General features: G+C 35.4%; 1 protein-coding gene and 1 pseudogene across 1 annotated transcript; both read right to left on the minus strand.

The window, feature by feature from the left end:
* Positions 1–24,530: 24,530 nt before the first annotated feature.
* Positions 24,531–26,627, minus strand: LOC100616845 (TP53-regulated inhibitor of apoptosis 1-like). Its single transcript, XM_056814746.1, has 2 exons — positions 26,477–26,627; positions 24,531–25,498 (listed from the first exon to the last, which is right to left on the minus strand). The coding sequence occupies exons 1-2, from the start codon at positions 26,625–26,627 to the stop codon at positions 25,257–25,259; spliced, it is 393 nt and encodes a 130-aa protein (XP_056670724.1). The 3' UTR covers positions 24,531–25,256.
* A 7,155-nt stretch (positions 26,628–33,782) lies between these two features.
* LOC100032240 (vesicle-associated membrane protein-associated protein B/C-like) lies at positions 33,783–48,356 on the minus strand (annotated as a pseudogene).
* Positions 48,357–72,089: the final 23,733 nt, after the last annotated feature.

The raw sequence follows: 72,089 nt of genomic DNA on the forward strand, positions 1-72,089 counted from the left end.
AAAGAATCATATAATACTTAAAATGAGAAAGAAGGGCAAGTGTCTTGGGAAGGAATGAAGGAATCAAGGCTACAAAGCAGAATAAAATTGGCACTGGAGCTAGGTTATCCCCAGTTATAAAAATTACGAAAGAAAAAGTTATTTCTCTAAATCCAGAAGTTCTAAAATAACCAAAGATAAGATTATTTAAGCACTACTTCAGCTTTAACCACACATTAGCCTTTAGGAAAATTTTGTGATAGATCAAAGATGTGGGCTTCATTATTCTTTGAGTCACCATTGGTTTGGGTCCCAGGCTTTGGTCAAGGTGGACTTAAAAATATTTACTCTCAGGTCCATATATTTTTTATAATTAAAAAGTTTATATTCATACAATTTTAATAATCATTTTCTGACATTTTGCAATTCATGTTTTCTACCTCCTGCCCATCCCTGCACTACTCCAAGATAGTTGGTAATATAATATAGTTTGTACATGGATTTTCATACTATATATTTATATTCATATTAATCATCTTGTGAAAGAAGACACATATCACTTGCACTAAAGAAAAACATGGAGGAAATAAAATAAAGAATAACATACTTCAATATTTACTTAGACTTAATCACCTCCTTCTGTGGGAGTAGATAGACTTTTTTCTATTCTGAGTCCCTAGAACCAAACCATGAGCAATTAATAGTTTTCCAATTATTTAAATGTGACTTGTGAGAAAAGTGTTTTGTAGTCATGATTTTATAGTACCTAGCATTGTCTTGATGTCTGGGCTCCTAGGAATTTTATATTGTCAATAATTATTTTAAATATTATTACTCTTTCTATTTCTTGCTATTGGATTTTATTTGCAGCATAGAGAAATGCTGATGATTTATGAAGCTTTATTTTGTACCCTGCAACTTTGCTAAAGTTGTTAATTATTTTGATTATTTGAAGGGTTGATTCTCTTATGATACACCATTATATCATCTTCACAAAGTAATATCTTTATTTCATTGTTACCTATTCTAATTCCTTCAGTTGCTTCCTCTTTTATTGCTATAGGTACTATTTCTAGTACATTATTGAATAGTAATGATGATAATGGGCATCATTTCTTCATCCAATCTTATTAGGACACCTTCTATTGTCCCATTACAGAGAATGTTTGTTGTCAGTTTTAGGTAATAGATATTTATCATTTTAAGGAATGTTCCATTTATTCCAATATTCTCTAGTGTCTTAATAGGAATAAATGTTACATTTTACAAAAAAATTTATTTCTGTATCTATTAAAATAATCATGATTTCTGTTGGTTTATATGGTCAATTATACTAATAATTTTCATAATTATGGATCATACCTTCATTCCTGCTATAACATCAACCTGGTCATAGTGTATGATCTTTGTTATAGGTTGCTGTAATCTCCTTGTTAGCATTTTACTTAAAATTTTAATATCAAATTTCATTGGGGAGATTGGTCTACAATTTTCCCTCTTTGTTTTCTCTCCACCTATTTTACATATCAACAGTATATTGCCATTGTTTTAAAAAATTGCTTATTATTAATTATGAGGAGAGGCAGGGACAAGATAAAAGAGGCAGGAATAAAGAAGGAGATATCTTACCCTAATTACTAATAGTTTAACTAAAACCCAGTACCCAAACTGCCCCTAATGGGGTGTCTTCTTTGTCTACCAAAGTAGACACTTCACTTTCATACACTAACAACTACAGATTTAATTCTATCTAATTATCCTATTCTAAAATTATGAATTTCAATTTATATTAACTCCTTATAATATTTATGAAAATCCACAACCTGCCTCAATTAACTGTCAAATGTGACTGCTAGAGATTGCTAGCCTGTCTCACTCCCAGCAGAGAGCAAGACACTCACATTGTTCCAGTGAGAGGAAACAGAGCCCCCTCCTGGCAATTTATCTCTCTCTGGGAGAAAGCTCTCAATCTCAAACAACTTTCTTCAGCTCCACAGAAATTTAATCAACTTCTCAAACTTAACTCTCACAGAAATCACTAACAGGTAGTTAAAGAGAAAAAAATTCCATCAACCTTCTCAAGTGAGGGAGTTCAAGAGCCAGGCCCCAGATTTCTATAGCTGCCTTCCCAACACACAAATCTTCTTAAACAGCCCACAGTGATTTCCCCCCTGGTCTTATCTTAAAGAGGACAGGGCAAAAATCTTTGCTATGGTCTTGATCTCTACTTCTAATTAGACCAGATAGCTAATTAATAACTCATTATAACAAACACTTCTCCTTTAGGAATTTGAATGCTATACCATGATGAATATATACTTAATAATGATATTACTTCATCATAAATGGTTCCAGTTATCAGAATGTAATTTCCTTTCTTATCTCTTTTAATTAGACCAATTTTCACATTGGCTTTGTGTGAGGTCATAATTGCTACTTCTGCTTTTATACCTTTAGTAGAATCATAACAGATTCTGTTCCAGCCCTTTCCTTTTACTCACTTCACGTCTCACTGTTTCTTATAGACACAATATATTTTTGAATTTTGTCTTTTATTTCACTCAGATGTCTTCTTTATTAGCTGATTGGTCACATCTGCTTTTATACTTATGATGACAATCTGCATGTTTCCCCTCCATTTTATTTTTCCCATTCATCCTTCTCTTCTTTCCTTGTATCCTTTCAATGCTGATAAATATTTTCACTTCTGACTATCACCTCCCTGAGTTCATCTGTATGTTCTCTTTTGTTCATCTTCCTCTTTTCTCATACCTCCTCACTTTCTCAGTTACATAGAGGGAAAGATGGGTTTCTTTAGCTAACTGACTGTGGGTGTCATTCCTGCTTTGTGCTAGTTCCAATGAGGATGAGTTTCAAACTTTGCCTGCCACTGTGCCCTCCTGCTTTCCCCTCTACTGTATTGATTCTTGTGTACCTCCTCCTCTGTGATAATTTATCTTCAACTTTCTTTCCTTTTCTCTTTTCCCAGAGTATTTTGCTTTCTTATTTCTTTGTGTTTGAATATCATCCCATCATATTTAACTTTACTTCCTGCTTTTAGTCACTGCCCTAATAGTGATAAAGTATCTTCTCTACATTTAGTATCCCAAATACTTTAGGTACCTTATGTAGTTCAAGTATTATAAATATCTTATGTATATTAGTTATCACCTTATTTAGTAAAATAATCATAATTTGACCATTGAATTTTCTTTTCAGCTCTGGCCTTTTGTCAGGAATGCCTGGAAATCCTCTATTTCATTAAAATTTTAATTCTTCCCTTTTAGTATTATGCTCAATTTTGCAGAAAGTCAAAATGTCTTGGTTATACTAATTTATTATATATCATATATATATATATATATATGTATGTATACATGTAAAACCTAGATTTGATATGATTGAATGAGAGAATTAGGTAGCTACATAACCCAGAAAGTCATTTTAGAATGTGAAAGTCATGAGTACTCTACAAAGGTCATTTCCAGTAACTACACATTTATTTCAAGGCCCCTTATAATACTTTTCATCTAATTCTACTCTGAGAATTTGTGTGTACCAGTAAGGAATATTCCCCAGGTATGGGGAAAATCTTTTATACTAATTGTTCTTACCATACCATTTTAGCAAATATCCTTATTAAAATTTGTTTAGTTGGTAATCAGTAGGAAGCACCCTGAATGGAGAACCAGGATCTATAGTATTAGAAATTCTAACCTCTAGAGCTCTGCAGGAAGAAATAGTCAGTTGGTTTCTGGGGATCCCACTGAACAATGTAAACACATGTTGGGAAAATAACTCTGTTGGGGTTGTTTCACTTTTTTCTGCTTTGAGCATAGTATTTGGAATTTTGCTTTGCTCTTTGCAAACTATTCATCTTGGTGGATCACAAATGAATCTCTTTCATTCATTCATTCTCATTTCATAATAATAACATGTATATAGTATTAAATTTTGTAAAATACTTTACATAATGACACTACTCATGATGCCTAAGCCTTTACCTTGATACTGTGTCAAGCATTACAGTTTCTTCCCATTTGGTCTTTCTTTGCTCCCACCAATTATCAGCAACTCACAATCTTTGAGTTTCAGAGTTTTAAGATCTCTGCCACTGGTGTGCCTGAAAGTAGAGAATGACTCAGAATGTCTTTTCAAGAAGGAAATTTTCCCTGAACACGTCTGTGATCTCTGCGTCCAAGATTTCAAATAGTTTGGAGCACAGCTCAGTACATAAGGACACATAGAACACAGAGAACAGAGACATACAGTGAAAGTCATCAAACAATGGAAAGAACTCCAAATCTACACTGGACTAAGAAAATGTCATTTTACCTAGTTAACTATCTGTCCATTCTTATGAAAAAAAATTCACCACTGTACTAACAGTAAAAATGATCCAAATTTAGCAACATCAAATCAGAAGTTCCTCTTCTTTTTGTCTGCATTAAACCCCACTATTAGAGAGATCAGTATAATCCTCAGAGGTATGCACTTACCAAGGAAACTTTATGTCCTAACCGGACCTCCATGAAAGTAATACCTGTGTGACCATACTTGACCTATTCGTTAACCATTGACAACTTTAACATTTCAGTTATCCTAACCATGCCTAGTGTTACTTGTTTTCTATACCTGTGTATTGATTGGTTCGCACATTAGGGTAGAAATAAAAAAGAGAATGATCATAGGAGAGAAATACAAGAGGACAGAACCTATGAAAATTTGGGAACAAGTTAAATGGCATGACAATAAGGATTTGTTGGGGAAGAGATTCATGAGTAAGTTAGTCTATTTCCTAGTAGTCCCATTTTGATTAAATCCCTTTCTCCCAGCCCCAAATCCAATTATTTACTCTCCCTGGTCACATTTCACTAAAATCCCTAGAAGTGGAGACTGATTTGGCTAAATATGCTGATTCTTTTATGACTAGAGATATTTCTAGAAATGTTCAATTCAATCCCATTAGCTAAATCTTTTAAAAGCATGTTTAGTTCTTTTATACTGAGGAAATTGGTGTTTTTATACATAGAAAAATGAAATGATGTATTTGGAAGACTGTTAGATAAGTTACTTCTGGACTTGGCACTCTAGTTGTGTGGGATGGGAGTAATGGGGAATATGGATATCTGGAGAGCTGAAGAAATTGGCACTGGTATGTGGAAGGTGTTAGGGTATACAGAAGAAGGTGGAAGACTACCAGAGACAAATTGGACTTACTTCAAAATTAAGAATACCTCTTTGCCCAAGAAATAGAACAGAAAATATTATTTTATTTTGTCATCCTCTAAATGTCCTTTTCAGTACTTAAGGGTTCCCTATCCACATGAAAGAAAGAATGCATGAATGAGGGGGAAAACATGTTTAATAAACACTTACTATGTGTAAGGTGTTATATGCCTAAGCACTATGAATATAAACTCAAATATACCCTCAAGGAGCTTACCTTCTAAGAAAGGAATTCAATAAATTGACAAGTGGTACCCAGTGACGTTAGGGATGTCTCAGAGATGCTGAATGTAGTCTTTGGGCAATTGATTGCTATGCCCTTTCCAGAAATGGTAGTGATGATTTATTTGCTATTCTCAGAATCGAATGTGGAAAAAGACAGAGGGGCTGGTGTGCTTTAGCACTGCCAGAAGATGGAGGAATAAAGGCAGAGGGAAGTTAGAAGTATGGTGATTTGGGGGTCAGGGGTGAAAAAGGGAGAACTTAGGGATGGTGGAAGAATATTAGCATTTCCATTAAATGTTCAAAAGCAAATGTTGGGCTAACTAGAGAAATTTTCCAGTTTATCTATTAAGTGCCCTTTAATTAAATAACTAGACCTGGGTAAGAGCAGTTATAATGACTAATTTTGAGATGAGTACCATTAGTGTATTTTTTGAAAGATATATCTTGTGACATGAGGCATAAGGGTAGATTTTGCATGTACTAAATGGAATTTGACATTTGCTAACAAATATGCATGCATGAGTGTCTTTAGACTTCCATGAAACTCATACTTGCAATTGCAACATTGGTGTCTTCACTATCTTATAGTATTCCTGAGTTCCTCAACAGAGAAGAATGTTATTGTATTAGTATTGTAACAACTATTTATGAATTAAATAGACCCTGTTACCTCACTATGGAACTTAATTATAATTCATAACACTATTTCTATGGGGAAATATGTTCAAATTTCATACAATCACTTAGGAATGAACTTTTGAAACATAAGCCTTGTATATTAGTGACTTACTGTTTAATCATTTACAGATACAAATTAAATATCTGTATCCCTATTTGACAGATAAGGAAATAGTCTCAGAGAATTTAAGTGATTTGCCTAAATTTATATATTTATTAGATATTAGAACCAAGATTCAAATTTTCTTGACTTCATGTCTAGGACTCTTTTTACTCCAGTACCTCTAGGAATTTCACCAGTATTGGAACAAATGTCTCAGAGTGCCCTATTGGAATGTATATGTGCAGGGTGTCCTGCTTGCTTTCATAATATCTCACACTTGTCCTCTTCTTACCTATTACTCAGATACTATCATAGAGTGGGTTATCATCACATCTAAACAAGAGTACTTCAACAGCCTTGTAATTGGCCTACTTGACTCATGTCTCTCCTCATTTCAATCCATCCTCTTTACTACTGCCAAATGATTTTTCTAAAACACAGGTCTAATCATGTCATTTTCCTGCCAATTCAATTCCAGTGACACTAGTGTCATCTCTAGAATTAAATATTAATTTCTCTGTTTATCTTTTAATGTTCTTTATAATCTGGATGCAACTTTTAGGCCTTAATCTACTATAAAAACTATAATCCAGGCAAAATGTACTTCTCAAAGTGACTATCATGCAACACTCTATCTCCTGTTTTTGCCTTTGCACAAGCTCTCCCTTTTTCCATGCCTGAAATACATTCATCTCCTCTAGTTCTTGGATTCCATACCTTCCTTAAAAGCTCAACTCAGAATCAACTTGCTACATGAGGTTTTACCTACTCTCCCCCACACCCAATTCTTAATATCTCCCCAGAAATTATTTTCCTTTATTTTGTATATACTCCTGTGTTCATGCTGTTTTTTCCCTACAGTATATGATTCCTTTGAGATCAGGAACTGTTGTTTGTTTTTACCCAGTGCCTTACACATATTAGGCACCTAATAAACATTCATTAATAACACCAGAGCAGTCCAATTCTGTTACAACAAAGCTTCTTTGTTTCTTCTCATTCTTTCTATTTTTATTTATCCTCTATAAGGTAGTTTGGTTAAGTATCTCCATTTAATTATTTTAGATGAAGAGTTAGGACTTAAAAGGTAAGTTTTCTGACTCTTACTATTATTTTAAATTTCTACCTGTTTTGGGCAGCTAAGTGGTACAGTGAATAAAAATGTCAGTTGTGGAATAAGGAAGAAACATCTTCCTAAGTACAAATATGACCTAAGGCACTAACTAGCAATGTGACCCCAGACAATTCGCTTAACCCTGTTTGCCTCAGTTTCATAATCTGTAAAATGATCAGAAGAAAATGTCAAACTCTTCTTACTATCTCTTCTAAAAAAAAAAACAAAACCTAAAATGTGGTCACAAAGAATTAGGCATAACTGAAAATGACTAAAAACAATAAGCTACCTTTTAATAATATAGTATTTTGACATAGATATGTATAATGTATAATGTAAACTGTAGGCCTCATTAATGACCCCTTGTTCAAATTTCATTTTGACTGGAAAAATATGAATTAAAGCATTGATTCTATGAGGCTGCAATTTATTCTAGAGGTCATGGATTTAGATTGTCACATTCACGTCAACTAACATCAACAAATATTTATTAAGCCTTTATGTGCAAGTCAATGTGCTAGGTACTGGGAGTATAAAGGCAATAAGAATAAGCTAAAAAGGAAGACATTAATGATAGTATAAGGGGAGAAAGGAAAGGGATGGTTTGAAAACAGATAGCAGAGGGAACAGTTTGCAAAGAGGGACTTGCCACACATCACCGAACTATATGGACCCTATTCTAGAGTATGGGGAAGATATAAGAGAGGACAGTGTAATAACTATGAGAAGGTCTTCTATCTGAGTGCAGCTCTTACTAAACATCAGAGAATCCATAAGGTGAGAAACCCTATGAATGTAATATATGTGGAAAGGCTTTTAGACTTAAAACACAGATTATTCAACATCAGTCAATTTGTACCAGTGAGAAACCATTTGAATATAATGAATGTGGTAAAGCTTTCCAACAAAAAGGACAGCTTAGTGAATATCAGAAAATTAGTAGTGTTGAGAAATCTTATCAATGTAATGAATGTGGGAGGGCCTTTTATCAAAGCACAACTCTTACTAAACACTAGAGAATCCATACAGATTATAAACATTATGAATGTATTGAAAGTGGTAAGTCTTTCAGACAAAAGGGACAGCTTATTGAACATCAGAAAGTTCACCCTGGAGAAAAACCATATAAATGTAATGAATGTGGGAAGACATTCTGACTAAAAACACATCTTAATCAACATCAGAGGATTCATACTGGAGAAAAACATTATGAATGTATTGAATGTGAGAAGGTCTTCAGTTGGGGTTATGAAACAAAAGAATTCATTCTGGGAGAAACCTTAAGAATGGGATGAATATGGAATGTTATTCTGCTTGAGAAGAAAGTATATTCAGCATCAGACTTCACTCTATAAATGAACTATATAGCTATAATGATTGAGGAAAGGCTCTGTTCCTGAGTCAGTGTTATATTTACCATTAGCTTGTACTAACCAGAGCAGCCTTGGGTATATAATGAATGAGAATAGCTCTTAAATCAGAACAAAAAATATATTCAATATTAGAGTAATTAATATGCTGAAAACCCATGTGATTCTAATCAATTAATAAACACATTAACTGTTTACTATGTGCCAGGCATTTTGATAAGTGCTACATAAAGAAAAAATGAGCCAGAAGACAGTCCCTGCCCTCTAAGAGGTCACAGTCTAATGGGGAAGACAACAAACAAAAATATACAAACAAACTATATGAAGGACAAATAGAAAAGGATTAAGAGGGGTTGGGGAAATGTTTAAAATTTAGAAAATGGGATTTTAACTTGTACCTAACAGAAATCAGAGAAGACAGAAAGAAAAGATGAATAAGGAGATTATCCCAGATCTGGACGAGCAGAGAGAAAGAGTAGTTTGTTTCTGGAACAGTAAAGAGGCCAGTGTCAGTGGATTGAAGTGGGGAGTTTTTCATAAGAACAGAAAGGTGGGAAGGAGTTAAATTTTGAAGGGCTTTGAACTGAGTAAGCAGGGGTAACATCACAAGACCTAGTGTAGTAAGCAAGGAAAGATTGCAAAATGATTCTGCAAAATGAACTGTATCTGTTTGACAGGGGCATGTGACAGAGAATCACATGAGAGCCTGGGTCAAGATTCTAAGGTCCCAATTGAAATCAGACTTCTGGGGGAAGTTTGGAAGTAGCTGTGATTTCCATCCCCTGTGCAATGTAAAATGGGGAGGGAGATAGGGCACACCTGGCACTCAGTTTGGGGGAGGGGAATGGCATGTGGTCACTGGGAGAGGCAGGCACAGCCCTCGGTATGGGGTGGATGGGGGCAAGGTCCAGCACTCCATCTCTTAAAGATTCACCATTACTGCCATAGGAGATATTTACTTCCAACAGCTTGAGAAGAGAACTTAAGGACAGTGCTTCCTGAACCCTAATCTTCTTGGTAGGAAGAGTCAAAGAGAGAAAAACTTGGCATCTATAACTGAGCTTTTGCTACTCCGGGGTTGGCAAGCTTTATAGCTAAGACTAAGACAGTGATGGTGAACCTATGGCACATGTGCCAAAAATGGCATGCAGAGCTCTCTCTGTGGGCATGCCTGCAGTCATGCACCAGAGTTTGTTACATGTGCCTAAGGACATTCCTCCCCTCAACCCCCTCTACTCAGCAGCCCACTCATCTCTGGGGTAAGGGCGGAACCTGATGGACAAGAGTAATGGGACATATCACTCAGTCTGGGGGGAGCATGATATCTGGTCTTAGAGGGGGGCAGGCTTGGCACTCAGTCTGCAAGGTGGAATGAGGTTAGAATCCAGCACTGCATTTCTAAAAGGTTCATCATGACTGATCTAGGAGATATTCTTAAATGTACTAGAATGACCATTGCTATCTGTGAAAAAGCACAGGACTTTTCAAGAGACACGCAGGTTATCAAGGTTAAAAGAAGCCTATAAGGATCAATCACCAGATTTTTTTTTTCATGCCTTCTAATCGTATTCTTTATCTTTACCAAGATCTTCAATCTAGCTGCCCCTCACTATTTTTCCATGCCATTACCTCTGCTGTAGCAACTCTTATCCTTTTTATTAATATAGAACCCTTATTAAAACAGGTCACTACTACTTCATTTATTTCTTCTTACAAAACCCTGTTCCATAGTACTACTATCACTACTGAATGAGATGACTGAATAGGATAGAATTAAGTGTGTAATTCTCAAAGTAAAGCACTCAGCTTACACTTGTACCCCTCCCCCACCAGAAATAAAATGTATAAAGAAATCTTTCAGCTTCAAGAAATTCTAGTTAGTTTAGGACGAGTTTTTCTATCTCACTTCAAGGGCATCATCAAGCCCCAAGAAACAATCAGACAGCCCAGCTGCAACTGCACCTTATTTCCTCTTGCTCTTGAAAATTTAGGATGATAATCTTACCCCCTCCTATATGATGAGCTCATGTATCTTGCTATTTTGGTGGCTAGACTTATTGCCTAGATTGTAAGTTCTGGCCTGTGGAAAGGAAACAAGAGTGATAGTTGGAGGGGGAAGGAGCAACTGGGAGTGGCGGTTGGGTCTTGTGACTAGCACTTCTTGGTGTTGATGGTGGGAGGAGTATTGGCTCCCCAGTCTGGATTAGGAGTGCCTCTACTTGCTTCAGCCTGAAGACACAGACCCAACCAGCTCTCTGAAGGTTAGAACTGTTCTTGTTGCTTTCTGTCTACTGCTAAGATTCTGAAATTGACAAAACTAGCACAGATATAGCATAGACGGGAATAAGAGAAACCCTCTACCAGCCTGTGAGGCCGGGCCACAGCTCCAAAGCTGAAGAAACCACTCCTTCTGAAGGGAGGAGACGACTCTTAAAAGGCCAGACTTAAAAAAAAAATTTTTTTTTTCTGTTTCCAAAGGCTTTTCAAGATACAAGAAGGCAAGGAAACTATTACTTCCCATGGGTTATCTTGCCTGGATTGGACATTTCTTTTATATGTTTTACAACTTATTTTTTGTCAAGATTTTGAATTATATTTATTTTCTGCTTAAGATCTATGAAAGTTTGCAATGGCTGAATATAAGTATATATCACTTGATTTCATCCATTCCCACATATGTTTGAGCATTATTCTTCTTAATCCAATTATACTATGCCCTAAAAAAAAGGTGTGCATCTAATTTATGGGAAAAGAGTGAAAGACAATGAAATGGCTATGATGATTTTAGCCATGAGGAAGGAGATGATATAACTAAAGCAAATGATTAAGCAACTGACTGAGAAGAAACAATGTGGCAAGTATATTAAAACACAACATGACATACCTAAAAATAACAAGGTAGTTAAACAAGAAAATACAGATGGGGCTGAAGGTGGAATACCAATATTGCCACTAAGAGATCAAACAAACCTACAACCAGATAGTGGCATAATTCATATTAAAACACATAAACCATTTGCAACAGCTGACCTTGAAAGTCTGAAAAAATGCATGCCTTTCTGTTTTTCAGAACTGATGAAAGGTTTGAATGAATTTAAAGAGCAATTAGATTTTATGATCCAGATTTCCAGGACACTGAAATTCTTCTCTCAGAATTATTTTCTAAAAGGGAAAACAATTCATTGATGAAACTAGAAACAATCCAAATTTAGCATCATGGCCGGAGGAAGGAACAGATTTAGAGTTATCTAATAATGAAAAATCTACATTATCTAAGAAAGGCCAGAGAAGATCTTTTAGAGGCAATGAAAATTTTTTCAAAAAGATGAGATACTTGGGGACAATTTGAGAAATTGAGACAGGAATGTGGGGAACATCCATCAAAGTTCCTCGATAAAGTGATTGAAGTAGCAGAGGATGTCCTTGGATTTGAAAATTTAACTGAATAAAGTCTCCAACACATAAAGAAAAAAATTGTGAAAGGCAGTAAAACACCTTTTAGATCATATTTTAAACTTCAATGCCCAGACTGGGAAACACTAAGTCTGCAAATTTTAAGAAAAACTGCAACTCACATATTTTCAGGTCATAAAGAAATCCTAGAGGAAAAGGATGAATAATAAAAGAGCTTAAAAACAAGCTCAAGGAAGAAAATAGCTTAATTAAACATAAAGAAGAAATCCATCAGTCAACATGAGAAGTGGAAATCTGAAGAAACTTGATAAGTATTAATTCAACACAACACTATTAGACACAAAACACAAAATCATAAACTGACATATTGGGAGACCTTGTTTAAATAAACAAGTGTCTGACATTGTATTTATGCAAATGTAAATATGTATATAGTTAGTTCCATAAGGTCTTAGGCAAATAGAAAGATCAATAGATACTCATATTTTACTGATGTCAGGAGGTGGAAAAGGTATATTATTGTATTATATGTAAATAATCTCTATAAATAATGTATATTCTATAATTAGGTCAGTAACAGTGGTAGAGTCTGTAAATATTTAGCATAGCATGTATATATGTTGTATTTTATAGTTATAATGAGTAAGGAATAGATTAGGAGTAAGTTAAGTTATACATAGCATAGACAATTAGTTATACAGAGGAATAGACTTAAACTGCATTTGCAGATAGTAAACTTTTAACTGTTTATTGTAAAGCTAATGCTGAAATTGTGTTTAATGGAAATATATATAGATAAATAGATAGATAAGATAGTCTGCAATTAATATATGTATATAAAATAGGAAAACTACAGGTGTTGGTAGAGTGATGGATAGGCCACAGCTTTCTATTTAACCCACAACACAGGTTTCACAGGATAAACTGCTCCCCTTTTGGCTGAAGCTTGGCTTTATTTTATACACTCATGATCACGCATCTACTTGGCAAACAATTCATTCTCAACATGCATGTTTCCATAGAACCTAACAATATATAGAAACCCTAGGGAGATAGTCAATGAAACATTGTAGCTAATTGCAGGGTCAGAGGGTAGAATCAACATGACCCAGATATAGGTTGCAGAATTCAGAGCACAGATTTGCCAGAAGTTTTTATGCTTAGAAAAGAGGGACCTATCTAAGTGAGTATATAAGAATCCTTAGGTTTAATTTTGTAAGTGGGATCTCCTGGTAATATTCTGGGGGGACAGAGTGGGACATCTGTATTAACCCTGCAAGCATGTTGCTCTCATCTATTTTTCCTGGGGCTAAGTAAGAATAATAATCATACCAATTCCAAAAATAAGAGAATGTTAATAAGGAAAGTCACTTAGGGGGGTTTAATTGGGTGTTTTCATCCTTGGGAGCTGTTTTGCAATCCCTGGTTTCCACATGTGACCATGTCTAACAGTGTGTTCTTTGATGACTCCTGGCCCTTGCTGTATTTTTTCTCCCACTTTCTGATTTCTTTCTATGTTTGTTTGCCTTGGTTTTATTGTGCAAAACTTTTTCTTTTATTATAATCAAAATTATCAATTTTATCCTATAATGTTCTATTTCACTGTTTGTTCTTAAATTATTTTCTTATCCAGAGATCTATTAGGCACATTATTCCAAGTTCTTCTAATTTGCTTATTATATCACCTTTTATGTCTAAATCGTGTACCCATATTGAATTGATCTTGGTATATGGTAGAAAAATTGTTACACTAATGCACTGTTAGTGGAATTGTGATCTTATCCAAACATTCTAGGAAGCAATTTGGAACTATGGCCTAAAGGTTGTAAAACTATTTGATCCAACAATACCACTACTAGGTCTATATCCTAAAGAGATTTGTTTTTAAGGTCATGTTTTATATTTGCATTAATATATTTATAGCAGATTTTTTGTGGTAGCAAAAAAATTGGAAATTCAGGGGACCTTCTATCTTAGAATCAATACTCTATTTTATTTGTTCTTTCATACAACCAACTCCTACTCTTGTTTATTGCTTTTCTGTCTTTAAATTTTATTAATTTCTCTTTGATTTTTTCCAATTTACTCTTTAATAGAGGGTTTTTAATTGTTTTCTTTTTAGTTGCATGCCTAATTCATTGATCTGCATTTTCTCTTTCATCTTGAAGTAAGCATTTATACATTTTTCCAAAAACACTTCTTTGGCTATGTCCCATGAATTGCAAAATGTCACCTCCAAATTGTAATTTCCCTTGATGAAATTAGTGACTGTTTTTATAAGTTATTTTTTGATCCACTCTATTTTGAGAATTAGACTATTTAGATTCCAATTAGTTTTTTGTCTTTCCAGGACCCTTACTGATTATAACTTGTATTGTGATCTGAAAAAGTTACATTCATTATTTCTGAATTTTTGTATTTAGTTGTGAAGTTTTTATGTCCTAATACATGGTCAGTTTTTAATAGGTGCCATGTATTGCTGAAAGGAAGGTATATTCCTTTGTATTTTCATTCAATTTTATCTATAGAGTTCTTAGTTTTCTAAAATTTCATTCACATTTTTTTACTTCTTTCTTGTTGAAATTTTGGTTTGATTCATCAAGATCTGAGAGGGGATGTTGAAATATTCTACTAGTATATTTTCACTGTTTATTTCCTCCTGAAGCTCATTTATTTTCTCCTTCAAAAATCTGGAAGCTGAATGCACCTGAATAGCTCAGTTGATTGAGAGCCAGGCCTACAGATGGGAGGTCCTAGGTTCAAATCTTGCCTCAGACACTTTCCAGCTGTGTGAGCCTGGGCAAGTCACATAACCTCCTTGCCTAGCCCTTATCACTCTTTCTGCCTTGGAACTGGATACTTTACACAATGACTTGTAATTGACTTTATGTTTCAATTCACTTCCAAATACATGATTAGCATAGAAATAATTAGAAATCAAGGAAGAGTTTAGTCATTAATTCCCCTAGGAAGCTTAATATAAAGTTTTAGGGAAATGGAACTGAGCCTGTGATCTTAATATTTCTGTGTAGGAGAGTCAATTTAAAAAGGTAATAAAAGAAACACATACTTGCCATTCTGACACCATAATTTTATGCAGAATGTCTTGGAGAGAATTTTTGGGACCATAAATTTTAAATGTTCCACCTGTTATACATACTAATATTTCAACCCAAATTAATTTCCACTCATGGCTTTCTCCAAAAACCATGATCTATAATCCAAAAATTCTCATTTTGCCATTTAAAACACAATATCTGATAATCATCCATCCAGAATGAATCACTCAGAGTCAAATTGCCTCTAAAAAGACTTATGAGCTATTACAATCATTTGAATAAAAATGCAGACTGCCATTACAAGCTGTAAATCATCCAGCTTAAATGCTTTCTGGGCAGATCATAATATACTATGCTATACTCAAATTTCTTAGTCAGAAACTGATTTCATTGATGGTAAACCTATACCTAGAACTATTCTCTTATAACTAGAGAAAACATAGGCATTGTATAGACTTTTGTAGTATTATTCAAATTCGATTATTAGAGAAAATTTATGACTTTTAAAAACTATTTTCTGTTATATCTTGGGGTTGAGGGATATATAAGTCATACAGTGGATAGAGCACTGGGCTTAGAATCAGGAAGATATCTTCATGAGTTCAAATCTGCTCTCAGAAATTAGCTATATGACCATATGACTCTATCACCCTGTGTGAGTAACTTAACTCAGTTTGCCTCAGTGCCTCGGGCAAGGTCCAGTCTCACTCGTGACTCCAGGGATTTCCAACAGGTGGTGAATGATAAGTCAAGAAAATAACAGACGGAAGACAGCTGTATATATTTATGACCATGGGCATGCTTTGTGTCTGATAGCTGCTCTGCCATCCCCAGTCTTGATGTTTATTTTCATGCCCATTTTCATGGTACACAGATACATTAACTAACACACATGTCTAAATGGAGATAATTGTAAAAATGATACATTAACTGTTTTTTTTATTTATTTTTTTATTAGAGCATTTCCAAATATTATTCACTGGAGACAAAGATCATTTTCTTTTCCTCCCCCCCTCCCACCTCTCCCATAGCTGACACACTATTCCACTGGGTATCACATGTGTCCTTGATTCGAACCAATTTCCATGTTGTTGGTATTTGCATTAGAGTATTCATTAAGAGTCTCTCCTCAGACATGTCCCCTCAACCCCTGTAGTCAAGCAGTTACTTTTCCTTGGTGTTTTTACTCTCACAGATTTTCCTCTACTTGTGGATAGTGTTTTTTCTCCTAGATCCCTGCAGATTGTTCAGGGACATTGCATTGTCCCTAATGGAGAAGTCCATTATGTAAGATTGTACCACAGTGTATCAGTCTCTGTGTACAATGTTTTCCTGGTTCTGCTCCTATCGCTCTGCATCACTTCCTGGAGGTTATTCCAGTCTCCATGGAATTCCTCCACTTTATTATTCCTTTTAGCACAATAGTATTCCATCACCAATATATACAACAATTTGTTCAGCCATTCCCCAATTGGTGGGCATCCCCTGATTTTCCAATTTTTGGCCACCACAAAGAGGGCAGCTATGATTGTTCTTGTACAAGCCTTTTTCCTTATTATCTCTTTGGGGTACAAACCCAGCAGTGCTATGGCTGAGACAAAGGGCAGACAGGCTTTTATCTCCATTTGGGCATAGTTCCAAATTGCCCTCCAGAATGGTTGGATCAATTCACAACTCCACCAACAATGAATTAATGTCCCTACTTTGAACATCCCCTCCAGCATTCACTATTTTCCTCTGCTGTCATGTTAGCCAATCTGCTAAATGTGAGGTGATACCTCAGAGTTGTTTTGATTTGCATCTCTCTGATTATAAGATATTTAGAACACTTTTTCATGTGCTTATTAATAGTTTTGATTTCTTTATCTGAGAACTGCCTATTCATGTCCCTTGCCCATTTATCAATTGGAGAATGGCTTGGTTTTTTGTACAATTGATTCAGCTCTTTGTAACTTTCAGTAATTAAACCTTTGTCAGAGGTTTTTATGAAGATTGTTTCCCAATTTGTTGCTACCCTTCTGATTTTAGTTACATTGATTTTGTTTGTACAAAAACTTTTTAATTTGATGTAGTCAAAATTATTTATTTTACATTTTGTGACTATTTCTATGTTTTGCTTGGTTTTAAAGTCTTTCCCTTACCAAAGATCTGACATGTATACTATTCTGTGTTTGCCTAATTTACTTATAGTTTCCTTCTTTATGTTCAAGTCATTCACCCATTTTGAATTTATCTTGGTATAGGGTGTGAGGTGTTGATCCAAACCTAATCTCTCCCACACTGTCTTCCAGTTTTCCCAGCAGTTTTTATCAAATACTGGATTTTTGTTCCAAAAGCTGGGATCTTTGGGTTTATCATATACTGTCTTGGTGAGGTCACTTGCTCCAAGTCTATTCCACTGATCTTCCTTTCTGTCTCTTAGCCAGTACCAAATTGTTTTGATGACTGCTACTTTGTAATATAGTTTGAGATCTGGGACTACAAGGCCCCCTTCCTTTGTATTTTTTTTTTCATTATTTCCCTGGATATCCTTGATCCTTTGTTCTTCCAAATAAACTTTGTTATATTTTTTTCTAAATCAGTAAAGATTTTTTTTAAGTTCAATGTGTATGGCACTAAATAGATGAATAAGTTTGGGTAGGATGTTCATTTTTATTATATTGGCTCGTCCTACCCATGAGCAGTTAATGTTTTTCCAACTGCTCAAGTCTAGTTTTAGTTGTGTGGAGAGTGCTTTTTAGTTGTGTTCATATAGTTCCTGGGTTTGTCTCGGAGATAGATTCCCAGATATTTTATTTTGTATAGGGTGATTTTGAATGGTATTTCTCTTTCAAGTTTTTCCTGCTGAGCTGTGTTGGAAATAAATAGAAATGCTGATGACTTATGCAGGTTTATTTTGTATCCTGCAACTTTGCTAAAGTTGTTTATTATATCAACTAGCTTTTTGGTTGATTCTCTATGATTCCTTTGGTAGACCATCATATCATTCACAAAGAGTGATCACTTGGTCTCCTCCTTGCCCATTTTGATGCCTTCAATTTCTTTTTCTTCTCAAATTGCTACTGCAAGTGTTTCTAGTACAATGTTAAATAATAAAGGTGATAATGGGCATCCTTGTTTCACTCCAGATCTTATTGGGAATGCATCTAGTTTATCCCCATTGCAAATGATGTTAGTTGATGGTTTTAGATATATACTGTTCATTATTTTTAGGAATGATCCTTCTATTCCTATGCTTTCTAGTGTTTTTAGTAGGAATGGGTGTTGTATTTTATCAAAGACTTTTTCTGCATTTATTGAGATAATCATGTGATTTTTGTTGGTTTGCTTGTTGATATAGTCATTTATGTGAATGGTTTTCCTAATATTGAACCAGCCCTGCATTCCTGGTATAAATTCTACTTGATCGTAGTGAATGACCCTCCTGATCACTTGCTGGAGCCTTTTTGCTAATATCCTATTGAAGATTTTTGCATCTATATTCATTAGAGATATTGGTCTATAGTTTTCTTTCTCTGTTTTTGATCTACCTGGCTTTGGAATCAGTACCATGTTTGTGTCATCAAAAGAATTTGGTAGAATTACCTCTTTACTTATTATGTCAAATAGTTTGTATAGTATTGGCATTAGTTGTTTTTTGAATGTTTGATAGAATTCACTTATGAATCCATCAATCCCTGGGGATTTTTTCTTAGGGAGTTCATTGATGGCCTGTTGGATTTCTTTTTCTGATATGGGATTATTTAAGAATTCTATTTCTTCTTCTGTTAGTCTAGACACTTTATATTTTTGTAAATATTCATCCATATCACATAGATTTATACATTTATTGCCATAAAATTGAGCAAAGTAGTTTTTAATTATTGCCTTAATTTCCTCTTCATTGGAGGTATGTCCCCCTTTTCATCATTGATGCTATTAATTTGCCTTTCATCTTTTCTTTTTTAAATTAGATTGACCAATACTTTGTCTATTTTGTTTGTTTTCTCAAATTACCAGCTTCTAGTCTTATTTATTAGGTCAATAGTTCTATCACTTTCAATTTTATTAATTTCTTTCTAAATTTTTAGGATCTCTTGTTTGGTTTTCTTCTGGAGGTTTTTAATTTGTTCACTTTCAAGTTTTTATATTAGCATTTCCAATTCATTGCTCTCTACCCTCCCTAATTTGTTAATATATGCACTCAGCGATATGAATTTACCTCTGATTACTGCTTTTGCTGCATCCCATAAGGTTTGAAAGGATGTCTCACCATTGTCATTTTTCTCAGTGAAATTATTGTTTCTATGATTTCTTCTCTAACTAACCAATTTTGGCGTATCATATTATTTAATATCCAATTAATTTTTAATTTGGCTCTCCATGTACCCTTACTGATCATTATGTTTATTGCCTTATGATCTGAAAAGGTTGCATTTATTATTTATGCTTTTCTGCATTTGTATGCCATATTTCTGTGACCTAGTGTATGGTCAATCTTTGTGAAAGTGCCATATTGTGCTGAGTAGAAGGATGTGTTCCTTTTTGTCCCTATTTATTTTTCTCCATTTGTCTATTAATTCTAATTTTTCTAAGATTTCATTCACCTCTTTTGCCTCTTTCTTATTTATTTATTTATTTGATTTATCTAAATTTGATAGTGGTTAGTTCAGTTCTCCCACTAATATGGTTTTACTGTCTATTTCCTCCTTTAATTCTCCTACTTTCTCCATTAGAAATGTGTGTGCTATACCATTTGGTGCATACATGTTGTTTAGTGATATTTCCTCATTGTCTATAGTTCCTTTTAACAACATATATTTACCTTCCCTATCTCTTTTAATCAGGTATCTTTGTGCTTTGGCTTTGTCAGATATCATGATTGCAACTCCTGCCTCCTTTCTACCAGATGAGGCCCAAATCAATTTACTCTATCCTTTAATTCTGACCTTGTGAGTGTTTCTTGAAACACTCATGTGTGTTTCTTGAAAAGAATATATGGTAGCATTTTGGATTCTAATCCTTCCTACTATTCATCTATGTTTTATGGGTGTGTTCATCCCATTCACATTCAAAGTTATGATTGCCACTTGTCAATTCCCTGGCATTTTGATATCCTCCCCTAATTCTCACCTTTCTTCTTTAGCTATAACCTTTTAAACCAGTGATTTACTTTAAATCTGTCCCCCTAATCCCCTCCCTTAATATGCTTCCTTTTCTAGCCCCTCCCTTTCTGTTCCCTTACCCTCCCTCCTCTCCTTCCCTCCCTTTTTGTCTTCCCTCCTTCCCTTCCCCACCCCTTGGTTTTTCCTTCTCCCTTACCCTGTTGGATAAGATAGAATTCAAGATCCCAATGGATCTAGATGTTGTTCCCTGTCAGAGTTGATTTCACTGAGAGTAAGGTTTAAGTAAAAACTCTATTCCTCTCCTTCTTATAGGTGAATTCTTCCCCTCCCCTTCCCATGTGTATCTCTGTGTGAGAAAGATTATTCTATTTAGTTTTTTTTTTCTATTTTTTGGAGTATATCTTAGTACCATTGATGATTACACCCCTCGCTATTTCTTTCTTCCCCTCCCCTTTCTCCATATCATCTTGATGCCCCAGAATTTCTTTATTCGTGATTCTTCTTACTACTCTAATGATGCATACAATTTTTGAGAGTTACCCATTACATTTTCCCCTCATATTAATATATATAATTTGATATAAATTTGGTCCTTATAAAAAAGAGTTTGAATAAAAGATAACATTTTTCTCTTTTTCTCTTTCCTTCATATTTACCTTTTTATGTTTCTCTTTCTCTTTGTGTTTGGATGTCAAACTTTCCACAGATCTCTGGCCTTTTCTTTATGAATACTTGGAAATCTTGTATTTTGTTGAATGCCCATTCGTTCCCCTGGAAGTATATAATCAGTTTTGATAGATAGCTGATTCTTGGTTGAAGACCCAGCTCTCTTGCCTTTCTGAATATCATGTTCCAGGCCTTTCAGTCATTCAGAGTGGAAATTGCTATGTCCTGTGTGACCTGATTGTTATTCCTTTATAACTAAATTGTCTTGTTCTAGCTTCTTGTAAGATTTTTTCTTTTGCTTGGAAGCTTTGTAATTTGGCAATTACATTCCTTTGAGTTGTCTTTTGGGCATTTCATGTAGAGCTAGTTCTGTGTACTTTTTCAATGCTCATTTTGTCCCCTTGTTCTAGAATCTTTGGGCAGTTTTCTTTGATGATATCTTGTATTATAATGTCAAGATTACTCTTTATTTCTGGATCTTCTGGTAGGCCAATGATTCTCAGATTGTCTCTCCTTCCTCTGTTTTCCAGGTCTGTCACCTCATCAGTGAGATAGTTTATGTTATCTTCTAATTCCTTAATCTTTTGTCTTTGCTTCATTTATTTTTGCTCTTTTGCAAGATCGTTGTCTTCCAGTTGCCTGATTCTTACCTTTAAAGACTGGTTTTCCTTTACAGTTTGTTCTGACCTGTTTTTTGAGGCCTTGAGCTCTTTCTGCATTTGCATATTTTGGTCCCTCAGATTGCTAAGTGGCTTTTGCATTATTTCCCATTTTTCCTGCCAGAAAGCTTCCATCTTTTTGATAATTTCCAATTTAAACTCTTCAAGAGCTTGTGGAGAATTTCCATTTCTTTTGGAAGGTTTTGGAGGATTTGTTCATGTTTCCTCTTCTATTTCCTCTGTATTTTGTATTTTTGCTCCATTAAATGTGTCCAAGGATACCCTCTTCTTCTTGCTTTTCTTGGTGTTTGGAGGCTGTTGCTCCTGTGCAGTATTTGCCATCTCAATGTTTTTTTTTCTTCCCTGCCCAGTCAGAAATATGAGTGAGGAGGGCTGGCTCTCAGTTTATGGGTTTAATGATCAAGGCCTTAGCCCCAGGCAAATTCTCTGTTATCTGCAGCTGCGCTGTCTTCCTGGGGAAGCCCAGGGTCTGTCCTCCCCTGCCTGACAGCGTTTTGGGTGTTACTGCTCTCAGGTGTGGGTCTTTTGGTGTTTTTAGTTAACTCCCAAGACCTGTGGGTGCCCCTTGCTCACTTAAGGGGATCCCTTCACACACTCCTTGATTATAGCACATTAGTTCTGGCCACCTAGCCCTCCTGTTGGTCTTTTGGGTTTTACTACTCACAAGAGGGGGTTCTTGGTGGTCTTACTCGGGTCATGAGCTCCCCATTGTTCAGTCCTGGGGTGCCCCTCCCTCACTTGTTGATTCTGGCCAGTGCTGAGTTAAACTCTGGCTCTGTTGGTGTGGTGGTTGGGGGAGGGTGGGTAAGCTTTTTGTTAACTTTTATTGTCAAAATTCTGAAGACCCACCTACCTTCAGTACTGCACCTTAGTGTGGAGTCTCTCCATTCTCATGAGGATGGTTGTTTTTGTTTCTAAGGGGGTCTTTTGAGGTCGTCTGTGTCATTGGGTCTGAGGAGAGGAAGCCAGCCATTTCTACTGTGCAGCCATGTTTACCTAGAAGTATTTGGTCTTTTCTTTACAAATACTTGGAAATCTTCTGTTTTGTTGAAAGCCCATACTTTCCCCTGGAAGTATATACTCAGTTTTGATAAATAGGTGATTCATGGTTGAAGACCCAGTTCTCTTGCCTTTCTGAATATCATGTTCCAGGCCTTGAGGTCCTTTAATGTGGAAGCTTCCAGGTCTTGTGTGATCCTGATTGGTTCTCCTTGGTATCTAAATTGTCTCTTTTTGGCTTCTTGTAGAATTTTATCCTTAGCTTGAAAGCACTGGAATTTGGCAATTATATTCCTGGGAGTGGTCTTTTGGGGATTTAGTATAGAGGGTGTTCTATGAACTCTTTCAATGTCTATTTTGCACTCTTGTTCAAGAACATCAGGGCAGTTTTATTTGATGATTTTTTGTAGTATGATGTCAAGATTTCTATTTATTTCTGTTTTTTCAGGTAGACCAATGATTCTCAAATCGTTATCCTTCCTCTGTTTGCATGATCTGTCACCTTGTCAGTGAGATATTTTACTTTTTCTTCTATTTTGTCAGTCTTTTGACTTTGCTTTATTAATTCTTGCTGTTTTGCAAGATCATTGGTTTCCAGTTGCTCAATTCTGGTCCTTAAGGCCTGATTTTCTGCTTTAACTTTTTGAATTTTAGCTATAATTTTTTGGTTTTGTGCTATAATTTTTTTTGAACCATTTCCCACTTATCTTGCTAGAAGACTTCCATCTTTTGGATAAGTTCCAATTTAAATTATTCCAGAGCTTGTGGAAAATTTCAGTTTCTTTTGGAAGCTTTTGGAAAATTTATTTGGATTTCCCCTTCTGCTATTTCCTCTGTAGTCTATATTTTTCTTCCATAAAAATTATCCAAGATCAACCCTTTCTTCTTGTTTTTCTTGGTGTTAGGAAGTTGTTCCTATGCACTATTTGCCATCACTATGGGTTTTTTTCTTTCCTTTTCTAGTCAGAAATCTTTGTGAGGATGGCAGGTTCTCTGTGTATGGAGCTAAGGAGAAAGGCTCCTCCTGCTTGAGGCAAGTTCTCGAATCTCCGCGGCTGTGCTACCTTCCTGGGGGTGCCCAAGGTTTGTGCTCCCCTGCCCGCCAAGGTTTTAGATGTAACTGCTATCAGGGTTAGGTCCTTGATGGTCTTAGTAAGCTCCAAAGACCTAGAGGTGCCCCTTGCTTTCTCCAGAGGTGCTCTTCGCTCACTTGCTGATTCTGGTGCATGCTGGCCCTGAGCGCCCAAGGTCTGCATTCCCCCGCCGGCCCTGCCAGGGTTTCTAATGTAACTGCTCTCAGGGGTAGGTCCTGGGTGGTCTTAGTCAGCTCCCAAGACCTAGAGCTGCCCCTTGCTCATTCCAGAGGTGCCCCTAGCTCACTTGTTGATTCTGGCAAGCACTGGCTCTAACTCTTGTTCTGTAGATGGGATGGGGGAGGGTAGATCATCTCAAGTTTGGGTGGGAGCTTTTTCACTCCCTTATAGTGTGGAAATGCCGAAATCCCACGTACTTTCAACGCTGCACCCTACTGTAGAATCCATTTGTTCTAATGAGAATGTTTTTTGGGGGTCTTTTTAGGTCATCTATATTGTTGGGTCTAAGGAGGAGAAGCTTCCCGCATCTAGACTGCCACCATGCTTACCTGGAAATCCAATCAGAAATTCTTTTTTTTTTAAACCAAAAAGCAGTTATTTATTCCATCTGTGATTTCAGATGTTATAGAACATGATGGACAAATAAGGCAAATAAAGCAAACCAACCTCCTTATCCCAATTAACAACGTGCAAGTGTTACTGCAATCAAGAGGCCAGTAAACAGCCCTCTTTCCCCCAACACACTCAGGCTGGTCTACAGCTCAACCTGTGAGAGTTGCCTTTACCATCAGGGCAATCTGTTTTTCATAGTCACAATTACCATTCAAAAAGCAGCCTGACAATCAAGAAAATCAGATTTTTGCTTATTTTAGTACCTTCGTAGCTTAATTGACAAAGGAATTAGAGAAAACTAGAAGTCACCTTAATTTGTGCACTTAGTAACAAACTCTGGGAGCTCCAAAAGGCTTCTTAGAAGCCTTTAAGAACTTCATGTTCCTTATTCAATCTTAATCCTCTTCGTAAAAACAGAGTTTAAAGGTGAATTCCTTTTTGGGCTAGCCCCATACCGTTAACCATTATTCAGTCTTTATCCAAACAAAATGGTTGCCATTTAAATACTGGTGTTGCTCCCAGGGCATTGAAGGTGTGCTTCCAGGAAAAGAAGATAAAAAACTTTATCTAATATTTAGCAGCATGGATTCAGCATTCAGGACAGCCTAGTTATCCTGACTCCTGTATTGGTATTTATATGCAAACCGCTTTATAAGTTGATCACAGTAGACCAAGTAAGTAACATTCTGGTCATCTGAAAAAATGTTCTTTTATGCCATATTTGATAATGTAAGATGCCACACCAGCTAGATATTATCCAACCCCTGAAATCAAATAATGGTCTCCACGACCCTTCTGCAAATAAAGAAACTTATGGGAACCTTCCTCTAAAAAGCATATAAAATCAATGGTCATCTTCAGATGCAACAGTCTTTCAGATGTCTTGATTTCGGTAGTTGAAAAGGTCATACTGAAGGCTGGTGTCAATGTCAAGAAGAACTTTCAGATTTTTCTTTGCTATGGCCCATGAACTCCAGTCCTTCTATAGGAATCTCCTTCTCCTTTATCACTTTCTGCATGCACTGCTGATCACGCTTGAAGAGGTCAGTACAGGGGTCTATGGAACCTTCACCCTTGAGGAACTTCTCAGCGAACCAGCGGTTGAAACACTGGTCATACTTGCGCTTCATGTATGTGCAGGCCTCTCCCACGCTGTTCCCAATCAGAAATTCTTAAAGACAATTTGACAATCATATCATTGAGTTTGAGGGGTACAGGAAATACAATTCAGATTTAATATTAGACTGATAATTTCTCAGGGCTTACAGGGGAGTTTCTTAAGAGGAAGAATCAAGTCACTGAGGCATGATGAAGCTTGGTGTACCTGTAGTATACCTGTACATCTTGAATGGGCCTTTATGATTAATTTATATGCTGGCTTTATGAGAATAAGTTTTTGTGAGTGGGGAAGTTCTGGGCTTGGCCTGTAGCTGTGGTTTTACTAGGAATTATGTACCTAAATAGAAGTTAACTCAAGGTAGTCTTTTGGGATTGGGTTTGAGGATCTGATCTTTTGGTGATGTTTTGGGGAATTAGGGTACAGGTATTTTGCTCTTGCATTATTCTTTCTGAGAATAAGGGGAATAGTAATTGAATCAATTCCATAGATAAGGGATATTGTTGAAAGAGGTTATGCAAAGGGGATAGAGTGGGCAGTCACATCTTGCCAAGGACCACTCTATGGCCGCCTTAGCTATCACGTGTGACTTTGTCAAGGTGTCATAGCCTGATGGCTCCCAGCACCTCAGTTCTTTTTTTTAAATGTGCTGGAGAAGGAAATAGCAAGCATTCTCATATCTCTGCCAAAAAAACTCTAAATAGGGTCATGAGAATTTAGACATAACTGAACAAGTATCTCATTTATTTTTACCACTCTTGGGGGATAACTTGACTATTATTGCCAACATTAACTATTCTATTTGTGCCATTGATTTCTTTCCTTTCCTTATAGTCTTGGAGCTAGCTTTCAATCATTACTATTTCCCCTAATTTACAACCTTTCCCTAGCCATTGATTATTTTCCTCCTACCTAAAAAAATATGCACTTACTCCCCCATTCTTAAAAGACCCTCCAACTCTATCATTCATTATGTTTTCTCCCTTTAAAGGCAAACTCATAAAAAAAGCTGTGCAAACATTTTGCTTTTACTTTTTTGATCTTTCCTTAATTTCTCAGTCTCTTCAAATATAGGTTCCATCATCAACATTTGACTAAAACTGTCCTTTCCAAGGTTCTGTATGACCTCTAAATTAGTCATTGTAATGGTCTTTTCTGATTCTTTGTCAAAGAAACAATTCATGCTGTTCAGCATCCCTTACTGAGTAGTCTCTTCCATTTTCGCTTTAGTTATATTTTTCTTTGGTTTCTATTCACCTCACTTGAGTAAGACCCAGAATTCTGTTCTGGTCACTCTCCTTTCTTTAAAATGCTGTTTTTGTATCTGATCAGCTCCCATGTGTTCAACTATAATGTCTCTACACTGAGTTTCATTTCTGGATCTCCAAATACTTAAGCAATTTCACCTGAATGCTCCATAGATATTTCTAATTTATCATTTTATTTTCTTAAACCCTTTCCTTCTGTCTTAGAATCAAAACTGAATTTTGGTTATAAGACGGAAGAGTGGTAAGGGTTAAACAATGGGGGTTAAGTGACTTTCCCAGGGTCACACATCTATGAAGCATCTGAGGCCAGATTTGAACCCTGGACCTCCTGTCTCTGGGCCTGACTCTCAATCCACTGAGCCACCCAGACGCACCCTCTAATTTATCTTGTTAAAATAAAAACTCATTACCTTTTCTTTTTAGTTTTTTTTCAATTATCATACAAAACACAAAACCATATTGTCATTGTTGTAAGAGTGTAAGAGGGAAAGGTGTTAATTATATAAATAGTTGGAACAGGTTATTCCTAAAATAGGATCACTGGGAATTTAAATTAATTACACAAAGATTTATTTACAATTTATTTACAAGATATAGAAAGAGTGAAGTAATAAAATCAAAGAGTGGTTGGGGTAAGATATCTAGCTTAAGCACTGAGTAACTTACTCCTGGCCCCTGGCTCAACCCAGGCAGGGAGAGTTAGTCTTTAGGCCTCAGCAAAGCTGAGGACCTGGGGAAGTCTCTCTCAAGAGGTAAGTTTTTCCTGAGACTAGTTTTTTTTTTTTTTTCAGAAAATACAGCAGTTAAGAGTCAGCTTTTCATTCACCATGTGTCAATAGAAGGGAAGACATTTTAGAACAGCCTCACCAGGAACAGGGTCTTGGGTCCAGTCAGCAGATTCTCCACCAGCTTCCACTCCAAAGAATGAAGAACTTTCAGTAGAACTCCATTCAGGAAATTGTCACTCCCTTTTAAAGACACTTTCTCTTGTGTCACTTCCTGTGCTTTCCCCAAATTCTATGTCTACAATCACAGGTGAAGTCCTGCTTTAGGGCTATCCAAGAGGCAATGAGTCAATTCTGAATCATCACCCACTATCACACATGTGGGTCACAGACTTTCCCCACTCAAGTGTGAATGGAGTATTTACACTTTTGGTGATTAAATCTAAAAATAGGCAGGGGTTACCTTTTAATCTTCACAATTAGGGGAGAGTTAATTATTTTCATTTTCACAATCAGGGGAGAGTTAAATTTAATCTTCACAAAAAGCAAATATGTACATAACCAAACACCCAAAGTATAAGCAAAATATTTGCAAAATTATTTCTAAGATCTAGCTTACAGCATGGTCTTTTGAAAGAACAAAGATAGGGTGACATACAATAGCACTTACATTGTTCCACTATGAAAAGACCCTATCTGACTCTCTCATAAGCTGGCCTTAAAAGATAAATAACCAAAATATTTTGGGCTAGCTATAACAATCCCTACCTGAGAAAGCTGAACTCATTTATTTTATAGAAAATTAAATGGTTTCCTGATTAGGACTATTGGCAGCACCAGATACCTTCTTGAGTCCACAAATCATTTGCATTCCATTAAATAGTGACAAAAATCTATTTTATAAGCTTATACAGTCTTTATGTGTCATTTACCTATCAATCATCATATATGAGTGCTTGGTTTTATTTTAAAGTTTCTGATTTCATTTTAAAGATCAAAAAGTAATGACTTCTCTCTATATTTAGGGATGGTAGCTTTTGTTTTCCAATTTTGTTAAACTCTGATTAAATGGTCTACTTAGTCTAAGTGAAATACCTCTGACATTGAATAACACTTGCCCTTTTAGTTAAAACAGCCATAAATTATAGAGTTAGTATCTTTTAAATAAAATATTTATAAAAAAAAAGAAAATGGTACCTCCCAAACCTTGCTTTACAAGTCACCCTGTTAGCAGCCTGACTGATTCACTATTAAGTGGGTATATATCTTCAAATAATTAATTTCTCATTGCTTCTCAGCTGCTTTATGAGACCAGTGAGGGTCAGCCTTTTTTCTGAAATAAACAGTCTGAAATAACTTTCTGGTAGAGTTACTAGATGAAAATGAGAGCTTATTTATAAATATAATATGAATTCAAGTGAGCCTTGAGACAGAAGGTCCAGTTTCAGTAGCAACATTTAGGAAGATTTCAAGGGCAACTGACTTACCCTTAAAATCATACTATATGCTTTTATAGAAGCACTGGTATAGCAGTTGTCTAATTAGAATCTAACTTCACATTAGAAATATTGAGGAGAATTAAATTAAGTCAATATTTTCTCTTTTATTTCCTGATCAATTGGTTTTTGCTTTCTATTGCCTAATGGTTGCGGCCTTCTTTTAGAGCTAATAGTTAGTCTGTAAAAGAAAAGATTCAAAGGGTCTTTTTTTTATTCAAAAGGAAATGAAAAGGTAATAAATGTTCTGCTTGGTTTCAGAATACAGAATTAAGAGAAATCGGTAAATAATCTCAATTCCCAAATTTAATACCTTTTCCTCAGTAACTATTCAGTTTGACCTACTACATTTGACACTCTTGTTCTCCCCCTTCTTCAAGGATACTCTCTTCTTCTTGAGGATTTGTGACTCTACTTCTGACACTCCTATGAGTCTGAATATCCATCATTATCCTTCTTGTTTGTTATTCCTATTATCCCTAATAACTGTGAATATTTATCAAGTCTATGTCTTGAGCCTCCTTTCCCATCAATTTCCCTATGGTGATTTTATTATAAGGCATGTGATTCATAGAACAATATATCCAATCACAGTATCTACCCTGAACTTCAGTAAAGCATCACCAATTGGTGATATGGACATGTAAAACTAGATATCTCAAGGACATCTCAAAATCAACACTCTTCAAAAGGAAATAATTATTTTCCCTCCCAATTCCATTCCTCTTCCAAATTCCCCTATATTTGAAGGCAACACTTTTTGTCTAATGTTCTAGGTTCATAACCTTGAAGTTAATCTTTAAGCTTCACTTTCTCTCTTCTAATTCATACAATCAGTTGACAAATCTTTCTGTTTATTACCTACATGTCTCCCTTATCCAATGATTTTTGACTATTGACACAGCTACCAAGGTCATGCCTTCATCACTTCTAATCTAGACAATTGTTGTGGTTTGCTAATTGGTTAACTTGTCTCAATTCTTTTCCAAATCTTGAAAATGAGAAGTCTATGAATTTTATAGAGTAAAGTCATATTCTTATCTGCACTCAAGGAAAATAAGATTGGCAGTTGTGTGAAGGACAGACCAAAGTAGAAAAAGAATTGAAAGCACATGGGTTGATTTTTCAGGGAAGAGACACAATGCTAACCATGGAACAAACCATATATATAGTGGATAAACTGGAGATAGTGTATGAAAGACACTTGCATTTTAAGGGAAATGAAGGTAAAATTTCTTGTAAAAGTTGGTGTTTTTAGGTGGGCCTTGAAGGAATATAGGGAAGTCAGTTGAAAGAGAGGAGAGAGGGAATTCTAAGCTTGAGAGAGAGAGATAATCAGTATTGACAGAGTTGGGAGATGAAGTATCATGTGTGAAATATTCTTAGGATGCCAGTTTTACTAAATTACACAATTCATTGTGAACCTTAAAAATTCCCAGACCCTACTTCATAAGGTTGGGTTAAGACCATTCCCCACTTTAAACAATGAAGTAACTTAGATCAGGAATGTGAAAACTCTACTTCACCATACTTAAGCATGCCTTAGGGGAAGATAAAGTTGTAAACTCTGCTGAACAATGAAAGATACTTAAATCCATACTTATAATAAGGCAAAAAGTTCTTAAGCTGTGCCTATTTTTAGGAATAATACAAAAGGGTGCTAAGTACCTATAAAGGTCAGGCAACTTGTGAACTTACAAGGAGCAAAGAGGTGAGAACTTACTCAGAGATTCTAGTCTACTCAGGTGTGAATTACTCAAAAGATTAGTCTTCTTATGTGTAAACTAAGAATGGTCTGTCCTTTGAAAAACGTCTACTGTGATTGGTAGATGGGAGAAATTAGGGGAGGTGACATAGGAGAAAATTCCCTTTATAAGGAGATGAAAATCTGAGATTAGGAAATAGTCTCTTGAGAGAGGCTCTTGAAGACAGTCTGAGGGAGGCTGACTCTGGCTGGAACTCCCTCTGAGGAGACTCTGTCCCTCTGAATCCTTGCTTGGACAGATCTTGTGGTGAGTGATAAAAGACTGACTGATCCCTCTCTTCCTAGGCTGGCTCATGCCAGCCTAGGCTGGTATAATCCTTTTCTCATTATTTCCTTTTTCTCTCTTTCTCTCCTTTTCTTTAATTCCACATTTGTATTAATTAAAATCTCTATAAAACCCAGCTGACTTGGGTATATTTGAATAATTGGGAATTTTTCCCTGGCGACCACCTTATATTTGATTTAAAACAAGACACTGTCTTGAAAACATTTTCTGCGGTCACAATTTACTCATCCACTATCTTTACTGCAATTTAAGTCTTCCACTATTTTAAATGCCACAGTTTATGACCTCAAACTATTTTAACTCCTACACATAGAAGGAAATGAGACAAGAAAACTTGAAAGATAGAAGGGTCTAGGTCCATTTGATAAAGGCATGGCATGTGTGTGCCAGCATGCCAGAGGAGGGACTGCTCCATTTCCCCTGACCACCACATATGAGGACATTTTTATTCCCCTCCCCTCTGCTCAACAGCCCAATGTGAGCACTTTCTCCATCAGCTATCTGGGGTAATGTGGGGGCCTCACAGGCAGCTTGAAGATGCAGTTTGGGCACATGATCTTTAAAAGGCCCGCCAACACCGGTCCAGATTATGAAGAACTTTTAACCAAACAGAGAACTGTATATTTGAATATGGATATCATAAGGAGCCCTTAACACTTATAGATTATGGAATTACATAGAACATCATTACTGAAAGATCAATTTGAAAAGATGAACTAGAATAAGGAGAGAATAGTCAGAGAATCTAACCAGAAGGCAATTACAAAATACATTTGCAAATATACATTTGAATTCTCATCCTGAAATTAATCAATATATATTTATTAATGAACTGCTGTGTTCTAGGCAATATGTTATGCTGTGGGGATATAGATATAAAACAAGCAAATCGCCTCAATAATACGAATTGACAAAATCTCCCATTTCATGAAGAAGATTGAGATTATCTAATGTGAATTTTGTCAGGTTCCTTTTATTCCTCAAACTCTCATTACCATCTTTTCTCTGTTCTTGTCACAGAACTGATATATCTGCCACTTACTAAGGGTAATCTCTCTACATGAGTAATTTGTAATCAATCCATTTTCCCCACCTACTTTATAGCCTTCTTCCAGCAATAAGCCCAACTCACCTTTCTCTAACACCTTTTGTTTCTCATTACTGACACTTTTATTGTGTTCAAGAATTTCAAAAGAAAATAATAATCTTTTCTTTGACCTTTCCATTGAATCTAGCTGCCAGACCATCTCTTCCCTCCCCTTCCATAAGAAATATCTTCAAAAACTTACTTATAACTGATATCTTCACTTTCTCAATGCTTAGTCTCTCTTCAACCCCTTAGTGGGATTCCATTTTTACTCCTTTAATGAAATTGCTTTCTCTAAGGTAACTAATGATGTAACCACAAAACTTCTATTTTCCTCATTTTCCTTGACCTCCATATAGTTCTTGATTTTTTTTTACTACCCCTTCTCTAATAGGTACTTTTAACTACTTTGTCTTAAGATAAACTACCCTCTCCTGCCTTGTGAATTATTCTTCTGTATTAGATCATTATAAGCTTCTCAATATTGGCCAAGGAGCTACCTTTTCCCCTCTTCTTTCTATTTTTTTACATTTTTTTCCTTTTCTATTTCATTTATTCATATTTTTTAATTGTCACTTTGCCAATAATTTTCATGTGTGCTTTTTTTAATTGACCCCTCTCTTCTAAATTGCCACTCACATTTCCAAATGCTTATAAGATATCTCCAATGATATACTCTCCTCATATCTCAATTGCAATATGTCTAAATTAAATCTTTCTCAAAATTGATTTCCTTTTGACTTAATCATTTCTATATATTTCACTGCCATCTACTCATTTTATGTTAGTAAAATAATCAGACTAATTTTATGCACTTTTTGATTGATCCTATTTATAGTTAATTGATTTTTTCTGTAATTGCATGCCATGATTTTTTGCTTCCTTATTTGAGAAATTTAGATGTCTTATAATGATTTCATTTTAATATCTTGTAAATCAGGTTCTAACTTTACAAATAGACTCAAACAATGAACATTCTTAGTCATAGGAGAGAAGGAAGGGGTTGGTTGTTTTTAGCCCCATAGTAGCAAATTCAAGGTTAGCAAAAACTCTCCCACACTGACAAATGATGAAAATCAGAACAATGGGGGAGCGAACATGGGACCTGGGTACTAAGGGCTCTGGCAATTCAGTGGAATGCCCCAAACCTGTATATGATCCTTATTCCTTTTCTGGTGTCCCCAAGTTCACCTATAAAGTGTCAAACACAAAACTACACCTTCTCTTGAATTTGGCCATGTCTTTTTCAAACATTTGGGGGCTATAATGAGAAAAAGGTACATATTTCTCTAGAATAGGAAGACACAAGCTCCAAGATTGTGGGGGTATATACCATATACTCTATGTATATATACTATGTATTTCATTTTTCATATTTCACATATTTCAAAAATGGATACAAGTAACTGTAAGAAGATTTTAACTGCAGGAATAGGAGTGAAAACAAACGGGACTTATTGTAAGTATGTTGTGAGCTGAGTTACATAAAACAAGAAGACTGAATTGAGGAAGTACTGTCTTCTAAGACTTCAGGATAATTTTTCAAAGGTCAAATAAATCAAAAGTCAGCATTTGCATAGTGTCCCAGAAAACAACAGAAGACAGAAGGATCTCAGAGCTCTCCAGCAGCAATGACAATTCAACCCAATAACCTTAGAACAGTGACTTCAATGCCATAACATTATTCATAACCAGTCTTTGCATGCTGCCTCTATAAGGAGATTTTTCCCTATAATTTTACTGACAATAAGAAAAGTAAGAGAGCCAGAAGCCCAGTTATAAGCCCTTCTTCTTCACAAGGTACCTAAAACAGAAGCTGGGCTGTTGTGCTTCTGTTTTTTTCTCATCTGCAGCCCATCTTTTTCCTTAAAATGTTTTTCTTCTTCCTATAATCTCTGAACTTCTGCCTGCAGCCTTTTACATTTGTCTATTACTTTCTTAGCTTCAGTATCATATAAAGAAGAACTTACAAATTTAGACATAATAAATGATTTTGTCTTTCTTGCCATAGTGGACATCATTTTATTTATTTCTGTATCACGTGGTTTATCATTCCTTTTTGGCAATTTAAACACCTATCTACGTTTTGAATCCATAAGATCTTCTGGCTTTTCCTCCTTCCATTCTGCTTCCAAATCTGAAGTTATCTATTAGAGCAAATATAGATTGAAACATAAACTTGTGTTTACTTTTCTCATTAGGATCATTTTCAAAAGGCTTTATAGCACAGCGGTTCTCAATCTGTGGGTCGCGAACCTAGTGGGGGTCAAACGACCAAAACACAGGGGTCACCTAAAGTCATTGGAAAATACATATTTCCAATAGCTTTAGCCGCTGAGAAATCCCACTACTTTACAGCAAAATCTCGGAAAGAACAGGCACCCTGCTGGCCACACATTGTACTAATATTAGTTACCTATCAGCAGCCCTCCCCCTATGAGGGGTGATGGATTTACCCTGTTGCCTGGAGACCAGACTCAAACAGAAACCCAGAGAGAGCACCTGGGCGCTGGCTCCAGAGGGGTTAAGAACGAATCCTGGAGCAGATAACTCCTGGAGGGGATAACGGAGCCGAGTAACCCCAGCAAAGTGAAGCCTCAGCTCAAGCTGGAGGGAGACAACGGGAAGAAGAAGGTAGCGTCTACGGATTTACCTCCCACCCCAGCTCTCAGTCTGCCTCCTGCTGGATTAATATTTCTCAACATATAATTAAATATTGTTTTTGTGATTAATCACTACATTTAAATTGTGTTTGATTTGTAGCAATAAGAATACATAATGCATATCAGGTATTTACATTCCAAATCATAACTGTAGCAAAATTACAGTTTTGAAGTAGCCACCAAAATAATTTTTTGGTTTGGGGTCACCGCAACATGAGGAACTGTATTGCGGGGTCACAGCATTAGAAAGGTTGAGAACCACTGCTATAGCATTATAGACATATTGATTGTTTTTCCTAAATGAAAAACTCCACTATTGGGTCTTACACACTACTTGAGAGGTTCAGTTTTTACTTTGAAACAGACATTTCTATCAGAAGTGTTGCCAGACTTTAGATTGGTGATGAAAATATGTATTAAATGATCTTTGAATTTGAGCTCACACTGTGGCTCTAGAATCAGAATTTGCTCCATTTCACCATATTCCTCAGATTTTGAGGGAAAGAAGTATAGGAAGGGGTGAAGGTAGTGTCTGCTACTTCCAGCCACACCAGCTTTGGAGTTCAAAATAGATTAAAATTGAGATAAAAAGGAATAATTATTTTAAAGAAACACAGTATAAAGCATAAAGTGGTTGCTGGCACACTGGCACAGGACAGGCAACAGTGAGATGCCCAGGGAACATTTCTTTGGCAGCCTTTCATAGGATTATAAGCTTGGAGCTAGAAGGAACCAATTCATATAGTCTAACTTCCAACTTTTGAAAATAAGGAAACTAAGGTCTAGAGATAATGTTATTTGACCAAGGGTACAATGGTAGTAAGTGATAGAGCCATCATGATATGAACCCAGATATTCTGACTCCATTCCAATGCTCATTCTTTGAACTATATTGACTTTCAGCCACAATATACGAATGTCTCCATGATCCTACTGCTCCAATCCATTCTTTGTATCATTACCATAATAACCTTCTGAAAATACCACTTTCATCATGCCATTCATTTGTTCAAAATCTTCAGAAGCTCTCCATTATTAATAGAATACCAAATAAATCTGTAATATGGCATTTAAAATATGGTGCTATTCTGAAGATTTCTAAATTTTCTCATCTACCAAAAATCCTAACAATTTATTATGTAGTCATTAGAATGACAAATAAGAAACTCAATAATTTTTCTAAATAAACATATGGCAGATTCCCAAATGACAAGTGTAGACCACAAATTATTCTCAAGAATTTATCATATAAAGTATACCAGAAGCAGAGCATTTTCATATACAATTTCCTAGGTATAACATTGTTCCACCAAAAGTTTATTTTAAATTGTATTGCTATACCAAGCACTCATATTCTCTATAAGGAAAGAAAAGGATTCAAAATATATAGACATAATATAAAAATTATATATATATATGTAATACATATATTAAATATGTGTATGTATGTACATGGATATATATATATATATATGTGTGTGTGTGTGTGTAGAGAGAGAGAATATTATGACTCTGTTTATGAGCCTTTTATAATTTATCTAAGCTTCTTCTGTCAGATGATGGGTATCCACAGTTCATTGTTGAGTCTCTTACCTAAAACTTTTCAAGGAATGAGAATTGTATATGCATATACACATATGTACATATATTATATATACCTAGGTGCCTAGTAATATCTTTGGTTCATTGGTTAGATTTGGCTCAGTTCATTCTTCCTCCTTTAAAAATTCTAAGAGCCAGCTTTCACAAATGTTAAAATCCAGTCAATGGTTTTGGAGTTACTCAAAGTATAATATCTAAATCTTCCACCAGGTGGTATTCAATGTACAACCTATCCCTTGCACTAGTAATCAATAAGTATATTAAAAGGTCTATTATGATAACCATTGCTCTATAAATGTAAGCATGTGTATATTTAACATGTGCATGTTTTTATATCTAGTATATATATAAGTAAATCCTGATCATCTTTTTTGGTATTGAATTGGCCCTGAGTGCTTTCAGTGAACCTAAAGAAGATATTTTTACATTTCAATTCTTAAATTCGATTGTGGAAACATTATTTTTCCACTTGTGAGTAGTATACAGAATATTATCCTGTGACATAAGTTGCATATTAATTTTATGTCCATTTTACAATTGAGGAAACTGATGACCAGATAATTTAATTGACTTCCCCAAAATCTCACAGGTAGGATTGTGGCAGGGTCAATAATCCAACCCAAGACTTCTTCAAAACCAGTAGATTTTTTTTCCATTGTCTTTGAGATTTTGTAATATTTGTACTAAAGGATATGCATATTTTTATTCTTTCAATTCTTTAGCTAATATTTCCTAAGTTTGGTAGAGATTTGAATAATTTCCTTCCTCTCTTTTCAGTTAAATTCTCTCTTGATCTGAATGTCAAGATCCAAGAAAAAAGATGTTTTATTTTTTAATATCCATCATGAGGTACATACCATTTCTTCCTACATTACAATATGCATATGTTTAAATTTATAATAAATACATTAAGGTCTCTATGTCAAACACTATCTTCTTTAAGCAGCTTGCCATTTCATAAACTTTATTTTCTCTTATGGAATTTCCACCTGTGCTCCTGTATTCTTAGTCTTTGGATCAAGACCTCATAATCCCATTCTTAAAAATCATATAGCCATTTAGGGGATATTAGGGGCCCCAAATTCCAAATCTCTCTTTTGCAAATGAGGAAAATGAGTTATAGGGATGCTAAGAAAGCTGTCCAAGTTCACAGAGGATGTAAGAGGCAGAGGATGCAGAGCCAAGATAGCAGAGAAGATGCAGAAACCCATCAGATCTCTACCAATTTATCCTCCAAACAGCTATGATATAATGCCTCTAAAATAAATTCTAGAGCAGAGTAACACACAAAAAGATGGTGAAATGATTCAGCCCAAAACAGTTTAGAAGGCTAGAATGAAATATCTAGCACCAAAGTGGAAGTGAAGTGTAAAGCAGAATAGCAAGAGAGACCCCACTGTGACAACAGGCCTTGGAAATGGTTGAATCAATAGCAAAGGTTTACTGAACTCAGCCACAGACTGTAAGGGCTGTTGGAAAGTTTTTCAAAAGGAGATTAAAGGACTTGCTTTAATGGCTCAGAGTATTATACTCCCTTCATATTGCCCATATGCAGATCCAGGTTGCAATTCTGGGTCATGATCTCAGAATGAGAAGGAGCACTAGTACCTACTAACTTACAGCTACAAGGGAGCAGGGGACAATGGTCTCATTTTCAAAGTGGGAAACAGTCTTGTGGTTGCTAACAGCTCAGAGTACAAGCAGGGAAAGTATTAAACACACCTCTAATTACATCATACCACCTTAGAAGAAATGAAAAAAAAATTGATCTCCAGAACTAGCTCTGAAAGTAGCTGAACAAAGCACCTGAAGCATGCAACAGGGTTTCCTTTACCAGAAGAACAGAACTCAACTTTTAATCATTTCTAAATTAAAAGAAAATACCAGGGAAATGTGCAAAGAACAAAAAAAGAAACTCAACTTTGAAAGTTATTTTGATGATAGGGAAGACCAAAACAAAAATTCAGATGACAACACAGTCAGTAATGCTGCATCCAAAGCATAAAAAAATGAATTACTCTCAAGCCTAAAAAGAACTAATGAACAACATGGAAATAGGTTCTGATTATGGGCACATGTAAAACCCAATGGAAATGCATGTCAGGTATGGGAAGGAGTGGGAGAGGTGAGGGAAAGAATATGATTCTTATAATCAAGGAATAATGTTCTAAATTGACTAATTAAATAAAAATTTCAAAAACAAAAAAAAAATTAAGGAAGGTGCTCAAAAAGGATTCTAAAAATAAGAGCAGAAGAAGAAAAATTAGAAAAAGAAATGAAAGCTACAGGAAGATCATGAAAAAAGTCAATGATAAAGGAGGCACAAATATACTGAAGAAAATAATAGACCCCTCCCCCACAAAAAACAGAATAGGCCAATTTATAAAAGAGGCACAAAATATAAAGAATAACTACTTAAAAAGCTGAAATTAACCAAGTGGAAAAAGCAAAAACATTTCCTGATAAAAAGAACCCCTTATAAGTGAAGTAATAGCTATATGGGAAAAGTGTACAAAAATTCATTGAGGAAAATAATTCTTTAAAAGGTAGAATGGGTCAAATGGAAAAGGAGGCACAAAAGCTCAGTGAAGAAAACTATTACTAAAAAATTAGAATTGGGCAAGTGGAAGCTAATGACTCCAAGAGACTTCAAGAAACCATCAGAGAACTGTATGCTGGGAGCTAAGATGGATATATTTCAGAGTAAAAAATGATCTACTCCCCTGATTCCTGCATGCTCAAACACATACACACACACACACACACACACACACACACACACACACACACACACACACACACATACACAGACTGATAAAATACCTCAAAACAAAGGAAAGTGGGAGGAACAGCTCCCACTGGGGTAAAGAGAGAGAGAGAGTAGCTGAGGTAACATAGGATCTGTGTGAACTGGAAAAATTGAGACCAGCCCAACACACTACAACCCTGCCAAAGGCTACAGAATAAGAATGAGCCCAGAACAAGGATCTTACTGTGGGGCCAATGAAGGAAACCAAACATTCCCATGTGGCAGAAGAGTGCCTGAGGCAGAAGAGCCAAAAGCAGGGGACCTATGCACCTTAAGCCACTTTGCAAGAGTAAGGAAGTAGCAGAAGAGGTAATAGCCCAGCCCATGAAACAACAGGGGAACTGGTAACCTGGGGCACTGAATTTATCTAAACAAAATTGCTGCTGAAAAGAATGATGAACTGGAAGATCCCTATGTGAACTTGAAAGACTTCCAGGAATTGGAGGAAAAAGGAAAAGGACCTCAAGCAAAATGAACAGAACCAGACGAACAGTATAAAAAGAATCTGAAACATTGTGCCACAATCAATTGTAACAGACATTACTACTAGTATCAATGCAGGAAAAGAACAAGGAACTTATGAGAAACAATGCTATCAACAACTAGAGAAAAAACTGTAGGGGTAGAAATATATATATATATATATATATATATATATATATATATATATGATCAATCACATGGTTCAATGTAGATATAATTTGCACTTTAGCATTAAAAGATCACTCTGTTGCAAATATGAATAATATGGAAATCAGTTTTGAACAATGATACATGTATAATTCAGTGGAATTGCTTGTCAGCTCAAAGACAGCCATGGGAAAATAATGTAACTGTAGGAAAATATTCTAAATAAATAAATATTTTTATAAAAGAAATGGAAATTCTATTCAAAATTACTCTTGACAACATAAAATGCCTAAGAGTATATCTTACCAAAACAAACCCAACAAATATGAACACAATTACAAAACACTCTTCACATGAAGTCACATCTAAACAATTGGATAACATTAATTGCTCATGGATAGGCTGTGCCAATATCATGAAATGACAATTCTACCTTAATTAATTTACCTCTTCAATACTATATCAATCAAACAACATAAAATTATTTCACAGAACTAGAAAAATGAACAACAAACTTCATCTGGAATAATGAAAAGACAAGAGTATCAATGGAATTAATGAAAAATATATGAAGGAAGAAGGCTTAGCTCTACAAGATCTCAAACTATATTATTAAGCAGTAATCATAAAAAAGTCTGGTAATGACCAAGAAATAGAATGGCATATGAATGGAATTGATTAGGTAATCAATACATGGAAGTTAATGTCCATAGCAACTTATTATTCAATAAACCCAAATATCCAGCTTGGGGGGGGGGGGAGAATCTCACAATTTAACAAAAACTGCTAGGAAACTGTGAATCTTGAAATTTCTCAGACTTGTGAATGTTGAAAAATTCTCCATTGGGGAATTCTTCATTGGGACAATTCCCTACTGGGACCATTCCCCATTTGGACAGTGAGAACTCAGATAAAAAATGTGAAGACCTCTACTCCACCCATACTTAAGACTGCTTTATGGGAGAAAACTCCTTGCTGAACAATGAAAAATACTTACACCTATTCTTAAGTCATGCCTATTTTTAGAATTAATACAAAGGGGTGCTAAGTACCTATAAAGGTCAGGCAACTTGTGAATTTACAAGGAGCAAAGAGGTGAAAACTTACTCAGAGATTCTAGCCTACTCAGGTGTGGATTACTAAAAGGATTAGTCTACTCAGGTGTGAATTCAGAATGGGCTGTCCTTTGGAAAATGTCTACTATGATTGGTAAATGGAAGAACTGATTGGTAAATGGAAGGTAACATAGGAGAAAACCCCCTATATAAAAAAAGGACAGGCTGTTGAAAGAGATAGAGTCTCTAGAGAGACAGGCTCTAAGGAGGTTGTTGAGAGAAGGACAATTTCTAAGGAGGTCTCTCAAGGGAGGCTGACTCTGGCTGGAACTCCCTCTGGGGGGGACTCTGTCCCCCTGAATCCTTGCTTGAACAGATCTTGTGGTGAGTGATTAAGGACTGACTAATCTTTTCTTTTAGGACTTAGGCCTGGGTTGGCCAGGGCTGCCCCGGGCCGATCTATCCTTTTCTCATTATTCCTTTTTCCCTCTCTTTCTCTCTTTCTTTAATTCCTCATTGTATTATTGATTAAAATCTATATAAAACCCAGTTAACTTGGGTATATTTCATAATTGGTAATATTTCCCTGGTGACCACCTTGTATATTGCTTTAAAAACAAGACACTATAGTGAAAACATATTTCCTGTGGTCACAAATTTACTCACCCACTCTTATATCTACTACAATTTAAGTCTTCAACTATTTTTACTCACTACAGTTTATAGCCTTCAACCATTTTAACTATTACAGTTTATGGCTCCCACTCTTTTAAATGTTACAGTTTTTGGCTGACCACGAAGTTGGTGAGAAAACCCTCAAAAAGTTTCTGTGAAATCTCATTCCTTTCTCTCTTTATTACTTGCCCTATCAGTCAGTTTTGTTTGTTTTTTTTTAAACATTGCTAATTTGGCTTGAAGAAATACAGCTGAAAGAACGGGTGAGTAAAAAACCTTTTGATTCTCCTTAAATTAAGCTGTTTTAGATCTTAGCAACAGGGCCCTAAAGTCCTGGCTAGGAGAACTGTTTCTAAATCCTTTCCTTTAGGGAACAACTGCCTAAATTAAGATTAAGACAAATTTGGGGAAAGTTCTGGCCTTGTCCTTCTCCCCACATGTTTACTTTAGAAATATGTGGTTACAGTCAGTTCACAACATACCTAACAACTGGCTATTCAGCTCCATGACCAACCTTGTAAAATTTGCATTCTTTTTCTCTAAAATTTCTCATAACATGGGATTTATGGCAAAATATAATCAACACAGTACTCCCTCTTGGGATTTTGATTGTTATAGCTGTAATATTGTATTTCTTTAGAAAACCCACTTCTCTGTCAAACCAACTGAGTGTTCCTTCTACTACTCAACAATATGTAGAACTAAATACTCGGCTTGAGCTTATAGAGGAAAGTCAGGGAGATATTGTAGCTTTTATAAGAAGCATTAAAAGAGAGTTAAGAACATTATCAGAATCTCTGTCCCACCCTGCTCTGGACAATAACCCTCCCACCCCTCCCCCTGCCCCTCGGCCTCAGAAAACCCTACTTCTAACCAACCCACTCTGAGTTCACACCCCACCCATGTTTCCAACCCCACACCCTCAACTCTAAGTACACACCCCACCCATGCTTCAGATCCTACACAATCAACTCTAAGTCTACACCCCACCCATACTTCTGATCTTAATCCCTCTACTGCAAGCCTTACTGATTCCTCCAATCCAAACACCTCTGTATCCTTTCACACTTCTTCCGTGGCTCCTCCTTCTCACCTTACACAATCCACTGTAAGTTCACATTCCAACCTAAATTCGCACCCTACCTCTGATTTTTCTGGCACTATGGGACAACAACAAAACCTTTCCCTCAGTGTGCCCAACTCTTCTATTTCTCATACTTACCCAACTGAGAATGGAGCAAGAAGCCTAGAAACAGGAGTACCAAATAATTCAGATAGCTTATTTCCTTTAAGGGAAGTACCCACTTTTAATAAAAATGGAAACTTGGTATCTGTGAGACATCATATACCTTTTAGCCCTTAGGATTTAAAATAATTAAAGGAAGATATGCCATCATTTGAGGTCGAACCAATATTAATTATAAAAAAAATTAGAGAACATATTCAGAACTTTTGACCCCACTTGATTGGATGTTGAGAATTTATTAGAAGCATTATTGACAAAGAGAGAGAAAAATAATATCATCTCTCTGGCTAATCAAAAACAAAGTAAAAAAGGAAATTATTGGCCAACTGAAGATCCACATTCGAACCCAAATGTTGAATTAGTTCACACAAAACTAAACCAGGCCAGAGAAGCATTATTGACAGCCATGAGAGCTTGCTCTGATACACCTGAAAAATGGTCAAAATTTGAAAGAACCCAACAAGATATTGATGAAACACCCTCCCAGTTTATGGACAGACTTATTGATGTAGGGAATACATATATGGACCTTGATTTATCCAGAGAAAGAGACATTAGAGAAATACATAGGCAATTTGATAAGAATTGTTGTTCAGTGGTAAAAGACTACTTTAGAACTAGCTATCCTAATTAAGCCTCTATGGACCTTGAAGAATTGAGGAGAGTAGCAACCTATGTTTATAAAGGTCGTGTAAAAAAGACCTGAGGAAGACGATACATCAGTGGAAGATTTAAAGAAAGAATTGAAATGTTAAAGAGACAATTGAAAAATAAAGGAGAGACTATAGCCCCTTTGTGGGAATTCACAAATAAATCAGTAACCTGCCACTTCTGTGAGAAGAAGGGCCACAAAATGATGGAATGTAGAACCTTTCTTAAGATGATTGTAAGAAATACACAGTTTAATAACAACTTTAGAAATAATAATTATAGAAATGATGTTAATGGTCATAGAAACCAGAACAACTATAGAGATGATAATGGTCATAGAAACCAGAATTTTAGAAATTTTAGAAATTATAATAATGATTATGGCAATAACTATAATGAATATAGAAATAAGAACTTCAGAAACCAAACTTATAGAAATAGGAATTGGGAAAATAATGACAATGCTCAAAATGAAGAAAATTATGATGATAATACACAACAACAAAATATGAGAAATGGAGCTCGTCCAAAAAGTAGTCGAGGTGCCCTTCAGGAGGGTGCCCAAGGAACTTCCCAAATATAATTAAGGCAATTCTTCTTAGACTCTATTGATTTTGTTGATATTAATTAACCTTTTTCTGTTTTGTCTCCACTCCAAATAGTAGGAAAAGGTTGAACAAAGAACTTAAAACTATGATTGGAAAATTATGAACTGAGACACATTTAAAATGGCCTGAAATTCTCCCTCTGGCCTTATTTTATCTTAGAAGCAGGCCTAGAGGAGACCTACACATCTCACCATTTGAGATGCTTTTTGGACATTCGCCAATACAGGCTAAACCTTTTTTTTTTCCCCCTGCATATACCTCACTATTAGGGGGAGATACTACTATTGCTTCCTATATACAGGAGTTAAAGCACAAACTACGTGAACTTCATGAATCCGGAGCTGTGGTACAAGCTGGACCACTAGACTCTTCATGACCTGAACCCAGGAGACAAAGTGTATATTAAAAATTTCAAGCTTACTGGAGCAAATCAGCCTTCATGGGAAGGACCATTCCAAATATTGTTAACTACTCCAACATCTATAAAGATTGGCGAAAAGGACTCTTGGATTCATTGCTCACATATGAAGAAAGCAGAAGGATTGCTCACATATGAAGAAAGCATCTTCTGCTTTCTTCATATGTGAGCAATGAGCAAAAATTTTGATTTTGTTCAAGAAAAGATCTTCAAGAAAGAAGCTTGATAACCCCTGAATCCAAAGAATGAACTGCAGAAATGCAGAAAATCTCTCTCCCCCTTCCCCCTCCTTAATTTTCCTTTTTTCTTGCCCTGTTGGATAAGATAGAATTCAGGATCCCACTGGATCTAGATGTTCTTCCCTCTCAGATTTGATTTCACTGAGAGTAAGGTTTAAATAATTCCATTTTACGCTCTCTTCCTCTCTTTCTCATATGAGAGTTCTTCCCCTCCCCTTCCCATGTGTATCTTTATATGGGAAAGATTATTCTATTAAGTCCCCCCATTTCTTGAAGTAAATCTTAGTATTATCAACGGTTCCCCCACCCCTTTTCCTTTCTTTGCCTCCACTTTCACCAAATCTTCATAATGCCCCAATCTTTCCCTATGCATGTTTCTTCTAACTACTCTTATGATGCATACAATTTTTGAGAGTTACACAAAACATTTTCCCCACATATTGATATATATATATATAATTTGATGTAAATGTAGTCCTTATAGAAGAGAGTTTGACTTAAAGAAAAAGATAAGATTTATCTCCTTTTCCCTTTCTTTTATATTTACCTGTTCCTGTTTCTCTTGCTTTCTGTGCTTGGATATCAAATTTTCCACTAAGTTCTGGTCTTAGCAAATGCTTGGAAGTCTTCTATTTTGTTGAATGCCCATACTTTCCCCTGAAAGTATATAGTCAGTTTTGCTGGGTAGTTGATTCTTGGTTGGAGACCCAGCTCTCTTGCCTTTCTAAATATCGTGTTCCTTGCTTTGTGGTCTTTTAGTGTGTTAGCCATTAAGTCCTGTGTGATCCTTATGGGAGTGTGACAATGAAATCACTTTAAAAGACTGATATATATTAATTTAAGGTCGCCAAGGAATTCAGCTATGTAATTCCTATATCTGAAGCTCCTCTTCTTGGCTTCTTGTAGGATTTTCTCCTTTACTTGGAAGCTCTTGAATTTGGCAATTACATTCCTGGGGGTTGTCTTTTGGGGATTTAGTATAGAGGGTGTTCTATGAACCCTTTCTATTTCTATTTTGCCCCCTTGCTCCAGAACGTGTGGGCAATTTTCTTCAATAATCTCCTGTAGAATAACATCTATATTATTGTTTATATATATATATATATATATATATATATATAAAGGACAGGCTGTTGAAAGAGATAGAGTCTCTAGAGAGACAGGCTCTAAGGAGGAACACTTGGGTTTAAGGGGAAGGAAGAAGGAAGGGCCCAGGACACTTCCCCCTGGACACTGGAATCTCTGGGCAGGCAAGGGCTCTAGTCCAGAGGAAGAACCTTGCTGGCAAAGATGTGCCAAGTTCAGGGCTCAGAACACAGAAGGCATAGAAGCATCTGAAGAAGAAGCACAGAGCAAGCAGCCTAATTACAGTCAAAATGCTCCATCATGCCCCCCACTCTTTTCTGGAGGTTTTGACTTCAGGACACAGCCAGCTTTGCAGATCAACTCTGCCCTGGCTCAATCTCATCAATAATGGCAGATAAGAAACCTTCAGAGGATAGGGAAGCTCAAGTTCCAACACCCCTCCCCCAAAGACTTATCTGAGAGCCTTGCTAACTGAGCTCCAAGGGCAAAGGCTGCAACAAACTACAGGCAAAAACCTTGAGAACCAGGCAGGAAGCCCATCTCCTTTTCAGCTTCTGTTGTTAGCCAAGGAAGATCAGAAAACCTGACTAAAGAGCAGAACAGAGAAGAAGCCCCTTCAGGACAGAAAAGCCCAAAGTCATAGATTCAGCACAAAATGAGAAGGAACAAGACTACAGGCAAGTATGGGGGAGAGGGCAGAAAAAGGGAGAAATGTGAGTAAAGGACAGAAAAAGACGGGAAAAAGGAAAACAAAAGAAACAACCAAATAAAATTTAAGAGACCAAATAAGTTAAAGTGATATGTATCCATACAAGAAAAAAGAATATTGGTAACACTTAAAAATTGTTATTATCACCTGGGTAGCTAGAAGAATTATACTTAGAGGGAAAAGTGACAAATTGTATAGGATGAAATGCCATGACATAAGTATGTATATAGAAATATGTATGCAGAAATATATATATATATATATATATATATATATATATATATATATAAACTAGAGGTAAAAAAGAAGTTAATACTAAGAGAAATTGGAAAAGAAACAAAATGGGGTAAATTTATATATCATAAAGAAGCACTTAGAGGGAGTGGGGGAGAACACCAATATACTGGAAGAGTAAAGAGGTTGGAGACAGGAAATACTCAATTCTTATATGCATTGAAATTGACTCAAAGAGGGAAGAATAATCAAATCTATTGGGGCAGAGAATTGATTAGTGCCCTATAGAGAAGTAGAAGGATAACAAACAGACTTGTGGGGAGGGAAGCAATACAAGGGAGATGGGGGTAGTTTAAAATGATTATAAAGAAAAATATGAGAAGGGAATAAGAAGGGAGGTCAGTAGAATGGGAAATAAAATAAGTCTGGGAATTATGGGGACTGATTAAAAACAAAACATCAGTGTAGAAGGAAATAGGGAAAGAAGAAAGGGCAGGACTAGGAGAAGAAATCAAAATGTTGGGAAATACACAGCTGGTAATCATAACTCTGAATGTGAATGGAATCAACTCACCCATAAAATGCAAGCAAATAGCAGAGTGAATTAGAAATCAAAATCCTACCATATGTTGTCTACAAGAAACACACACGAGGCAGGTAGAAACTCATAGGGTAAAGGTGAGTCTATGGAGAAAAATCTATTGGGCATCAACTGAGAAAAAGAAGACAGGAGTTGCAATCATGATATCTAACAAAGCCAAAGTAAAAATAGATCTAGTTGAAAGAGATAGGGAAGGTAATTACATCCTGATAAAAGGCAGTATAGATGATGAGGAAATACCAGTACTCAACATGTATGCACCAAAATGGCATAGCATCCAAATTTCTAAAGGAGAAAGTAGTGGAGTTCAAGGATGAAACACATAGAAAAACTATACTAGTGGGAGACCTCAATCTTCCTCTGTCAGAATTAGATAAATCAAATCAAAAGATAAATAAGAAAGAGGTAAGCTAAGTGAATGAAAGCTTAGAAAAATTAGAGTTAGTAGATATGTGGAAAAAAATAAATAGGTACAAAAAGGAATAAGCCTTCTTTTCAGGAGCACATGGTACATTCACAAAGATTGACCATGTAGTAGTAGTGGTAGTCTCTCGGTGACCGAGAATGACAATTGTCTTTGTGCATTATCATCTATTGATGTACCCTCATGTGGCTTTGAAGTCCAAAGACTGAGGCGCAAAGTTTGTGGCATATGGGGCATGGGACGCCAGTTGTTATGGGAGGTGTGGTTGTGACCTGGTGTCGGAGTTCATGGGCAGCAGCAGCCCATCGACGTCATTCGTCTTCAAAGGTGGTGGTGGCATGGTTAATGTGGGTTTGCCAGCTGCTTCTGACAGAGGCAGCAAGTTCTAGTTGCTTTGGTGTAATGCCAGCCCACTTCAAGTTGGACTTTAGCTGATCCTAGAAACTTTTCTTTGGTAGACCTTGTTTCCCGAGTCCAGCTGACAGTTCACCACAGAATACCTGTCCTGGCACTCGCCGTGGGTCCATGCAGACAATGTGTCCAGACCATTGCAGCTGGGCTTTGAGGACCACCACCTCAATGCCGGTGGAGCTGGCTCCTTCGAGGACCTCCCGACTGGCGACCGGTCCTGCCATCAGATCCAAACAATTGACCGGAGAGAGCACCGGTGGAATTGCTCCAGTTGTTCCACATGCCTCCAGCACAGTGTCCATGTTCCACAACAGCACAGGAGCAAGTTGAGGACCACCGCGCCACACACCTCGAGCTTCGCCTCAGTGCCCACCCCTCTGTGCTGGAGGACCCTGGAGTGCAGCCGCCCGAGAACCTGGCCGGCCCCCCGAATCCCAGTATTAATCTCGCGGTCTAGGGACCCATCGTTGGCGATGGTGCTGCCCATGTACTTAAAAGTATTGATGTTAGAAAGCTGCGTGTCATCAATAGTTATGCACGGCTGGTTAGTTGGCCTCCCTGGTGCAGGTTGGAACAGCACCTCTGTTTTGCTGAGGCTGATAGTCAGGCCAAACAGTTTTGTTGCTGTAGAGAACCTGTAGACAATGGTTTGACCATGTAATATGGTATAAAACATTGCAAACAAGTGCAAAGGAGTCAAAATAATAAAAGCAACATTTTCAGATCAAAATACAATGAAAATAATAATTATTAAGAGTACATGGACAGGGAAATCAAAATTAATTATAAATTAAATAATACAATTCTCCAAAATCAGTTAAAGAACAAATCATAGAAACAATTAATAATTCCATTGAAGAAAATGACAATGATGAGACATCCTTTCAAAATCTATGGGATGCAAAAATATTAACAAATTAGGGAGGGCAGGGGTCAATGAATTTGGTATGCAAATTAAAAAAAAACTAGAAAGTGAACAAATTAAAAATCCTCAGATGAAAACTAAATTAGAGATCCTAAAATTAAGGGATAAATTAATAAAATTGAAAGTAAAAGAACTATTGATTTAATAAATAAAACTAGAAGCTGGTACTTTGAAAATAAAACAAATAAAATAGTGAAATTATTGGTCAACCTAATTAAAAATGGAAAGAAGAAAACCAAATTAACTGTATACAATAAAAAAAGGGAGACCTCACCTCTAATGGAGAAGAAATTAAGGTAATCATTAACAACTATTATGCTCAATTATATAGCAATAAACTTGGCAATATAGATGATATGGATGAATATTTACAAAAATATAAATTGTCTATATTAAACAAAGAAGAAATAGAATACTTAAATAACCGATATCAGAAAAAGAAATTGAACATACCATCAAAGAACTTCCTAAGATAACATTCCCAGGACCATATGGATTCACAAATGAACTCTATCAAACTTTCAAAGAACAACTAATTCCAATATTATACAAACAATTTAACAGAATAAGCAAAGGAATTCTTCCAAATTTGTTTTATGACACAAATATTGTACTGATTCCAAAGCCAGGCAGGTCAAAAACAGAGAAAGAAACCTATTGACCAATCTCCTTACTGAACATAGATGCAAAAATCTTAAATGGGATACTAGCAAAAATAATCTAGCAAGTGATCATGGGGGTTATTCGTTATGACCAGATGGGATTTATAACATGAATGCAAGGACAGTTCAGTTTTAGGAAAACCATGCATATAATTGACCAAATTAACAAGAAAACCAACAAAATCACATGATTATGTCAATAGATGCAGAAAAAGCCTTTGACAAAATATAACACTCATTCCTATTGAAAACACTAGAAAGTATACGAATAGAAGGGCCTTTCATAAAATTAATGAATATTACATACATAAAACCACCAGCAAACATCATAAACAATGGGGATAAACTAGAAGCCTTTCCAGTAAGATCAGGAGTGAAACAAGGATGCCCATTATCACCTCTATTATTTGACATTTTACTAGAAACATTAACAGTAGCAATCAGGGAAGAAAAATAAATTGAAGGTATTAAAATAGGCAATGACGAGACCAAGCTATCACTCTTTGCAGATGATATGATGGTCTACTTAAAGAATCCTAGAGAATCAACTAATAAGCTAGTAGAAATAATCAACAACTTTAGAAAAGTTGCAGAATACAAAATAAACCCACATAAGTCATCAGCATTTCTATATATTTCCAATACATCTCAGCAGCAAGAATCAGAAAGAGAAATTCCATTTAAAATCACCCTAGACAATATAAAATACTTAAGAATCTATCTCCCGAGACAAACACAGGAACTATATGAACACAACTACAAAATACTCTTCACACAATTAAAATTAGACCTAAAATTGGGAAAATATTAATGGCTCATAGGTAAGACAAGCTAACATAATAAAAATAACAATCCTACCCAAACAAATATACTTATTTAGTGCAATACCCATTGAAATACCAACAAACATTTTTACTGAATTAGAAAAAACCATAACAAAGTTAATTTGGAAGAACAAAAGGTCAAAAATATCCAGGGAAATCATGAAAAAAAATGTGAAGGAAGGTGGCCTTGCAGTCCCAGATCTACTATAAAGCAGTGGTCATCAAAACAATTTGGTTAGTTTTATCTTCTTAGGTCACTTTGGCATGACATATTGAATTGTGAATTGTCCAGTGTTGGAAGATCTTGAGATGCTTCAAAATCCAGCCCAAAGGTACACTTCCAGGAGCTAAATGGTGGAGTGAGGAAGAAACTGTCTCAGCTAACACAAACAAAACTCCAAACAACTTACCTCTCAATTAAAAAAATGTTTATTTCTCAATTATCTCTGTGTGACTATGTACTCTGCTTAACAAACATGAAACCTAATAAAGCATTTACCTTTGCTCTTTTATTCTCTACCTTTTCAATATTATGTACTGCAAAGGACTCTATCCTTGACAATATACTGACAGGGATATGTAATAAATATTAAGCATCCTGGTACTGTAATCTGATGGCTTCATTCTTCATATAATAAAGAATAACCTAATTCTTTTCTTTTTTTTCTGTTTTTGGCATGAAGAGACTATATGTGTTATATTGAAAAAATATTTAAATATTTATCTATCCATTTGAGAAGAGTTCAGAAATAACCTTTCCTAGTTAGTCTTGAAAAAAAGCCTCTTTACAGCCCATCTTAAAATGTATCAGCATCTACTATAAGGATGATATTAGAAAATATTGTTTCATTAGTTTAGAGATAAGAAATAAAGTGGCTAGCTTGAGAAAAGAACTGGAGTTTGAAGCAGAGCTGAGAGAGTGTGTTAATTTCAGATGTGACAGTTATAACCGTTTTTCTATGTCAATTACTCTCTCTGGCAGTTGGCAGTTAGCAGAGACACACATTCTATGAGACTCTCTCTAAGGTCTGGAGGAGGTGACATCTTTTCCTCTCTCTCTCTCTCTCTCTGTTTGAAGGAAGGATCTGAAGGAGCTCAGTGTTTTCCTTTCCAAACATGGGAAACACTGTTGAATATCTATTGTGGTTTTGTAGTTTGTTCAACTCTAAGAAGACCAAAGAAAAACTTGGTCTTTGGTTTGGACTCTGAGTCTGTTAAGACTAAGACTCAGAGTCCTAACTGGATTCTTGTTGAGACTCAACCAGCTAGCCTTTGGTATTTTATAATTTGAAGGAGAAGTTAAGATTTATAAGGATAATAGTGGTAGTTTTTATTTAGATAGTATAAATTTGGGTTAGTCAGATTAGGGAGGATTAGTATAGCCTGTGAAACACAGGCGAAGCAGTTCCTTGTGGAACCTGGGAGTTTATTTGGGTGGATTTAGAATCCCTTAGAATTAGAAATCCTTTATTTTTCCTTATATATTTCAATAAACATTTTATTTTCAAAATAAAAGACTCTTTAGCATCCTTGTGTCTGGCTCTGAAGGGAAGTTGACATTTTAGCTTCACTTCATCACTGAGGATACTTTTGATTACCTATATCAAAAGTATCCAAACAGTTTGAACCTGATTGGCAAGTTAAACAGTTTTGAAAAGTTTTGAACCTATATTGGAACTGTTTTTCCGTCTAAATATTTTATTTTTACAACTTGCCAAATTTTATTTTTACACTACTAAACCTTATTTAGTTTAGCACTTAATTTGTTACCTACCTCCCAGATATTTTCCCAATAAATCTTACTGTTGAGGGCTACTATTGAGAAAAATGTTGGGTTGCATTTTTTTAGCCTTTTCCATCATCCCCATTATTCAATCTGTCTTTGTAGCAGTTTTCATCTTTCTTCATTGAATAACTTTTTTAAAACAGGTTCATATAACTGAATGAAGTACTTATAGCAAGTTTAGTTGAAGTTCTTTGGAAATTTCAGTGATGAGTCATCTCAGAAAACAAAGATGAAACATTTCCCTACATCCAGTAAAGAAGTAGGGGACTACAGATTCAGTGTATTGTGCTTGCTGCCAGATATAGTCAGGGTGCTGACAATTTTACTTCATTTTTTCTTGGCTAAAAGGGGGGTCAACTGAAGGAGAAATACTTAGGAGATTGACTGATAACAAAAATATAATGCAAAAGCAGAGAATTTAAAAAATCTGAAATGATATCATTATTAATGTATTTAAAGTCATTAATATCTAACATAATCCTCTAGTTTCACTTATACCTCATTTTGTGTGTCATTGCTATTATTCTTGTTTCCTACTTTAGAATTCTTTTTCTCATTTAATTATCTTTTTTTAATAATTATACAAACAAAAACATACATACCCATAGCAAATATATTAACTCAGCAAACAATTCTCTTGGTGAACATATACGAGGAGAAAGTTAAATTTATGGTTTTATGAATACTGAATTAAATCTTATACATTATGTGATCTTGAATATCCTTTGAAACCATTGAATTAAAATGGTCTGAGTTTGGGAAAAAGGAGGGAAAAATACAGTCATTCCCAAGGACAGACAAGATGACCTTTTTGCTTTTTGTATTTTTCATCACAATAATATATATATGCATACACACATATATACATGTATGTATGTATATTTATTTCTTAATTTATGTTTGCCACTACATAAATGGCACTTAGCAAACAAGCACAAAGTCCTCATGTGTATTGTTTGAGCATGCCTATTTTTTTCAAAGTAAAGACTTTGTTAAATCCCCATCTGAGGAGTCCTATACAACAAATTGACATTGGAAAGTGGCTCTTACTACTCCTTTATAATCAGGGAGCAAGTCTGAAGAATCAGAATGGAAATAAGTCAATGATTCATGATATAAGAAGAAATATTAAGTGTATATACACTTTAGCTTTTCTTCCATATTTTCAGTCTTCTGGCTTTCTTTATATGTGTATATATATATACACATACACACACATATCTATATGTACATATATATATATATATAATATAAACATAAGAGAAACACTGACATAGAAAAGAGGTGGAAGAAAAAATAATAATTCATGAACTACTTAAAATCCATGACTAACAAAAAGACCCTAGACATCATATTTCAAGGAATCATTAAAGAAAATTGTCGAAATCACTTAGAAACACAAGGAAATGTGAAATTGAAAAAACTCTACTGGTCATTTGTTGAAAGATGTCTCCAAATGAAAATTCTCCTGAACATCATATGGCTATAATGTAGAGTGTACAAGGAACAGTATTATGTAATAAGGCTAGAAAAATATGCTAGAGACTTCTGGAGGCTGTTCCAAGTTGGAGGAGTAAACTACAGCAGTTCCATGTTGCCACAACAATTCTCCCTGACCAAGATTGAAATATCTCCACAAAATTAATACAGGAGTGATAAAACCAACAAGGATACAATGTGAAACAACTTTCAAGAAAAGAAAAACCCAAAAGTAAGGCAGAGATCATATGGAGAACGAGGGTGAGAGGAAAACAGAGATGGTAAAAGGCTATAGTAAAAAGGGAAGAGTAAGCCAAAATAAAACCACCCTGCACCCCACCCCAAATCTGTTGTTTTAGATTTGGATAGGACCTAAGCCCAAGCCAAAGTTCAGGTCCTTATATCCTTCCTGGACAAATAGTGGTACAAGCCAACCCACTTCCTATGAAATTTCAAACCTAAGAAGTTGAGAATCGTAGCCCATGGCAGTCTGGCTGAAGTGGACTAATCCATGTTGGCCCAGAGTAAAGCCAAGATTTCCAGTCTGGACTTAGGATAAGGACATAATACACAGTTTGGTGTGGCTGATAGTACTAAGTACTGTTACAAGGGAATCACTTTAAAAGACTGATATATATTAATTTAAGGTCGCCAAGGAATCAGCTATGTAATTCCTAAATGAAAACTTAAGTCAGCCGTCAATCTTTTATGGAGTTTAATTACAATAGGAGGAAGTAATTAGAGATAGAGAGAGAGAAAAGGGAGAGAAGGAAATATGGCTTAAATACCCCTTCTGTTTAGGCTGGGCCAAAAGGCCCAAGCCCTTAGATAGCTGGGGCAAAGAAAAGAGATCAGTCCCTATTACTCACGTGACCAAAATGGAGAAACAGTCTCAGAGGCCCCCACCTTCAGCTTCCTTCAGAGCAAGCTTCCCAGAGCCCCCACGAACCACACCGACCAACTACTCAACCCCTTCTCCTCGAGTTTTCAGACCCTCCTATCTTTTAGGAAACCATCCAAGTTCCTCCCCTCAGTTCTCCCATCTACCAATCACTGTTCATCAATTTCCCTGTGCCAATGGAGGGTCTAGCTTAACCCAGGACCGCCCAGAGGTTTCTGGCTTTTGCACATGTCTGTTGAAGGTCATATTTTCAAATGATTAAATCTTTGCTCCTTTGCTACAGCCCTTTCTAAATCCTGTTAACCTGAGTAGGGTAGAGATTGGAATAATTAAATTTTGATCTAGGCTGCAGCCCTTACTCAATCCTGTTAGGACTGAATAGGGTGGAGATTGATTCCAAGTATCTCCATTGTATCAATTCTAAAATCAATCATGACTCAAAGAAATTCCTGTTCTATGCTTAAGCATAGGTCAAAGTCCTTTCCATTGTTCAGCAAAAGGTTTCTGTCCTAAAGTAATCTGAAGAAGGGAAGAGAAGGAACCTCCCATGCCAATGGGGTTCCCATTCCAATAGACTATCAGTAAGAAATTTTCCAAGTATGAAATATCCCAATGGTGAAATTTCCAACATTTATAAGTCTAAGGAAATTTGAGGTTTACAGTACTAAGTACTGATCTTTCTGCCTAAAGTTCAGGGCAGAGCTCCAAGACAGGGTGTGCCTGATTGGATCAAGTTCACAGTAAGATAAAAAATTGAGCCTAAGTCTGGGGCTAGAATTTGATCAGATCAGCCCCTGACCTGATCAAGTTCAGAGTAAGATCAAAAGTTTATGCCCAAACCTGAAGCACATCCTTAAGCCATCAGCATCACAAGGGTCAATTAAATCAGCAGGGGAAAGAGGCTTCCAAATCTCTCACCCCTACAACCCAGAAAACAAGCTGATAATAACATCAAGGAAGGACTAAAGTTTAAGAGGGTACTATAACTTCCCAGAAAACAGAGCCTTCCTATAATAAGATTTTTAAAATGAGCAAACAACAAAAAGCACCTGACTCTAAAGAATTTTTATGGGGAGAAAAAGCAAGGTTCAAATACAGAAGGGAGAAGTGAAAGCAAAATAAGCACACACAAAGTCCAAAAGAAAAATGTGGATTTGACACAAATTCTTGAAGAGGGCAAAAAAGACTTTCAAAAACCAATTAAGAGATGCAAAGGGAAAATGAGGAAGAGAAATGAAAGTGATACAAGAAGAAATGGGCCAATTGAAAAACCAAAAACTGACAGAGAAAAATCATGCCTTAAAAAACAGAATTAAACATCTAGAAACTAATGATTTCATAAAAAAACAGAATCAAAGGAATAAAAAATAGAGGAAAACATGAAATAGTTTATTGAAAGAACAACTGACCTAAAAAAATGGAAGTAGGAGAGACAATTTCAGAATTATGGGACTATCTGAAAACTATGATTAGGAAAAACCTTGGACATTATATTACAATAAATTAGCAAAGATACCTGCCCAGAGATCCCCAAATAAGAAAATTGGTTTGAAAATTAGAAACAATTCACAGATCATTTCCAGAAAGAAATCCTCAAATGACAACTTTGAGGAATGTAAGTGCTAAATTCAAGAGCCACCAAGTGAAGAAGGAAATGCTGCAAGCAATCAGAAAGAAATTATTCAAATACCATGGAGCTACAATAATGATCATGCAGGACATGGAGGATTCTATATTAAAGAATCAAAAGGCATGGAATATGATATTCAGGAAGTAAAAATCTGGGTTTACAATGCAGAGTCAACTATCCAGCAAAACTGAGCATATGCTTTCATTGGAAAAATGAGCATTCATTAGGAATAAGCCAGATCTAATAAAAAAATATGAAGTCCAAACTTGAGACAAAAGAGAAACCCAAAAATGTAAATTAAATAAAATTAAGGGACTAATTAAGGGTCAAAAAGTTTAAATGTATATATGGAAAGAGGATTCCTATAATTCTCAAAAATTACTCTTAATAGTAGAGAAGATAGAAGGAATTTACTCATAAAGAGGGAGAAAAAGTAATCTGATTATGATGAATATGATGATATGATGCATATGTAAGTGTGATGATATGGAACAATATGTATATATTATATGTATATATATGTGTATGCATATGAATGATATAATTTAAAAAATCAATCAAAGGCTAAAAAGGAAGGTTGCACTGAGAGAAAAGGGAAGGGAGAGATAGAATGTAGTAAATTATATAACATAAAGAGACCTGAAAAAATTATTATAGAGAGGGAAAGATAAGTATCATGATAGGAAATGTTTAAACTTTACGAATATCTTAAGTGGCAGAGAGAGAGAAAAACAAGTATACTCAGTGGGGTATGGAATTTTATCTTACCATATAGAGAAGTAGAAGAGGAATAAGAGAAATGAATGATTGAAAATCTATTACCCTAAAGGGGAACTACATTTCCCTAAAGTCCACTGAATTCCTGTCTTTACATACTTCCTATAGACAGAGGATGAAAGGAGTGGTCATTGAGGTTCCTCCTCTCTCTTTTGGCATGATACAGCAATAAGCAGTGATGGTGGTGAGTGGGGATTTTAAAAATGGCTAACCAGCCATGGTCACTTGGTTTCTATTTTGTACCCTCTTTATTCCTTGATTTCGAATGATCATTTAATAAATCTTTTAAAATATATTTTTATTATTGAGAGTTAATTTTAACTTTTACAGAAGGGAATAGGGAGGTAGCTGGAGGGAGGTGGAAGAAGATTGGAGGTCAAAAAGCAAAATACTGGTGAGGAAGAACAGAGAGAAAGGGACTAGAGCAGGATCTTAAGGGAACACATGTAGTAAGCATAATACTGAGTGTAAGTATTATGAACTCACCCATTAAATGGAAGTTGATAGTTGAGTGGTTTAAAAAGCAGACTCCTACTATATGTTGTTACAAGAAGCACAATTGAGTCAGGGTGACACACAGATTTAAGGTAAAAGCCTGGAGTCATCTAAAGTTAAAAAAAATTAAAGCAGAAATAGCATCATGATTCCAGACAAAGTCAAAATAAAAATTGATCTGATTAAAAGAGATAAGAAAGAAAAATTCATTTTGCTAAAAGTACTATTAACAATGAGATAATATTACTAAATATTTATGCACCAAATGAAATAGCATCTAAATACCTAAAGGAGAAATTAAAGGTCCTTAAGAAGGAAATAGATAATAAGGTGATATGAGTTGGGGAACTTAAGCTTCACCCTTCAGAACAAAATAAATTGAATCAGAAAGGAAATAAGAAAGAAGTAAGGGAAGTGAGTGAAATGGTAGAAAAAATAATTACAGATATCTGGAGAAAGTTGAACAGGGATAAAAAGGAATATACCTATTTCTCAGCAGTACATGGTGCATATACAAAGATCAACCATGTACTAATGCATAGAAATATTGCAAACAAATGTAGAAAAGTGAAAATAATAAATGCCACTTTTTAAGTTCATAATGCAATAAAACTATAATTACCAATTGTCCATGGAAAGGCAAAATTAAACTTAATTAGAAACTAAATAATTTAGTTCTTCAAAACTGGTGGATCAATAAAAATCATAGAAACAATTACAGATTTCATTGAAGAGAATGAGAATGAGGAGATAACATATCAAAATCTATGGGATACAGCCAAAGAAGTACATAGGGAAAAAGTTATATCTCTGACTACCTATAGCCACAAAATAGAAAGGGAGGAGACCATTGAATTAGACTTGTAACTTTAAAAAAAATAGAAAAGGAACAGATTAAAAATCCCCACAGAAAAACTAAATTGGAAATCCTAAAAAATAAAGGAGAAATTAATAAAATTGAAATTAAAAGAATTATTGAACTAATAAATAAGGGCAGCTACTGGTACTTTGAAAAAATACAAATAAAATAGATTAAGTATTGTTAATCTCATAAAAAAACAAGGAAGAGAATCAAATTAACAGTATCAAAACTGAAAAGGGTGATCTCACCTCTAATTAAGAAGAAATTAAAATGATTATTAAGATCTACTTTGCCCAATTATATCACAATAAATGTGACTATCTAGGTAAAATGAGTGAATATTTATAAAAATATAAATTGCCTATGTTAATAAAAGAGGAAATATTATACTGAAATAATCCCATCTCAGAAAAAGAAAATGAATAAGGTTTCAAGGAACTCCCTATGAAATATTCCCCAGTATCAGATGGATTCACAAGTGAATTCTATCAAACATTTAAAGAACAACTAATCCCACTACAACGCAAATGATTTGACAAAATAAACAATGAAGGAGTTTTAGAAAACTCCTTTTATGACACAAATATGGTACTTATTCCAAAGCCAGGCAGACCAAAAACAGAAAGAAAATTAGAGACCAATTTCCTTAAAGAACACAGATGCAAAATCTTAAACAGAATACTAGCAAAAAAAATACTAGGAAAAAAATCGTCAGCAAGTTATCACAAGGATTACTTACTATAACCTGGTGGGATTTACACCAGTAATGCAAGGAAGTTTTAATATTAGGAAAACCATGTAGATAATTGACCATGCCAATAACCAAATGAATATAAATTGCATGATTAACTCCATAGGTGCAGAAAAAGCCTTTTACAAAACATAACACCCATTCATATTGAAAACACTAGAAAGTATAAGAATAGAAATACCCTTTCTGAAAATAATAGAGTATATATCTAAAACCATCAGCAAGTATCAAGTGCAATGGGAATAAGTTAGAAGCCTTCCCTATAAAATCAGGAGTGAAGTGAGGATGTCCATTATCACCTCTAATATTTAATATTGAACTAGAAATACTAGAGGTAGCAATTAGAGAAGAAAAAGAAATTTAAAGAATTAAGGTAGGCAGTGAGGTAACTAAACTATCCCTCTTTGCAGATCATTTGATGGTATACTTAAAGAATCCTAGAAGCAATAAAAGGCTAGTATAAATAATTAACAACTATAGCAAAGTTGAAGGGTACAAGATAAATCCACACAAATCATTAGCATTTCTACATATTTCCAACAAAACTCAGCAGCAAGTTAGAAAAAGAAACTCCATTTAAAATAATTCTAGACAATAAAAATATTTAGGAATCTTTCTACCAAGACAAACACAGGAATTATATGATCATAATTAAAAAATGCTTTTCACACAATTAAAAACAGATTTAAGTAACTGGAAAACATTAATTGTTCATGGGTAGGACAAGCTAATATAATAAAAATGATAATCCTAATCAAATTAATTTACTTATTCAGTGTCATCCTAACCAAAATACCAAATAATTTTTTATAGACTTAGAAGAAAATTATAACAAATTTCATCTGGAGAAACAAAAGATCAAGAATATCAAGGCAACTAGTGAAAAAAAAATTTTTGTGAAGGATGCAGGCCTAGCAGTACCAGAATTTAAACTATACTAAGAAATAGTTGTCATAAAAACAATGTGGTACTGACTAAGAAATAGAAGGGCAGATCAGTGGAATAGACTAATGCTAAATGATGTCAGTAAGTTAGTGTTCAAAAAACCCAAGGACCCCAACTTTTGGGACAAGAACTTACTATTTGACAAAATCTGCTGGAAAATTGGAAAACAGTATGGGAAAAATCAGCTTTAGATCAACATCTCATATGCTATGCCAAGAAAAATTCAAAATGTATAAATAACTTAAATATAAGGAATTAAATCATGACAATCATGACTATATTAGGTGAACATAGAATAATATACCTGTCAGATCTTTGGGAAAGGAAGGAATTTAAGACCAAATAAGAGATAGGGAACATTTAAATGTAAAGTGAATGATTTTGATTACATCAAATTAAAAAGGTTTTGTACAAACAAAACCAATGTAACCAAAATTAGAAGGAAAGCAACAAATTGGGGAAAATCTTTATTACAAAACTCTGACACACATTTCATTTCTCAAAGATAAAAGGGTCTAAGCCAAATTTACAAAATCAAGCCATTTCCCCAATCAACAAGTGGTAGAGGGATATGAATAGGCAGTTCTCAAATGAAGAAATCAAAGCTATCAATAATCATATGAAAAAGTGATATAAATTCCTCCTTATTAGAGAAATGCAAATTAAAACAACTCTGAAGTACCACTTTATACCTAGCATATTGGCCAATATGGCAGCAAAGGAAAGTGATAAATGTTGGAGGGGATGTGGCAATTTGAAATTGTCACTTTTTTGCAAATATTAATAACATATAAATATATGTTAAATATAAACATATAAATAGTTTTGAAGAAAGATACATGTACAACCCTGTGGAATTGCTTGTCAACTCCTGAAGTGAGGAGGGAAGAGGGGTGGGAAGAGTCATGAGTCATGTAACCATGGAAAAATATTCTAAAGAAAAAAAGAAATAATAAAAAAAGAAAAGAAAATAGACTGGAGTCCAGCAAGATACTTTAAATTTGAAATATTGGAAAGTGGCTTTACCTTCAAAGTAACAGAGACATTCCAGAACTTTCTGAGTCAGAGAAATGACATCAGGCTTTAGACATATTACTTTGGTAGCTGCATGGATGATGAGCCATGCCTATCTCCTCACTATATTTTGCCATGGATTCAGCTTAAGAACTGAGACATAGTAGTTAGTACAGCATGCATCTTAAGGCAATATATCAGATTTTTTATAAAAAAAAGAAATCAAAAATTGAAGTCTAAAATAGTGACTATCAATTAATTGATAACTGAAAAATTGTGATCTATTTACTGCAATAGAATGTCATTTCACTGTAGGAAATTATTTAAAAATATGACTAAAGAATATCCCAAATAAAATAAATGGATTTGGAGTGAAGTGAATAGAATCAAGAGAATAATGTGTTCAAGGAAGCAACACCACTCTCCAGAGAATTGTCATAACCACTCTTCAAGTTCCCAGAGAATTTGTGTTGAAACATATGCCTCTGATTGAAAAATGTTGGGGAAAAAATCTGCAAAAAATGAGACTTAAAAGTTCTTCTTGCTTGGCTTTGCTTATTTGATGTGATGTTTTTTTTTTTTTATCCTTTCCCTAAAATTTCTTTTCTTAGAGAATGAGAAGCTCTTTTATCTATTTCACAGGTTATTTTGTGACCCAGTTTTCCCAACAAGGATCAATCCTTTACTTTATGTTGTTGATGAGTATTTATGCCATCCCTCCTGCCTTTGTTTAGTATCATCTTGTTTGATCTTCTCTAAAACACTGTGAAATAATGACTCTGTCTTTATTTGTTGGTGAAATTGTCTGTCACCATTGTTATGTGTGCAAAATAAAGCTATGTTGAACCCTGATTCTAAAAAAGCCACTCCATTGAGGAAGTGGGAGGTCGTCAAAGATGGGATTAGGCAGCACAGATCAATGGCTCTGAAAATTATTACAGCTCCATCACTGACTTGAGAGCCAGAGAAAATCACAAAAAGAATAAACTTCACGAGAGTTGCACTAGTACCATAGGGTATTAAACCTCAAAAGATGTCAGTCTAGTGAATGGAATGTTTTCTCATGTAATTTTATCCCCCTTGCATTTCCCCTTATGGTTTTTTTTTAATAGAAATGACATTTAAAAGAGAGTGCTTTACCATTCTTAGGAAGCAGGGTAAGAGAGATAAGGAAAGGATTTGATATCTACAATAATTTAAGGTTGGAAATGGGGAATCCAAGGCAAGAGGAAAGCAGACAGATCCAGCAGGTGGTGACAGCAAGCCTAGCCTTGCACTTACTTGAAAGAGTCAAGGGTCATTTCACACAGTCCAGCAAACCAATAGCACAAAAAGTGTGAATTCAATTTGTATCTTCAAGCAAATGGCAAACATTTGAGTTAAAAGCCAGAAGAGAGTGGCAGTGGAGGGGAGGGGAATGTTGGCTGATGGGACAGAAAGCCTAAAGTTGAATTGTGTAAGAAATCAGACTCTGACAACTGTGACCACCTGGGAAATTCATCTCATCTAAGCATAGCCTTTGATGAGGAAAAGTGAAGTTAATAAATATTTTATTTCTAATGGTTTCTCCAGGCAACAACTAGGGTAATGGTGCTTCCATTCCATAAAGCAGATAAATAATACAGGAGGTACCAACCAGAACCATACAGCAAGGTCCCTGTGTCTGTGAGAGTAACTTGCTTCCTTACATTTTACAAATGTTCCTAAAAGGCAATATTTGATGACAATGGAAAAAGGAATGATCTTTCTTCTGGGATAGTAAAAGGATTATAGGACATATAGACAAAAAAATGGGCTATCCTTATTCTGACAGTACATTAGGACCCCCTTATTCACAGGTTTGTTTTTCCTAGTTTTAGTTAATTTGCAATGGGCAATTGCAAAGCACAGGAAATCCATGGCAATAATGATCTACCCTCTTCCCCCACTTACATTCACAAATGAGTGGGGTCTCTTTTGCTTTCACTTTCACTTTTTATTTTTATAATTTTTTTGTGGGGAGGCTGTGGATCTCTGAGTTGAGGAAACAGAAGAGGGATAAAGAGAACAAATCTAGGGTCAGGAGACATTTACTTATATCCATGATTTCAGCCATCCATCATAGGTCTAGGAATATATCCTATGTGGATATAAAGTCCCTATGGTAATTCACTTTGTATTTATGAGCAATTTTTCTGATTCTCAGGTTACATATCTGTAAAATAGATAGAGTAATACTACTGCTAACTAGTTTGCAGGATAATTGTTGAGAAAGCATATTGTAATCTATAATGTATCATGCAAAAGGAACTTAATTTAGTATTTTCATCTAGCACTTAACACAGTTACTGACACATAGAACCATAGCATTGGAGCTGGAAGGGAACTAAGAGGTCACCGAATATAATCTGTTCAAAGTATTAAGAAGGTACATAGAGGTCACTTGGCTTGCCCACAAACCTATAGATAGTAAGTGTCTGAGGAATTATTTGGATATATGCCTTTATGACTTGAAGTCCAGAACTACCAAAGGACTTTCTCAAATATTTATTGATTGGTTGATTAATCAGTCACTCATTGCTTTTCTTAAGTACCACATACTCATTGCTGCACTAAAGAGGGGTACATGTTTGCGAATAATGTAGGCAGACAACTGCCAAGATTCACCACCTTCAACTTCATCTTTCCATGCCCTCTCTTACTAATTCTCCCTTTGTGTTCTTCTTCTCTGCTTTCTAATGGCTTTAGAGGGATCCAACATGTTATTGTAGCAACTTAGAAAAGCATCTTATCTTTCTTATTCTGTTTTTCATCTATAAAATGAGATGTTGGACTGCAAGGCTTCTTTCAGCTCCAATTCTCTAATAAGCAAGGTATTTGGAAGGACAGGATCAAACAAAATAAACTCAGTGCCTATTTCATGTTGCTCTCCAAGGAAATAGGATAGCTGTTTTTTCTGCTGTTACCACTACAGCATAAAATAGATTTCAAATTAATATTTCACATAATATTTAAAATATTCATTTAGGGGGCAGCTGGTGGTTCAGTGGATTGAAAGCCAGGTCCAGAGATGGAAGATACTTGGTTAAAATCTGGCTCAGTCACTTCCTAACTATGTTACCCTGGGCAAGTCACTTAACCCTTATTGTCTAGCCCTTACTGCTCTTTTTCTATAGAACCAACACACAGTATTGATTCTAAGATCAAAGAAAAGGGTTTAACAATATTTACTTAAACATTTACAAACATCTCATATAAGGCAATTCCTCGTAAGAAGTTCCCTGTACCAATGTATTCACAAGTCCAAACCCTCCCTACCTTCTGCCAAAGAATCTTAAACAAATAATGTCTGCAACAAGTTTGAAGAATATCACATGTATGGACAAATTAAGAGGAGCAGTATATTAATTTGTTATTTTAGTCTATTTCTCCATGATCATCTTATAGGCTAAAGTCTATTGATTTTTAATTTGCTATAGTTGGTATTTTAAGAATAGTCAAAATCCTTCCAATAGCAACTTGCTTGAACTCCCTCAACTCTGACCTCAAGTCATTTAAATTTAGCTATGGTGCATTTACTTGAGTGTATTTTTTACTTCTACATTTCCTTGAATGCATTTTTCTCAGTTTTCAAACTAAAATTCTTTCACCTGAGAAAGTAGACATAGCAATCCTTTGGTTATTCATCTGAAAACCCAACAATCCAGAACAGTCAGAAATGGGTAAAAAGTCTCTGATTTCTGATGAAAATAGCTAAAATAAGCTAGACTTGAGAATTATATGCACTCTGCTGCAATTGGTTGGCTTACTGACTAGAAAGAAATTATTAGCAGCATCAACTCATTGTGACTGGGAATAGTAAGATATCTAGAAATTTCAGGAAACAAGAGTCTAGCAAAAATACCACCATTCACATTTTGCAGGATTCATGTTCAACACAGTCAGTCTATGAAGCTAGACTTTCACCATGAGAGGATGAAAGAAAGTCTTCACCAATCCCACCTATTATCTTAACTTATGGTGAGGGCTCATCCTGAGTACACTGGGACCTGGTTTGCTCTACTCCCAATGAAATTACAGTAGTCATTAAACAGTCTCATGTATGTTGGCATTCCTCCTCCACTAAAATTTGCCAAGCCTCATTTACATCTATGAATCTTAAAAGAATAATGACAAAATATTAAAATATTAAGTTCAGAAGACATGTGTGTAATTCATGCTTGTTGGTAAGACACTGACTTCATTGATGCCACTATGTGAATAAGAGACACAAAATGGCCATGGGACTTCATAAATTATGACCAATGCTAATGATACTACATTTTAATGGCCATAGGAGAGATTGTGAAACTATAGCAAATGCTCTTTTAAGCTGCTCACCACCAGAAATCTTTACTGAAATGATGAGACTGTTTCATGATAAAATGACAGATTGATTTAGTATACATAGTGTTCTCTCTATTCCAACTATCAACAAATAGAGTATTTCTTTAAATATGTCATTTCTGTAAACTTTTTTAAAAGATTCAAAAAATATTAATGCTTCACTGTTTCTAATTGTAGGAATATAGTTAGGAATGCTTTGGTTTCTAGGTTTAGTTGCAAGAAGGGAATTTTGAGACAAGCCCTAGGAGAGGATTCTGGTTAGGAAAAGAAATTATGGGAATTTGAACTGAAAATCAACTGAACTGCACTTCCTTCTTGGATTTTATCTTATCTGGGAGTAGGTCTTGTCTCTCTGCCTACATTCCCATCAAGCTGAAGGAGAGGTTTTGCTCTAAGAGATTCTCCCTGGATTGTCAAGATTCATATAGAAATATTTGGTATCTAGGTAGAGGATGTATTGGGAGAAAACCAATTTTCCCTGAGTCCAAAGATCATCTGTCAGTGGTCCAACTGCCAGAATTCCTCTTGGGCTAAGGTAATCCAATGTTTTCCATCTATAACTTTGGGTTACTTAGTACAGCAAACAAACAGAGGGGTTTTCCCTTTCTTTATTAATTATCGGTGGGAAGATTAGGTTAAGTCAGATAGCTTGGGAAAGGGTTTTAGGCAGGACAGAGAGCTGTAGGCAGGGCCCAGAGAAGAAACAGAAGGCTCCACTTAAGCAGGGAATTTAGCAGTTGGGTGAAGGTAGTTTGAAGAGTGTTATGGTTATACCTACCAAAACCCTTTATTCCATTTATTAAAATAAACCTTTTTTTCCATAAACCAAGTGTTTGGTGCTTAAATGGTTTTGAGGAGTTCCTAGGTGGGTGGTAACATCTAACATCCCTCTAGGACAATTCCTTATTATATAACCAAAGAACCAATAATCACTTAATAATCAATGTGTCTAATATGTGCCAGGCACTATTCTAGGTTGTAGAGAAACACATACACAAAATGTAATAGTACCTAGTCTATTTACAATGAACTTATATTCTAATGGGGGGACAGATGAGCATAAAATATACATGGCATATATATATATATATATATATATACTTATATATAGTTAATAAGGTAGTTCACTACAAGATAATTGGGGAGGGAAGGTATGAACTATTGGGGGAATCATGTAAAGCTTCAAACAAATGTTGTATGAGTGCCATATTAAAGGAAATAAGGGGTTCCTTGAGGCAGAAGTGAAGGAGTGCATCCGTATATGAGAGGAGAGCCAGAGCAAACTCAGGAAAGCAAGTTAGATGTTATGTTGAAGAAAATAGAAATAGTCAGCTTGGCTTGACTTCAGCATACTGGAAGGTGAGCAATTTTTATACAATCGTGCTTGATAGTTAAGTTGAGGCTAGATTATGTAGGACTTTATAAGCTAAAAAGCAGAATTAATGTCTAATTGTAAAGGTAATAATAAATCACTTGATTAGGAAAGTCTTGAGTTCAAATCTGTAATAAGAGAAAATTGCTTTGGAAGCAGTGTGTAACATGGACCCGAGTAGAAAGAGTCATGGAAACCAATGAGAGGAACATTTCAATAATGTAGCAAGAGGTGGTAAGAGCATAGACTAAGTTTGTAATTACAAGAGTAAACAGAAATGGCCAAATGTGAGAGACATAGTATAAGTGAAAACAATCATGTAATTTGCTATGTCAATGAAAAAAAGAGAGAAGAGTCAAAGATAGTGCCAAATCAATGAACCTGGGAGATCAAAAGGATGTGTGTGACTTCAACAGAAATTAGCTATTCTGAGAGAGGGTCAAGTTTGGAACAAAGATAATAGTTTGAATTTTGGAAGTTCAGTTTGAGTTGCCTTTAGGAACTCAGTTTTAATTAGTCAAAAAAAAGTGATGCAAAACTGAAACTCAAGGGAGAGATTACTGCTTGATTTTATATGTGTGGAGACAGAAATAACTTTACAGCTATACAAATAGTATATTTTAGTGGGGAGATAAATGCACATGAAAATGTACATAGAATAAATATATGTAATTCATAGCATAAATATATAAAGTTAGTAAGATAATTCAATACAAGGCACTTGGGGATAGAAGGCATGAGCTGTGGGTGTTATCATGAAAAGCTTCAAATAGATGATGCTTGAGTGACATCTTAAAGGAAGAAAGGGACTCCCTAAAGCAGAAGTAAGGAAGGAGTACATCCACACATGGGGGACAACCAGTGCAAAATCATATGTGTGTGTGTGTGTGTGTGTGTGTGTGTGTGTGTGTGTGAATCTTCTGCATAGAAGATATTAAATTGATGGAAGATGATGAGTTTACCAACAGAGAAAGTATTGAAAGTAAAGAGATCTATGATAGAATCTTAAGAATTGTTAGACCTACAGTTATGCGAAATAATATGGATAATGAATCATTAAAGGAAACTGAGGAGTAATCACATAAATTAGGGGAAATCAGGAGTTAATAGTGTGACTAAAATCCAGAAAGGACGAGTATCCAGGAACAAGTAATCCAGTAAATTTATCTGTCAGAGACATAAATATAGTTTGAAATGGTTGAGAATTGGGGAAACAATCAAATCTCAATTCACAGAACAAAAGTAATTGGAAAGGAAAGGTTTTTATTAAGGAATGAGGTTAGAAACCAGCTTATGAAGGCTAGAGGAATAAGGGAGATGAGAGGAAATTGGACTCCGAAGTATAAAAATATTTTTCAAGGATTTGTCTGAGTAAAGGAGACTAGATACAGGATGATAGCTTGAGGGAATACTAAAGACTAGAGGATTTTTTTAAGGATGGGGGAAACTTGGGCATATATGAAAACAGAGGAAGTACTGCTATATAGAGAATGGTTGAAGATTTAAATGAGAAGAAAAGGAAGCAAATAAGTATTTATATAGTGTCTATTATGCTCCAGATACTATGTTAAGTACTAAAAAACATTTTTCTTATTTAATCCTTATAACAATGCTTAAAATCAGGTGCTATTATGATTATCATTTTGCAATTGAGAAAACTAAGGCATAGAGGTTGTGATTTGCCTAGAGACACACAGGTAGGAAGTATTTAAGGTATCTGAGGTTGATTTGAATGCAGGTCTTTCTGAATAAGGGGAGAAAGGGATGAATGAAGATATGATCTGTTAATGAGGAGAGGATATGAGATCAAGTGCATATGTATGTAATTTGATCTTGGCAAGGTTGAGAGGCTCCTGTTTGTTCAAAATTGAGAGAAAGGATGATAGAGAGAGAGATTAAGCCAAGAAGGAAATTGGGGATGAACACAAAAGGAAGAGAGTGCTCATGCCAGATAGCTTCAACTTTTTCTCTAATAAAAGGCCAGGTCCTTAGTTAGAGAAAGGGGATAAGTATATGAGTGGCTGCAGGGTGGAGGGGAGAAGTATTTATAACAGTAAAGCTAATTGGTTCTGAAACATATTTTTGGCTATTTTAGGTTTCTAGATGGCAAGCTAAAACTGGCATTTTGGGGCACTCCCTTGTCTTAATATTGCTTTGCACAATAAAATATTGTTAAAATCCAGGAGTAAAAATGTTGGTATTCCATCTTGAGTGTTAATTCTGCTGAAATCTGTCACTAAACTTTGCAATACCATCTACCATTAATAGATATTGCAAGTCCCCAAACAGCTTCATCACATTATTGATGCCACCATAAGGATTAACTCATGACATAGGACTCCCAATCATTGTGAAAACTTCATAAAAAATCTTCTACATTGATGAGGTCTATTAAACATTGGTCACAAGTTCAATGTTCAATGTGAGTTATTGGCAGATACACACTGTCTCCCTAATTCTCCAGGATTAATCATAAGATTAATCATATCCTTAACTAAACTGGTACCTCATAGATCATACTGACACATTTTCACCAACAGACATAGTACCTCAGAACTTATACCCCCAAACACCCTTAACTCAGATATCATACACAGATATAGTCAGGTATTTATAAGATTCATTCTTGATATACTCAACTTTATGTACCAGACCACAGAAAATCTTCACCCCAGAAATACATTTCAAACTTGGAATTCTCACACTGGGCCTTCTTTACCTGTGGCCTCTCCCAGTGATTGGTTAGTTCCTTCCAGAAACTACATTTTTAAGGGGTGTGCCCAGGCTAGCCATATCTGCATTATTCTCCAAGCTGTACCCTTAATTGTTGGAACTTTCTCTACCATACCTCAACATGGATAACTCTCCACTACTCTACCCTCTTTACAACTTCCTTTTATTCATTTTCTCCTATTAGAGTGTAAGCTTTTTGAGTGACAGGGACTATTTCTTTACTTGAATCTTAATTTTAGTGCTTGAAACTATCTGTAATGTATTTTTGATAATGTTTGTTGACTTTATAAGCAAGGGTTTGACTCTGCACATATGATCATAAGTATGTCCCATTAGTGTGAATAATAAATCCTATGAAGCAGATTAACATTTTTGGATGATCAATGAAAATTCTCAAATTAATTCCCTAAAAATGTACTCAAATACCCAAGGACTTACTTCTACCACAAATAATAAAGTAATTACATCGGGGAGGGGGGGGGACTGACACTGCTCTGCTAAACCTGTAGGGATTGAAGGGCAATATCTTCATACAACAATTGGCTCTGAAAGTAAGTTATCAAAATCCACAATCACTTGTCCTTGAGACATAATAACTGAGGTTCATGTGGTGCCATCACACATAAGAGGTTTTGTGAGAAACATCCAAACTCAGCTATTGAAAGACTGGATGATAAATCCTTTTCAGTATTCATGTGTCTGTGCTTGTGTTTTTTGGTTGTTGACAATTTAAGACTTAAAAAACTCTATTATTTCATGACACAAGTATCAAATCAATAAATTTGGTGTTAAAGAACTAGTCTTAGTTTTAGCAAGAAACAGGATTTTTGAATATGTAATTTTCTAAATGCAATCCAGCCCACTCTTCTCTGTTTGCCTTGTCTGTACCTTCAAGGGAAAGAGAGTACCTTCCTATTTTGCTTAAGTATCTATTCCATCATACACTCTCTGAAGTCCTACAATTTCATATAAGTAGCCTTGTTTTCACTAAGGTACCCTCTGAAGACCCTCCATTCTAGCTTTACTTTATATCTCCATTTTCTTTCAAGGTCAAACTCCTATAGAAAAGCATCTATAATCACTGCCTCCACTTTTGCACCTTTCACTCTCTTCTTTTTCAAAATAAATTTTGTTTATTTATTTAGAACATTGTTCCATGGTTAGAAGATTCATTTTCTCTTCCTCCCTTCTTCCCTCCCCAGCCCTGGAGCTGAGAAGCAATTCCACTGGGTTCTACATGTATTAATGCTAAAACCTATTTCCATATTATTCATATTTATAATAGAATGACATTTTAAAACCAAAACCCCGCAATCATATACCCATAGAACCATATGATCAATCATGTGTTTTTCTTCTGCATTTCTACTCCCACAGTTCTTTCTCTGGATTTGGATAGCATTATTTCTCATAAGCTCCTCTGGATTGTTATTGATCATTGAACTTCTATTAGTAGCAGAATCTATTACATTTGATTGTTTTACAATATTCCACTTTCTGTGTACAATGTTCGCCTGGTTCTGTTCATTTCACTCTGCATAAATTGGATTTAAATGAGGCAGTGTTGCACAACATCTTCAGTTTTGCTCAGTCTTTAAGAGTCATCCAAGTCCAGTGGCAAGACAAAAGTCCAGATGATGGTGATAGCCAAGAGTTGCAGTGAATGGCCTTGACTTCTTCAATGTCTGACCAAATTTTAACCATCCCCCTGCACTTGTTTTAGTCACCTTTACAATTATTGAAACAAATTGTTATTAACTGTCCAATCCACTGGAGGAACTCTTTGCATGTTTGTGCAAGATACTCCGTCCTATAAATAACTGATAGATTTGTGACCCATTATTTACCTTCATCATAATTTAGTCCATTTAATGAGATGGTTTGCTTTTGTTGTCTTTTTCATTGATTTCCACCTGACATTCAAACCTCATCCATGGCTCCAAGAAACTGTAGTTTACCAGTATATACTCTGCATGAGTCACACTTCAATAGGTAGAAGATAGTAGAGGTTTGAACTGATTAACCACCAATTGATCCTTTGTCTGGTGGTCAACATGATGAAGAAATAAGAATAGATTAAGAAAATACTGAGAGATTGAGGAATTAGAGATGAAAAGGATAGAGTACAAAGTTAATGATCATAAAATAGATGAAAAGATAGAATAATAAAAGCAATTTTAGAGTCCATAAACATAGATTTGGAACATATGTGGGATAGTAAAGTGCCCTAATATGAGATCAAGAATATTAAAAATATTAGCCAATTAATGTTGTCATTGAAGAATAAAGGGCAATGATCTATATGCCAACAGGTAATAAGTACATATATTTGGATTAGTGATCTTTTTAGATAACAATGACCTCAAAAGAAGATAAGTTGATTATTTGTAATAGTAAATGGAGAGTTTAGAAGTAAAAAGGTAGAAAAAGGGCTCC

The sequence above is a fragment of the Monodelphis domestica genome, chromosome 2 (genome assembly GCF_027887165.1).
Source record: "Monodelphis domestica isolate mMonDom1 chromosome 2, mMonDom1.pri, whole genome shotgun sequence".
NCBI classification, from domain to species: Eukaryota; Metazoa; Chordata; class Mammalia; order Didelphimorphia; family Didelphidae; genus Monodelphis; species Monodelphis domestica.

Coding starts and splice junctions, on each gene's coding strand:
- LOC100616845 (XM_056814746.1), bottom strand. CDS start 26,627: ATGAATTGTTTCTTTGACAAAGAATCAGAAAAGACCATTACAATGACT. Junction 25,499..26,476: donor ATTAAGGAAAGATCAAAAAA/GTAAAAGCAAAA, acceptor ATTGTCTTTAAG/AATTTCTGATTGGGAACAGC.